This window comes from Hyaena hyaena, unplaced genomic scaffold (genome assembly GCF_003009895.1).
Source record: "Hyaena hyaena isolate Hyena2069 unplaced genomic scaffold, ASM300989v1 scaffold_1599, whole genome shotgun sequence".
NCBI lineage: Eukaryota > Metazoa > Chordata > Mammalia > Carnivora > Hyaenidae > Hyaena > Hyaena hyaena.
This window is the reverse complement of record NW_024082231.1, coordinates 160206-232294: the sequence shown is the minus strand read 5'-3', so window position 1 is coordinate 232294 and position 72089 is coordinate 160206. Positions and strand designations below refer to the sequence as shown.

Below are 72089 nucleotides of genomic sequence, written 5' to 3'. Positions count from 1 at the left end.
GAGAAAGAGAGAGAGAGAGCAAGCATGAATGGGGAGCGGCAGAAAGAGGGGATGACAGAAAATCTGAAGCAGGCTCTGTGCTATCAGTGCAAAGCCCAACACGGGGCTTGAACCCATGAACCAAGAGATTATGACCTGACACTCAATCTCCTGAGCCACCCAGATGCCAACCACAAATGAGCTAATTACAGAAAAATCTCAGAGTAGTATGTTTTGAGATACAGATTGCTCCATAACTATTTTCTTAGTAGATAATTCTGAGGGCTAAAAATTAGAAAAGATTTAAAACTTATTCTTAAATAAAGGTTACATATTGTCTCTGTGATGCATCAGATTATCCCAGAAATGTTATAACAGTTTAGAGACCACCAATATCTTTTAGTTGTGAATCATTGGCATTCATTGGATAAATGAATAAGTGAATAACAGACAAATTGACTTACAAGATAAAGGCAGGATAACCAACTAACACACTGATCAATTAAGCAAATAATTCAAGTTAATAAGGTATTTCAGATTTTCACTTTCTAAACCCAGTAAGGATGGTGTGACAGCTGCTGTCATTTCTGGAAAAGTCCTGGGAATAAAGTCAAAGATTTATACTTGCACACCAACTTTGTATTTGAACTTCAAATTAGACCATGGAAAAAACCATTCTCAGACTATTCCTAAAGGGTAGACAAGTTTCATTTATACCATAACTAGAAATACGTATTTTGGGCCTGATGATGCACAACAAAAAACAGAACCTAATCACATTGCAGCACTGGGGTAAGGTGAGAGTGGCCAGGTGGAGAACAAGGATCCTGAGAGACGCCACTTCACTGAATTGCTGGGGAGCCAATGAGAGAAACAGTTGTCCAACATGGTCAATGAAGAGATTTCTCGGGCCATTCTAGGTTTCAGAAATAAAAAAAAAAATGTGTTTGAAAGAACCAAAACCTGGAAAGATTGGAAACTAGTGAAAAGCACAAGTACAGATCTCAGTGCTCTCCAGAATTTTGCCGGTTGTGGCATCCATCCATTCAGCACATTTAGTTTCCAAGCTGACTCAGCCAGTGCTTCTAAAGAATTCCACACTAAAGTGAGAACATGGTTTTTATAGCAATGTACATGAGATAGTTCCTAGTACATGTAAATAAACCTAATTGTTGCTTCTTTTTAAAAAAAAAGTTTGCACATACAAAATACTACCATAATTCAAACCTGGTAATTTGTAATCAGCATGCAAAAGCACTAGTGAACACAAGTATATTCCTTGGCAGGAAGTATTGAAGTACTGAATAGTGTTGGTTCAAAGTTATTCACTCAGCAAATACTGACTGATGAGAGCACCAGGATATGGATGCAGATATGAAAAGCTTACAATCTCTGCCTGCAAGCAGGTTTTCTAGCTACTTAGATAATCATATATAATTATATGTGTTCATGTATAAATAACTACAAAGGAGTCAGGCAAATGTGTAACTTCCCAAATAGAGTTATTTAGAAGCACTATGGGATTTCAGAAAGGTAGAGCAATAAGAATGAAGGTGGCATTTCATCTAGGTCTTTTCTTAATGTGTTGGAATTTCAACAAGAGCTCAATGAACAAGAGGAGGGCAGTCAAGAGGCAGGCACCTGACCTGGGCTGACATTCAGTTGGCATGCCTCAGTTTGCCTGTAACAGTTGTTAATAGACTGACATACTTCTACACCTGGTAGTATCCAACCTCTGCTTCAATTTCCCCACAGCTCTCCTGCCATCCCAGCTGCAAGGGACCCTCTCACAGGATCTCCTGCAATTGAGCAACCAAAATGTTAATTCATGGAATAGCAAGGCTCCCCAAGAGTCTGTTCCAGTTTTTAGTCTGTGTGTTTGCTTTATGAAATTTTAAATATATTATATTTATACTGGGTTTCTCAAGAAAAATAAAACAGCTTATAGTTTGGATTATCTAGCATGAAGGGGACAACACGGAAAGGGTTCTTGAAATCTGATTATGTAGGACTTTAAATCCAGGCTAAGTACTTTCAATTCCATTTGGAAAGCAGTATAATGGGGGTTGGAGCATGAGAGGGAAGAAAAAGGGAATCAGTAAAACTATGCTTTAGGAAAATTGATCCGGAAGCAGTACACAGAATAGATTAAACAGCCACCAAATATACACAGAATAGATTACACAGGGATCAAATATAATAGTCTATACTCTAGATACTCTGTAGTCCTCGATACAACCTTCTGCAGCAAGTACTATTACATTACATTTTTTACAGACCAGAGACAAGGAGAGGCATTAAGAATCTTGCCCAAACTCATACAGTTATGAGTTGGCAGAGCTGGGATTTTACCCCAGTCCATCTAACTCCAGAGTGCATCCCCTTAAGCAGAGTACGACACTGTCTCTCAACAGACAAAGTGAAAGATAGTGATGATGTGAATTAGGAAAGATTACAGTTGACCCTCAAATGATATGGGGGGGGGGTGCTGCCCCATACACAGTCAAAAATCTACGTGTATCTTTTGACTCCCTCAAAACTTAACTACTAATAGCCTACTGTTGACCAGAAGCCTTACCAATAACATAGTCAATTAACACATATTTTATATGTTATATGCATAATATACTGTATTCTTACAGTAAAGCAAGCTAGAGAAAAGAAAAAGTTATTAAGAAAATCATGAGTAAAAGAAATTACATTTACAGTACAGCACTTTATTTATTTTTTAAAAATCTGTGTACAAGTGGACCTGCACAGTTCAAACCCATGCTGTTTAAGGGTCAACTGTACTTAAAGACAATCTTTTTAATGATTTTATTTTTAAGGAATCTCTGCACCTAATGTGAGGCTTGACCTCACAAACACAAGATTAAGAGTCACATGCTGCACTGACTAAGCTAGTCAGATGCCCCCTTAAAGAAAATATTTTTAAGGACCACAATTTTACATGGGCATAAAGAAGAGAAAGAGATATCAAAAATGCCTCTAAGCTTCCAAATTTGATAGAACAAAAGGTCCATCAGGAAAAAAGAAAGAAAGAAATTCAGGTGGAAAACCTAGTTTGGGAATAGCAGGTAATGATTTCAGTGTCAGTGAGATTTGCCCATCACTGTGCCCTTCAGGTCCTGGACAGGGAGGGACACTAATGCTCAGAAGACAGGATTAAACTCTCTTCTTTAATAATCTGCAAGGAGAGTTAATAGAAGCCAGGGGAGTGCCGGTCAGACAGAGAGCAGAACAAAAGGTCTGGGAGACACTTTAAGGTCTAGAGGAAGAATAAACAAAGCTTATTTTAAATCTGAATTTGCCAGTGATACATAGGCTAGATTACAGGAAAAAATAACTATTTACAAAAATACATGTTCTGCTATCTTTACCATTTTTGTCTTATATTTCATGTTAATGAATGCTTTAAACTAATGATACAAAGTAAAAAAAAAGGCATAAAATTATATATAATCAGCGTAAAACTTTGGGGAAAAAGGATACATATTAGAAAAAAAGCAATGGAATGTGCTGAATTATCCAATGGTTGTTTGAGGTATTGCTGTTATAAAAAATTATTTTACTCTTTCAATTTTACATATTTATGTAATATGAATACACAAATTACATAATAAGATACATTCATTATAACATAGTTGAATTGGCATAACCCAGCACTGGTCAATGTTCATATAATTAATAATTATTAATAGAATTATTAATAGAATTGTTCTACTAATAATATAATCAGTTATATTGATTGCATCTAATGTCTCCACTAATTTTTATGCTTGACCAGTAAAAATTTGGGTGCAGTAAGATTTATAGCACTTGCTATAGTAAATACTTTATTGCAAATTAAGTCTCCATTTTTTTTTTTTTTCAGAAAATAGTAGAAAGCACCATATACATGTATTTTCTATAGGAGAAACCAACTCTTCATAAATAATCTATATAGTCTATATAATGTCTTTTCTCAGGTTCTAGACATTTCCACCCCCACAGCTACCCAAAGCTGTGCTCCAAATTTTGGGAAACTTCCTGTGGCAAACCCAGACTGTCCAATAAGTCAAAGCTATAATTAGTACTTAATTAAAGATAAATAACAGACAGTGTAGTGCTGTATAGAACCCCATTCCGTATAAATGTCAAAGACAGTAGATTTGTGAGCCACTCTACAAAATTGGGAATAATCACCTGTGTAAGTCAGGGTTTCTTCAGCTTGATTTGGAGCCAGCTTGTCTCTGTTCCTAACAGAACAAATCTCAATTAAATGCTAAAATAGAGAAAAGGTGTCTCTTTATTTTCCACCTAATGGTCGTTTAGGGCTTCAAAAACCCATCTGCTTCCAAATTCCATTTACCCTGCTCTCACTTTCTCCCAATGCCCCATGCCAGAAAATCAATCACCTCTCCTTCCCCCTCTATCCTCTGTCAAAATCAGGGGAAAGCAATCAGATTAAGCTAATATGTACTAAGCTTGAATAACAGGGAACTTTTCCAAGAATATTTTCATTTGTCATTTTTTTGCCATTTTTTTCAACTCCACAAACAATGACACATATACATAACTTCACATCGATGCATAGGTTTTCTCATGAGTCTTTTTCCTTTTCCCCCCTTTATTTTTTTTGTTTGATTCCTCCCTTTAGTCTTCCCATTTACACCTACATTTTCCATATACATCCATGCCTCTTCTCTTCCAGGTATCTATGTCAAACAACCAATGGGTTTTTTTCTGTGTTTATATAACCTCATACAGAGCTACACTTACAAACACATGGGCAAAAATACACACACAGTACACTGATGGACATAACACATGCACATACATTTATACAGGGATTTTTTAATACTGTTTTACAAAAAAGGGGGAAAATATTATATATAATACATCATTATATATTATATATTCTACAGCATATACATATCATTATATAGGTATGTATGTAATTTTGGTTTTGTTCTGTTTTTTTACTTATTGCTTTTCTTGTTCAACAGTATCTTTTGTGTTTTTTTGTTTTTTTATTTTGCTTTTAATGTTTTTATTTATTTGAGAGAGAGAGAGAGAGAGAGCGTGAGCAGGGGAGGGTCAGAGAGAGAGGGAGATACAGAATCTGAAGCAGACTCCAGACTCTGAGCTAGCTGTCAGCACAGAGCGTGACACAGGGCTCGAACACATGACTGTGAAATTATGACCTGAGCCGAAGCTGGATGCTTAACGGACTGAGCCACCCAGGCGCCCCATCAACAGTATCTTTTGGAAAGCGCTCTAAGTCATCTGGTGTAGTACTAATTTCTTCTTTTTAATAGTAGTTTATCATATAACATGAGTATGTCATAATTTATTCAGTGATTTTCCTCTTAATGGAAACTTACTGTATTTCCTTTTTTTGTTTTTGCCATGACAAACAACACTGAAATAAACATCCATTTACTTATATCTTTATACATAGTGCTTTTATTTCTATGGGATAGGATCGTAGGAGTATATAGCTTTCATGTGTATATTTAATTTGAATAGATGCTGCCAGATTGCTTTCCAAGCAGGCTGTAATGCTTCACATTTCCAGCAACATTGTATGAAGTACTCTTCCCCCCTTTTTCCAGTCAGCATTAGATGCTACAACTCAATGCTGGTTCTGTCAGGCTGATGAGTGTGAAGTGATATATCCCTTATTTTTAATTTGGCTTTCCCTGAGTGCTAGTAAACTGAACATCTTTTCATATGCATATTGGCCAAGTGCCCTGAAAAACAAAGTTTATTCCCCCCACCTTTTTTTTAGGGAATAACCTACCAGGGCTTTTTAAAGTATATCTAAGAACAAGCTTAACTGGTCCAACCATGTGAATAAAAATGGGATTCCCTGTAGATAGCTGAAATTAAGTCATTCTGGAAAAGATATTCAGCTGTGTGCTATGTAGAATCATTGAGGAATTCCCTCATCACAACCTAAAGTATCTAAGAGTGTTCAAATTGGCCAAGGGTCTATTTTGTGCGGTTGCAGATTGATACAGAAAGAAAGTAAGGTAGAAAGAATGAAGTTCATTGGTGGAGTCAGCTGAATAGCCAGCCTTGCTTTTGGTCTTTTTATATTTCAGCATGTGCTACAATGCACAGGCCCATCTGCTCTCTGATAGGACACATCCCATGTGGTAATAAATTATAGCTCTGAGGTATTATGGCAAGATGAGGCTTCATATGAATTCCCATAAGAGCCATAAGAAAAAATGCACTGTAAATCAAAGAAAATACACAAAAGACTCCATACACAGTTCTAAGAGATGTCTGCGTATATATTCACATAATTAGTTTTCCTAATCATGTTCCAAAGTTGAATAATTCAGGGAGAAATATAAATATGACAGTAAAATCATGCCATTTGATTTTCAGTGGTAAGGAAATATTTGTGAGCAGTAAATTGAATTTATATTCAAAAGTGTCTATTTTTAATTTTTTTCATCTTACTTGGGAGTGGGGATGGAGTAAATCTGAAAGTCTAGGATTATTTCCTTCCAAGAATGTACTCAATGAAATTTTAAACTTGAAGTGTTTCTCTAAAAGGACTGAAAAATAAAGGAGGACTTCATCAGGTAGGTCATAAAACCACTAAACATTGTGAAATCAGAGCCGTAATGACGCTCCAAATTAGCTTCCCTGAGGAGGGGATTCTGGCCACAGCCTTTGTTAAGTGCTGTAATGTGTAGTGAGTAAAATGAATTATTCATGTAATACTTGAATATACTCTGGGAATTTCTCAAGGACTCCAGGAGGAAAATATGAGTTGTCTTTTAGGGAACGAGAAGAATCTGGATCCTGACTTCAAGCAAATGATACAATCTACAAGAGGCTTGCAATAATTTCATAATCTTTAGAATTTCTCCCCACCCACTCTGTAAAAGCAGAGGAACTATAAGTTAGTCAACGGGGTAAAAACCTGCACTGTTTATGGAGAGCATTCTTCTGAATTCTCAGAGGTGGGACTTCCATTCCTGATGCATGATATGCATTCCGCTTGCCTTTGCTAAGTACACATTTGCTGCTATTTGTGTATATGAATTATTTCTCCTATAACAAGGCTGGAATTACATTTGGGAATTTAATTCAAATTAAGTGTTAATAATAGGAGCAACTTTCTTAATGTCATAAAAAAGTGCCTTCAGTACTTACAAAGTAAACCATCACAAAACATCCTCCCTTTTCCTGCATACCTTCCAGTTTTAATCCCATCATTAAATTTTCTGTCAAGTTATTTTCTAAGTTGTTATCAATGGAAGGAAGGGTATCCAAGTGAGATTCAGTGCTCATTTACTTGAGATTGCTTTAAAATACTGTTTTGTTAAAAAGAGAATACAGAATGGACGTTTATTCCCTGGGCGCGGGGGCGGGGGGGGGGGGGGGGAAAGGTTGGTAGCACATACGACTTTGAAATGCTTTGAAAACCAAAACAAACAAACAAATCAGCAAACAAACAAAAACCCAGGATTTACTCAAGCTCCATTATTTGTGCTTAAGAATTATTTATAAAAATTTGGCTAGTAAATAATTTAAGAAAATATGAATCCAGGGTGATTCTAACTTTAATTTTTTTGTTATTTTTAATAATTTCCTGAGAGAGAGAGGGAGACAGAGTGTGAGCAAGGGACGGGCATAGAGAGAGGGAGACACAGAATCTGAAACAGGCTACAGGCTCTAGAGCTGTCAGCAAAGAACCCAAATCGGGGCTTGAGCCCACAAACCGCAAGATCATGACAGAGAGCCGCTTAACCAACTGAGCCACCCATGCACCCCTCTAATTTTAAAATATTACTCAGCAAAGTAATGTTCTTTAAACTCTTATGACTTGGGGCGCCTGGGTGCTCAGTCGGCTAAGTGTCCGGCTTCGGCTCAGGTCATGATCTCACAGTTCATGGGTTCCAGCCCCACGTCGGGCTCTGTGCTGACAGCTAGCTCAGAGCCTGGAACCTGTTTCATTCTGTGTCTTCCTCTCTCTGACCCTCCCCTGCTCATGCTTCCTCTCTCTCTCAGAAATAAATAAAACATTTAAAAAAATTTTTTAAATAAATAAACTTTCAGGACTCTTGGTCAGCACAAGAGTATTAAGAATGTCTCCCTTTGGGATGACAAAAGGTTAATGAGTGTATATTAAGGAACACACCCCTCAGGCTGGGTGAGACCCACAAATGGAAAGGTCCCAATCACTGCTCTTCATACCCACTGCCCCTTGCCTCCTCCTCTTCCTTCTGTGTGACTATCCCCTAGACCAACCTCTAGGCTGCTAAAGGTAACCCATCCTATATATCATGCTGCATATAGAGAGAGAAATGCAAATTTCTGGAATGAAGCCTTTTCTCACATCTTGCCATCTGCCCACAAATTGAAGCTCCTCAGAGCAAGAGGTAGCAGCAGGTCTGTTGCTTGATGAACCAGCTGGCTGGAGGCTGACCAAGTCTACCTCAAACATTCTTTGCTGTCCTGTGCTTAAAAGAGGACTTACTGCACTCCTCCCATCCCCCTGCAGGGCTTCCAAATGCAACAGAACCAAAATGCAAAATGCCCTAGAGGCAGAGTGAGGGGGAGGGCAGAGAAGAGGCCCAAGCTGTCTGGATTTGATGGTGCTGAGCACTGGCCCCACCTTCCTTCCCACACCCTGCCTGGATCTGTGGATCTTGCTTAGTCTTGCCCACTCATGTCATGGGAAGACAGATTTTTGTCCCCCACTTTAATTTTGCATCTGAAGACTCCAATCATTTGGAAGAGATCTAGAAACCTTAATAAAACTATAAATACCACTAGGAAGAATAACATTATATCTGTGCTTCTCAAAACTTTGTCCTTTCCAGTAAAGTATAAATTCTCTGGGCACAGGAACCATGACTGTTTCTGTTCATGCTGTAAGAATAACTAACATAGCACCTGGCCCAGAGTAGCTGCTCAATAAATACATTAACCAGTGGATCTCAAATTTTAGTGGGTATCCAAATCACTGGAGGTTTTGTTACACCACAGATTGCTAAATATCATCCTCAGTTTCTGATACAGTAGATTTGGGGTGGGATCTGAGAATTTGCATTTTTAACAAGTACCCAGGTACTGCTGCTGTTGGTAGTCCAGAGACTACATTTTGAGAAACACTACATAAAACCCCACAGAATTATCATTTTTCTTAGTCCAAAAAGGCCAAAAATTAGCAATTTTATATGATTTGACTTATCTGTTTATGAGCTAATATATAAATGAATGAATAAATATATTATAGGCATTTAAATTCTTTGAGTTTATTCATACCAAGAAGCCAGAATAAGTGGATATGACAGACTAGAGAACCTGGGCTCTGAAGCCAGTCAGACCCACATTTCAATTTTCACTCCATCACTTAACAGGTATGGAGTCCTGGATAAATCACTTATCTTCTTGGAGTCACAGTCCTCTTGTCTCTAAAATGGGGGTAATGCACTTGCTGTGAGGATTGAATGAAATAATACCTGAAAAACACCTGCATTGTATCCTGGCATGTCGTAGATACTCAATGAAGAGTAACCATGGTCCTTATTACTAATTTCACCATCATCACTATCATCTTAACATTGTGCCACACTCCAGAAATTAGAATAACTCACATTCCTCTATGTGATTTTTCTATGTAATACGTAAACCAAAATTGGGAAAGGCTACTTGAGAATTATTTCGGAACACGAATGGCTCTTGCTGCTAAGGAAGATGTTCTTTTTACAACATGCAACACCTGCTCTAGTCCCAACTGTATGCTTGGAGAACCACACATGCCAATCTAACAGAAGCAAAATTCAACTCAACTTAACTAAAAGTTATTGAAATGAAAGGATCAGAAGACTTAGTGTTGAGAATCTAAATCAGCTTTAAACTCCTCAATATTTGGGATAGTTGGGGAAAGTTATTTAGCCTACCTCTTCTCTCAACTAGGAAAGGAAATTAACAGCACCTACTTCTTAGGCTTATTATGGGGATTAAATAAATATTGTGTGTACGAATGTATATAAAATGCAAAGCACACATGCAAGTGTTATTTGTGTAATATGTAATGAACAGTCCCAGTTTCCACCACACTTTCCCACTGTCCTTATAAGTTCGCTCATACACATCACACCTGTGTTAACTTAGAGTTTATACAGTGTGGTCACTGCAGCTGCACATTCTATGCCAGCACCTCACCACCCTTCTATGTTACCAGATGGCCCATATACCTCCACCACCCCAGCCTCTCTGCAGGCCTCTGTGGGACTTGGGTTATTTAACAAAGCCATGAGCTGCAAAAGGAGAGAAAGAGATACACTGAGAATAGGATGATTATAGGTAGAAGGAAATAGAAGTAAATCCTAAAAAAGCAGAAGGGTGATAGGAAAATACCCTATATCCAAATGAAGGATAGATCATGTAATAGAACAAAGTAAGAGAAGTGAGTAAAGCCAGCCTGCTGCCTAGGTTGAGGCAGAGGAAAAAAGACATGGCATAATAACAGTCCACCACAGGGATGAGTCAGGAAAGGCTAAGAGAGAAAACAACATAAGCTGTATAAAAGGCTTTCTTCATTCCTATCTTGGACACAGCTAGTTGAGACTCATCTCTGTCCTTAAAGTCTAGGGAAGTCATGTAGACATGACCATATTAAAATAGCACATCCAATAAGTTCCAGTAAAGATTTTAAATCCCTTTGGCATGTCAAGATGACCCAGTTACTGGGGCTCTCAATGAATGAGAGAAAATGGTAAATTACCTGGGTTTGAGGGCTCATTTTCTTTTAGATTTCATAAACGTCATTCTGCAGATGCTCTTTAGAGTAGCTATTTCTCATTCATCTGATGTTAGGAACACCAATCTTCTATTATGAGAATTGGGGGAAAGAGGAACAGAGTAATTGATTAAGAGGGATTAGCAGAGGGAACAAAGGAGTCCCCCTCCGACCTAACCTCACCTGCACAACTTTCACCCACACAGAAAACCCAACCACCCCATCATACCTCCTTGGAAAGATCTACTGGACAGCTTTCTTCTTGACCAAGCAACATGAACAAAACAAATGAAGAAACAAGAGACAAGCATTTGCAAGGCTTAGAGTCTTAGACTTCTGTAGGGTAGTATTTTGATTCATGGAAACTTGAATCTAAGATTTTACAAACATCTGTGGAAAAAATTATCTTCGCTCTACCCTTCCATATGTATGTAATCTAGTGCCAGTCTCTGAAAGGGCTGTTAAACTCTGCACAGACCACTTTATCATAATAGGGCCTTTTATCTGCTGCCAGAGAGCAACAAAAGAACTCTTGCATGTCTGCAGAGATTCTAGGATTATGTTAGGATGTATAATAGAAAGACAAATACGTACTAAAATATTGTCTGTTACTCCCAGAATCACTATACCAATACCCAAGCCAAGCAGCAGAGAAAAGCCTTAACACACTATATAATTCAGCTGCAACTCATCACTGCTGCTATAATTATAGGTACCTGCCTTCCTCCTCTCAGATCTGGGGATAAAAGCCTAGGGCTGAATTTGTATCTCAGCTGCACAGAAGCTGAAGCTGGCAGTCAATAAACACATAGAGCTCTGCATTTGACAGACACATTCGTATAGAATATAGAGCTAACCTATTGTTCAACAGCTCCTCCACACTCAGATTTTCAGGATAAAGAAAAAAGGGAAAAAGATGTTTGTGGATGCTTCCTAAGTACAAGGACTTATTTAAGCCCCACGAGAATCCCATAAGTAAGGTGTTATTATCTTTAATTTTTAAATAAGAAAAGTGAGACACAAAGGTTGAGTAAATTGCCTTAGGTTACAGACCCTGTAAGTGATGGAATTGTCTCTGGAATCCCAATCATTCAGTCCATGCCTTTTCCAGATCACTCTGGAGTCAAGCACTCTGCTGAAACTGGCAACTGGCAACGGACTGTGGTTCTCATAATCTGGAAACAACTCTTAAAAGTTGATGTGTGGCAATAGTCAAAGAAGAATTCTGCACCCCATTCTTTTAGGGGGATGGGGAGTGATTAGAATTTAAGATCCCACTGTGGATATATCCATGTGTAGGCAAATCAGAAAATATTGAACTTAAAGGCAACCTAAAAGATTAATAAAAGCATACCAGGGTAGCTAGAGAAGGGATGCTTAGGACACACAGAATCTCTAGAATGTCTGTCTTACTAAAATGGGATTGAAAACATTAGTGCTGAGGTTATGTAGACTATTAAAGGATGGAGATAGTGTCCACCATGGAAATTTGCCTTCTTATGCATATGGAAGTCACCCTGAGGCATTGTTGCTGTACTAACAAGGAAACCACTTTCTTTTCTCTGAGCAGGCCAATAGATAGATACCTCCTTCCCATGATATAGACTTCTCTCAAATATAGAACCCAGATGATTATCTACAATTTCCCACTCTCTAGATCACAGCGTTATTCTGGCTTAAAAGCTCCAGTCACACATTTTTATACCATTTTATTAGGGATTTATGAAGCCTTAACATGTCCAGTTTTAAAAAAATATGATCTCAAATAAATAGAACAAAAAAAAAATCTATTTAAGAGGATGCCCTTTAAAAAAAAAAAAAAAAAAAAAAACTGGGTAAACTAACCTAGCAACAAACCCTAAGGAATTACCCATTTCAAAATGTTAATTGTTATGTGGAAGTGGCTTTTGAAGTTCAATTTAATTTCCTGAAAGCCCCAAACAACTCTATTTCCCTACAGAAAATAATTAAGCATCAGGGATGATAATGTGATTAGCAAGTAAAACACTTGGAATTTGCTTAGCAAATCAGAAAGCAGAGAGAGGAGGGCAGAAACCATAGCTGCTCCTCCCCTACCCCTACCTCTTCATCAGTGCTATGGGGCATCATCCTTGGAAGCAGGCAGATAGGGCCAGGCCTACCCTACAACTGCAGAGGAAGACCATGATATTTATATGTTACCCATTTAATGGTCTACTGGATTCTGGTGGACCATCTGTCCCTTCATGCTCTTAAAGGGCACACCACTGGCCTGAAAGACCTCACAAGATTTCTGTAGGGTCCAACCACCGTTGTGAGAATACTAAAAGATCTACAAGTTTCTGGTCTAAACAAGGTTGAATCAGTTACAGAAATCAAGTACTCTATGGGCAAAATTAATTAAATGATCACCTGATTATATTAACATTTATATATTCATGCTAGGCATGTTACTCAGCACTGTATGTGTATTTTATATCTATTTTAATCTCAAGAATAACTGTATATGGTGGATAATATTAATATTCCCATAGGAATACTAAAACATAGGAATACTTGGCAACATATGCCAATCATAAAGCTCAAAGCAGCAGAGTCACATTCAAACTCTATGTCTGAATTCAAAACCCAAGCTCATGACCCTATAATAGAGGAACTGGCTAATAAATGATAAGCTTCTACAATGGAAAGTCAGACACTGTTAAAAACTGTTACAGAAAAACATTTGATGACAGAAAAATATCCCAATAAACTGCTGAGTGAAAAAAAAACATACACACTAAGACTCAAAGTTAAATCTCAAAATGTCACCTATGGTGAGGGTAATAAGTGATATATACTTCCAAGTTTCTATATATCTTCTATTTTCTGCAATAAATAGGCATTACCCTAATAATCAACCAAAGTATTTTCTTTTAATTTTTTAGAAAGCTAGTAAATAGAAACAAAATGATAATAGTGGTTTTGGCTGAATGTCATAATTACAAGAGATTTTATTTTCATTTTTATACTTCTCTATATTCTCCAAAGGTGCTACAAATCATTTCTTTATGACTACACATACACACACACACACACACAGTTTAAAACTTTTTAAAGTTCCTTCCTAAAATGTTTAATTGGATACCTGTGGCAAAGAATACCAGTGGTTCCTTCAATATTCACTCTCCATGTCTTCTATAGGAATAGATTCTGACATTTTCAGCTGTTCACGTCTCCATAACAAGGCTTCCACTCAGCTTCCTGTGTGCCCAGGTGTAGCCATATGACAAAGTTCCTGCTAGTAGGATGTGAGGTAAATGTACAACATCAAGGAGGTGTCTGTCCATCCTGCTGTTGGGAAGGTGCATGAGATCACTAAAGCTCCACTTTAGACCATGAAAAGGGCACATCAGATGACAGATATAGATTCTAGACTAGAGGATGGGAAACACCGTGGACCCCAGAAAGCTATGGATCCACTATATCATCCCTGAACTACCCAAATCCAGACTTGTGTGTGAAAGAGAAGTGAACATCTATCTTGTTTTGTTCTGATTTTCTGGGGATGAAGGGATATTTTTGTGATATGTCACTGACTCTAAATCCTAATACAATACTCAAATACTTAAAATAATTTAGACTAGTTCTCCTCCTCTCTCTCTAAATCTACCTCTGGCTGTCTGTGTATGAGTATACAGAAGAAATACATTAATGGCATCACTATGATTTGAGACAGGAGGCTCAGCTAAAGATTTCTGGGGCCAGGGCCAGTGGAGAGAAGAAACACAAACAGTACAGCCATCCTAATCTGACAGTAACAATGAAATTTCAGAGTAAAACCTCAGCGGATCACAAGTCTTAGAGAAAGCTGGCAAACAACACGTTTTAAAAACCCTTCTTATAGATGCAGCTAGATGCTTCTCTTCATGTTACAATACTTACTTATCTATTACTGTGCAGACGTGTCACATTATTTTGTATTTTTCTTTTATTAATATACCTATACCTGTAGAATATGAGATCCAACATGCAGCAACCTTGTTCCTTTTACTTTCAAATTCTTAAATGTCCTAGAGCCCAGTACAGTATCTGGCATATGGTAATCAATTAAACATTTGTTAAATGAATGCCCAAAAGAATGAGTGGATAATGAACTGGAGTACTGGTAGCTTGCACAGAGACATAAATATAATAGACAGAGACATAGATATAGATAAGATAGATATTAGAAATATACAATATATTATAACACATATATATTAGGGTGTAAACTCTAAATAAATATTAAAGGAAAGTAATTTCCATATATGTTTATTTTGATGAATTATATCAACCTAAATGTAAATTTCTTAAAGGTCAATAATGTGGATCTTCAATTCTAGCAAGGTACTAAAATAAAATATTGAAACAGAACCTACAGTATGGAGTTGAAAAAACATACATCTTGCTGCCTATCAGTAAAAGCAGAACATTATTAGGACCTTCGTATAATATATTTTTTTAAGTAATCAACCATATTTTGGGGAAATTTTCCTACTTACTGAAGCTTTAATTATATCTTACACCCCAATTATTATATTATCTCAATAATCGCAGAACTGGCCCACATACCAATGCTGAATAAATACTTGGTGAACAGAATTGTAATTTAAATTAAAAAATGAGATGAAAGGGGCGCCTGGGTGGCTTAGTCGGTTAAGCATCCAACTTTCGCTTAGGTCATGATCTCGCGGTTTGTGGGTTAGAGCCCCGCGTCAGGCTTTGTGCTGACTGCCAGCTCAGAGCCTGGAGCCTGTTTCAGAGTCTGTATCTCCCTCTCTCTCTGACTCTCCCCTGCTCACGCTCTCTCTCTCTCTCTCTCTCTCTCTCCTAGAAATAAATAAAACATTTAAAAAACATGGGATGAAAATTGAGAATTGATAGAAAGTTTTTCAGCATCCTCCTTACAACCATAGTATAAAGCATTATTTTATCTCTTTATAAACAATTTAATCACTTTCTTGAAGAATAATTGTAATAAAAGAGAGGAAGAGAGATTACTGGTACTAAATAGGACTTTTTCTTATTTATCCATAGTGACTATTTTTAATATTCAAGCTTAGTGGCCTTATAATATATTCAGTACAGAAGAACAATAAACAAACTGGAAGGTTAAAATTCTCTCCACAGTTCACTTACAAAATATGGCACTTTGAAATCTTAGCTAAGATTCTACCCTTGTTTGTATTTAAAATGCAGATGAAATCTGGCTACCTGCCAAGAAGTCAAAGATATACAAAATCCAAAGATCTATGAGAAATTCACTTTCATTAATATTTATTTGTGGCTATCAAGTTTAATAAAGTCAGAGACTCCTACCTAAAGCCAATAAATGAGTATCCTTGAGTAAATGTATTAATTTTTTTCTCTATTGTGAACATTTCATATATCCTACATAGTCATAATTACATCCTATACAAATGAAGAGGTAAAAGGCATAGTAATTCTGGAATATATGTAAATAAAACTTACCATAAAATTCACGTCATATAAAAGAATATTTTATAATTTGTCTTCCAGAAAACGGTATACTAGTAGATACATTTTTCTGAAATTATATATTACATGTTCCCAAATGTTAAATCCCCTCTGAACTGTTCTAATTAAAAGAATTTACAATATTTTAACACCTATCAGTAAATATAGTTAAGCTCAATTAAAAGGAAAACTGAGGGATAGTAAACCTTATTCTGATTAATCTCTTCAATATTTATCTTAAAATTTTGATTAGCATGTGATTATGATGATTTGAAAACATTAGGCTATCTAACCAATCTATAGTGTACTACTTTTAAATTGTACCATCAATAAGGTGTCTTCTGTAATAATTCTGTAGAGTCTTCCAGAAGGTAACTTAAATCATAGAAATATACTTAATAAACTGATGTTTTACCTACTAGGCAATAAATATGGAATATACTTAGATACCAATAATTTGAACAGATAAAGATACTATAAGTTTTAATGTAAAGTGGCATATAGAATTATTGACAATGTCTGTATTATCTTAAACAAATATTAGAACATTCTGGTTTCATTCCAAACATTGTGTCCTGATTTCAACTTTTGGCTTCATGACCTAACAATGACCTAGATACTGTAATCAGAGCAATGAAGCTCGGGGGTAAGGGTGAGCATAGTATTGTCCAAGAGGCTTCTAATGAACACCGCATAGGCTTGACTCTATTTTTAGCCTAGATTCTAGGCCATTTGCATGTATTCATGGCAACAGAATCAGTGTCCTCTCAACTAGACCAACTGTCTACTGGATTTTTTTTTTCTGATAGATTTTGGGAAAACAAAAATATAAATTGATTTATCAGGGGCCCTTTTGATAGGAGGTTAAGAAGGGAAAGTCCCACAACTATACATCATCTTAGACATTATTTACAAAATAACACCTGTTCAAGGTCCCTTTGGGCTGTGGGGTCACTTATGTGAGTATGAATATTCTAAATGCTTAGATTTCAAAGAATAAATCAGCTTTTTGGTAGTATGCTGAGAGCCCAACACTATGTATGTTGTGAGGAATACCAAAATATCCAAGCTACAACCCTTATCTACAAAATTTACTCATTGTTTTACACAGTCTAGTCATGATTATTAACTGCCAATCCAGAAAACTGATATATCTGTCCATTATAAACAGAGGAATTGTTAATTTTAAGTTCAAAACTCACTGGAGTATCCAGCTCAGGAATTTATTTTCAATAAACTGAGGAGGAGGAAGAGGAGGAGGAGGGTGGGGAGGAGGAGAGGGAGAGGGAGAAGAAGCAGAAGCAGAAGCAGAAGCAGAGAAGAAGAAGAAGAAGAAGAAGAAGAAGAAGAAGAAGAAGAAGAAAGAAGAAGAAGAAGAAGAAGAAGAAGAAGAAGAAGAAGAAGAAGAAGAAGAAGGAGGAGAAGAAGAAGGAGAAGGAGAAAACCAAAGTACTGAAACTATGCAATTGTGAAAAATGAAATATTTTAGTCCACAAAATACCTAGGTTTCAGAACCAGGAATTTAAATTATTTAAGGCTCCTTCCATTCTGAGTGAAACAAGGTTTGGGAGCCATTGATCTAATCAAAGTTTTCTGCCAATGCTTAAATTTTTCCTACAGAATCCCTCTGTAGAAACAAACCCTTTGGATAAAGCAAAACTTGGTCCAGATCTTAAAGGACAGTCGAGGTATAGAACAGCAAAAGGAAGAGAAATGGATCTTAGAGAACAAGCTGAAGATGAGTGATTGGAACATTACCCCTGATCTCCAAAGGCTTCTTGAGGGATCAACCTAGAATCCTCATGGAAAGATGACTGAATGGAAAACTGCTCTGTCCTTCACCCGTTGGAGGCAAGAACTCAACTATATCTTTACCTACTCCAGCATTAGTTCTGGCATGATTGACAGGCTTCTTCCAGGAAACCCCAAAACTAGACTTAAGATAGGAAAGTGTTTTTCAACCTGTTTTTAGTCCCTTCCTCCTATAGATTATCATAAAATTCTCGAGACTGCCTCTCCTTCATCCTACTCTTGAGGGCTGGGAATCCCTGATGCAAAACCTCATTATCCTCAACATCCAAGAAATTTCCCTAATAAATTTCATATTTTGAAGCTTTGAAAACTTTAAAAACATTCCAAATATAAAAGTGTATTATAAAACTTTTCCAAATGGTCTCCTGGATTCTCTAACATGGCTGTGGGGGAAGAAGAAGGCATCTTCATTTCTCTCTATCTACCTCTATGCTAAAACTCCAACACTGGGTTAGATCTTGGGGAAAAAAAGAAAGAGCCAAAGGAAGTTAGAAACACCTTGGGAAAGATGGCGAAGTTAATGATACAAGGGTGCCACCAAAGTCTATCTTGTGCCTTAAAGAGTAAGCCCCAGAAAGACTGCCTAACACAGCTCCTTGATAAAGATGCCAGTGTAATCATAGAAAAGTCACACTTATCTATTCCAAACAACTGTAACAAATCTGAGTGTTTATGAAACTTTCCCAAATCAACACAAATGGATCAAATACAGTCACTTGTGCGGCTTGAAATATAAAACTTCAATAACAGCTAAAAGTTCATCATGGACAGATGGATGAATGAAGTATATATGAAAGCAGATACAGCTTTCCAGAAAATGTGAATATAAACTAGAAAAATTATGCAATTGAGAAAAATGCTAAACTGAAGGACCTAGCATGATTTCATTGCTTATTATTTTTTGTTTTAGCTATCATTTGTTTCCTACTTGTATTCTGGATACTAGATACTGCCAATCAAACTCCTGATGTTAAAAAAGAAACTATGGAGTTGCTTTTCTATAAAACTACCAACTCAGAAAAAGTTTGTTGTATTAGACAATAAATCCTTTTCAATGTGTTTATAAGAGCTTCAAGTGCATTCTGAAGGAGAGTATTTAAGAGTAATTTAGAAAAGACAGACTACCTTAAATGTTTATGTACAGTTTAAGCAGTTGAATATACATGAAATTAACAAATATTATTTTGTTTCACACATATACAGTAAATAAACAATTACATTTTCAATTCCAAAAGTCCTTTTCTGCTATTAAGTTCAGAGTTCTATACATTTTCCTATTAACTACAATATTATCCTTGGAATATAAACATATGGCAAGCAATACCCATTCTACAGAAATGGAAGTCAAGGCTCGGTGGAATTTAAGTATTTTCCCTAATTTATGATCACCAGATGACAAAGTCAAGAGTAACAGTCATAACACAAACAACTAAATTCAGACTCTTGGGTCCTCAATTCATGTAGAATTAGAAAATATTACTAACAATGAACCTATTTATGAAAACTGTTTTTAATTTAAATTAAAATTTTAATTCTTACTTGAAATATTTTTATATAATAATTACATAATATATTTTTTATTATATAAACTATAATTGTGTGTGTGTGTGTGTGTGTGTGTGTGTAATACTTCAAAGATCTCTTAGAGTTGGACATCAAACACTGAAAATTATCTTGGAGGCAATGTATTTTTATTCCCCAAAGAAGCTAACAGTACTCTTAAATTGTCCTCCAATGTATTTTTCTTTAGATTAACTGGACACTTTTCCTTGCTTAATCACGTGACCTGGCCATATGTTAAAAGGACATTCCTTTATTTCATTTCAGGATTTCACTTCAGAGGTATCTGTGATCCCAGACCAAGAACTTCATGAAGGCTTCTATGATCAAGAATGAGGAAGGGTCCTTTGCTTTCCTTTCAGTAAGACAGAGAAGGGAGATCCACTTATTTTTCATAAAACACAAGCAGCAGACTGAGAGACCACTTGACTGCTTGCTGTACACTAAGTAAGTCTCTACTTTTCACCTTCAGTAGCTTTCCAGAGGCTACATACAGGAGTCCAAATCCTATGGCCTAAATATTAAAACTCTGAAAAAGCAAGACTTTATCTATCCTCCATAGATAGATAGAGAGACAGCAGCATAAAACTGGTCCTTTTCCTGTCCCAAAGCTCATCTTCTTAATTTCTGATGAAATTTCTTTCCTTGCGCTGAGTATTTCGTCAATGAGACACCCCCCGCCCCCACCTTCCCTATCACACAACTTTTTATAGGTCCCAGCCAGGGTCTTTATTCTCTACAAAAATTCAAACCGACAATAATCTCCTTTAAATAACTATTGTATAGGGGCGCCTGGGTGGCTTAGTCGGTTAAGCATCCGACTTTGCTTGGGTCATGATCTCGCGGTTCGTGGGTTCGAGCCCCGCGTCGGGCTCTGTGCTGACTGCCAGCTCTGAGCCTTGAGCCTGTTTCTGAGTCTGTGTCTCCCTCTCTCTCTGACCCTCCCCTGCTCACGCTGTCTCTCTCTCTCTCTCCTAGAAATAAATAAAAATATTTAAAAAAAAATAACTATTGTATATATTTTCTGCACCCTTCTTTCTCTCCATATACATTTTCTTCTTTAATTGGACTACAAATTCCTTGGGGCAGAAGCTGGATCTTAGAATTCTAGTTCCCTGACACATAATATGTACTCAGTTACTATTTAATATATGAATGGACGTGGTTAAAGCATTGGATATGGGAAGAAAGAGGACCTTGGCAGGCACGGGAGAGGGGAATGGAGACAACCATGAAAGAAGAAAGAGAAAGGGGGTGATCTATGAGATAATGTTCTACGAAAGAAAAGGTAAAGAAAACTAAGTAGGCAAATGTCTAGGGGAGCTAACAGAATCAGTGGCTCTTCCTAAAGTTGATACAAAGCACAGAGAATCAGAGGCTACACTGAAAAAATAGCACAATTCACTGAAAAACATCACTAACCTGGCTGTCAGGATATTCATGGTTTTGTGTAAAATCTGACACTAATTATCTATGACTGCAACAAACTATTTACCTGCTCTCTAAACTTAGGACACTAGACTTGATGACCTCTAAAGACCTCTTTGATTTAGATATTATAGGATTCTATAGTTTTCCTTCATCTTGAGAGAATCTTCCTTTCTTCTGGGCAAGGAGGGGGCCTCCATTAAAAACTATGATAAACTGAATACAGAAACATCAGTTGGTAAAAAGAAGGGCAAAATTAAAATGACAACATAAAATAGATCAAATGCCTATGACTTTAATGAAGCAGGACATTTCTCTAATATTTGTTTTGCTTATTTGATCATTTAATTGAGTAATACTTTCATCGTGATAGGTTAAGAACTCAGAGTAAGACCGAGATGGAGATCGAAATGGGAATTAGAGGAAACATCTTATAAATACTTGCTCTAGTTCAATGATAGAAAAGTAGTTTGTTGATGTAAAAGGGTAAGCAAAGCATTTAAAGATCCTTTTGATTGGAAAGAGATCTGTCGATGTAAGAATATCACTGACATCTTATCTAAAATAATCACATATGCTCAAAGATTTAGATTAATATAAGTAAAAAAGACGAATTTACAAAGCACTGAGCTGTCTGCTGTAAATCTAGAAAAGACTGTGTATCAAATGGCATTTGATTTCTGTTTTCGCAGCCTCCCCTTCACATCAGTGCTAATCACTGGGCACTCCCTTAGGCACCGGGTATTCTCTTTTGTATCTGAGCATCTCTGTTGCAGACAGAATCGATCAATCTAATAAACTCATCCTAACTTTACAGTCTAGAGACTATGTGCTCTCCTTTCCAGAATATACTTGTCTTACAACAAGGCCACGGAAGAGGGCAGATGTGTAACCAGAAAGAAAGATGGAGAGAATTACATGTATCAGTGGGGAAAAGATCTGAAAGCCACAACCTCCCCAGACTCTTTCAGATCTTCACACATAAGCCCTGCTGTCAAGTGACCTGGCTCTCTACTACATCCAAAGAAGAATGTTGAGTTTTTGATTAAGAAAATAAATGGTTTCAATCAATATTTAAGCAAATACTATATTTGAATGGTGCCATAAATGCAGAGGAATGTCAAAGCCCAAATGTAAAAATAACATGAAAAATTTAAAAAAAATTCCAGAAAGATTTTGAAGGTCTCCTCTAATCTCCCACTCACATTGGTTTTATAAGATAAGCTAATTGTTGCTTGAAAATACAATAATATGAAATGTTTGGCCCTAAAGGTGTGAGGCAAGAGACAAATAAGGCTTACTTGTTTAGGGATCAAGGAGGAGTAAATAACATATGTGTTCCTTACAGAACATGCAGAATGTGAGGTGGGCTGGAGGGTGAAACTGGTGACCTCTGTCTCGGCTGCTTGCTGCTTTCGATTTCATCAACTCAGAATTTTTTAAACAATTTTTAAAGTTGTGTACAATGAAAATCTCACAGATTTTTATATGAAAACATAGGTTTCAGGTTTTTCTGGAATAGTCAAAGGAATGGAAAACTTTGAGTAGACAATTCCACAAGGGAAGAAACAGTTGCAGAGGTGAATAATCTTATAATGGACTGAGGCTTGACTTTTACTCTGGGACTGGCTGTCTTTTAGTGTTGCCACTGTAAAGCAGGAAACTGCACTTTTTCTGGGGCAGTAGGGACCTGAATGGAATAAAGTATGGCAACCTGAATGCAGAATTTTCAGTAAGAAAATAAAAGGGGACACAGGATTAAAAAGACAACATAAAATAGCAAATACCTATCACCATACTGAGAAGTTTTGCATTACCTCTGTAGTTTCTCTACTACAGACTAGCTTTGTTTAGAAGTAAAAAACAAAAAAACTACCAATGATGAAACTTTAAACAAAAAGTCAAATTCATTCTTTTCAGTTACAGAAAAGAAAGAATTCATCATCAACTTACCCTCACCACCCTATATACTCTCAAAGAATTTTAAATTTCTTCTATATTTGAAGAGACATATAATTCAATGTATTAGCTCAGCTCTTAAGAATATTTCCTTATTGAAACTTGCTCCTAAACCTAGGTTCACATATATGATGAAGATCCAAAGAAAGCTTATTTAACCTACATTAAATCTTGATAATGCATTAATGAGTCTTTTAAAGGGATAATTTTAATTCCCCAATCTTCAACCATAAAGACTATATAGTGCTAATCTGCCTTGCCCTTTCGATTAAACTTGTTAAGGGCATTCTATTTAGTCAGCACCCAGAATGGGCCATTAAAATTCTTGTTCTGTAAGAGTTGTGTTCAGTGCTCTGTTGTTTTAAATTCCATTAAATCCAAATGGTCTTTATCGCCCCATGACCACCGTGACTTCAATCAGCCATTTTAATTACCTTACAAAATTGTCAGCAGAAGCAGCAAAGAAAAACAGGAAGCCCTATGATGTTATCAGATTGAAATCTTCCTCTTTGGTGTTTAATCTAGACCAGTCAATAATGATGATGTGCACCCACTTCCTTTTCTTTCAGGGGCTTTTGACCTTACTTTTCATGCTAAGACTTAGGGTGCAAGATTCATTTGAAGCATTTCCAATGCCTTGATAACTGGACTATAAAGTGAAAGTGCACAGAAGATAATGTTTCACCACCCAAACACAAGACAATCAACAATTCCATTTCAATTCTTCAGGCCACCTCCTCGGCAAAACCTTGGGTCTCACAAACCCCAGGTATTATGGATGTCGTGGATTAATGATTTAAGTATAGTGCAGTTGAAAAATAGTCAACTTCTGGGGCGCCTGGGTGGCTTAGTCTGTTAAGCGTCGGACTTTCGCTTAGGTCATGATCTCGCGGTTCGTGGGTTTGAGCCCTGCGTCGGGCTCTGTGCTGACTGCCAGCTCAGAGCCTGGAGCCTGTTTCAGAGTCTGTGTATTCCTCTCTCTCTGACCCTCCCCTGCTCACACTGTCTCTCTCTCTCTCTCCTAGAAATAAATAAAAATATTAAAAAAAAAAAAAAGAAAGAAAGAAAAACAGTCAACTGCTTTCTACTCTGATGTGTGAAAATGGACATCAACAAGTTTCAGGGAACAAATGTAACTGGAGCTATGATAACACAGTAAAATCTAACAACAGAAAATGAACTCCTCTCACTTGAATTTCTACTACAAAAGAGCAAAGCATTTTCTGTACCAGAAATTTTGACAATTAAAAGAAAATTTAAAAAGTATGCCATCTTTATCATAGGCAACATGTTACTTAATGGTGAATAGACTTGAAAAGGCTCTGATAATCAATGATACATCTTGTGTTTGGTCTATGGTATGTTCCTCCTTTGTGTGGGAGCAATTCACAGTAACTTTCCTTTGCTGAGTAAATGTTGAAACAGTGTCATTTGAGAATTCAGGGAATGAACACACTGCAATAAACACTTGAATTAAACTACAAAGCAGAAGGTGTAAGTCTGAAGAAATGTCTACAGACATATAAACCCCTGTTCACTGCTGAAAGACAACCTCACAAAGACTGAAAATGTGAGTTCCATGTGTCTAGGTGGAGAAAGGGTGTTATTTCTAGAGGACGAAAAGATCATTTTTCAAAGTCGTTTTCTGAAATGAGTGTGCCTCTGTTGATGGATCACATCAGAGTTAGTCTTTGAAGCTTTAAGAATAAGTGAGAACTTATGTGAATAACAGATTTTTTAGTGGCCGTTGTGTTGGCAATTCTTGGAAAGATTTCTTTCCCCTGCTTTCCAGAGCTCAGCTGAGCAGGTGTTCGGGCTTTATCTATTTCAGACAGTAGCCGCTATTACTCCCCTATCCCCGCCTCTCAAGAGCCAGTTTTCCTGCTTCCAGATGTAAGGCCACTCCTCCCTCCCGCCCACCTCACCTCCCAAAGGAAGAAAAATCTCTTTCAAAGAACTTGTAGTGAGTGGCAGCTTCTAAGCTCAGTCAATTCACTCACCCTCCTTGATGTTGTAGTACATCTGCTACTAATTATTACATCTGGGAGCACATGGGATGTCCAGCAAATAGGGGGATTTCCATAGGCCCTCTTTCCACTCCTCCTCACATTGTGAGTTTTATGATCTGAGCTGTCCCTGAGCTAGTAGTCTTCACCTTCCGCCTGTGTGCTGGGAGGTGGCTACCTGCAGTGCCATGGAGTGGTGGCCAGTGCGCAGTAGCAAAGGGGTCAGAGCACAACGGAGGGAAGACCTTGCCTGCAAAGACTCTTTAAAAAGCCATTCCACTCTCATGCTTAAAAGAAAAGCTAGGCTGAAACATCTGAAGGAAAGAAATGGCCTATAACACATGCTCAGCTCTTCTGACACCACTAGCTTGGAGAAGCTGCCCAAGAGCTTGGGAAAAAGTTTGGGTTGATGTCTTTACTCCTGGAGTTCTAAATGCCAATTCAGACAAAGACTGAAAAATAATCCGATCTCAAAGACTGGAAACAAGTGGTATCTTGAGGAGTGGCTTTTTAGCGAAGATGTCAAAGCCTCCCAAACTACAAAAGGGACTGCTAGCCCAGTACGAGTATGAGTCCCGAGCCCCAGACTGAGCCACTTTCTACACTCAGGCTGTCCCAGAAGCAGGGATTGGAGCAGAACTGGAAGAGAGGGAGGCTACTGTAAGTAAAGCAATGTTCAAGTATCAAGAGCTGCGGTAGTTTAGATGGGAGACGGTGGTATTGGGGGCCAGGGCCCCGCAAACGGAAAGATCCTGCCTTTGCCCTCACCACTTGCAAGCAGAGCCAGCACACAGCTGCAGAGACACAAAGGTGCCTCATTTACATAGCGGGCACCCACAGTGCCTGGGGAGAGGCCCGGCTGGAGGCATCTCAGGCACCTGGAAAAACTGGCTCTGAGAACGTCTGGTTTGACCTGGAGCGAGAGAACGGACTCTGACGTCCGGTACCCACGTTGTCCCCTGACATCTCCCTAGGTGAGCGTTGTGCCAGGAGAAGCCAAAGTGTGCGCAGCCAGGATCTAAGACAGGAAACGGGCGCCGGCTTCGGAGGAGCTGACTCTTAGCTGACCATAAGTCCTTTCCCTCTCTGCCCTGAGCTATCTTAAAGCTGAGGGAAAGCGCCACAGGGTCACCGCTCCAGAGAGATCTCGGAGTTGTGTGCTCTGCCGCACAGAGGAGCAGGCCCCGGTGTGGAGCTCGGTGAAAGCCAGTTAGGGTGGGAGGAGAGTGCCCCGACAGAGGCGTTCCTGGGCGTAGCTGCGTAAGTTTTCTTGGGCACGGGAGAAGAGTCACTGTGCCAAAGTGTTGGACTTGCTTCGCGAGAGTGCACTTGCCAGCGTGTGTGCGTGTGTATGAGACGGGGGGGTGGGGGGTGGGGGCTCTTTGTACCTGTTAGACCTGTAGAAACTCAGCAAGGGTCAGCACCCTGTGCAGGCAGCTCCCCAATCCACAGACTTTGATAGGACGACCAGGAGTCAGGGTCGAGTTACAGCCCTTGTGGGTTGGGGGGGGGGGGTGCCCGTGGTTCGGCAGAAGGTTGTTAGGGGTAAAAAGGGCAGCGTAGAGCCATTGAGGGTGGTTTTCCACCACCAGCCGGAAGGGGGGCTGCGGCAGCCTCCTGGCCACATTCAGCAGTTGCCATGGCACCCAGGCAGCGTTTCTGGCTGGTTGGCGGCTCCTAGTCAAACCCAGTAAGTTGGGGAGGTGGAGAAGGGACTGGTTGCTACCTCTTCAGCAGAGGCGGTGCTTCTCACCCACACTTGGCAGGTCACCGCCCAGGGGCAGCTGCTCCACCAGCAACCCCAAACCCTACCGTTCGGAGGCAGGAGGCTAATGGTGAGGCTCTGGTTGGCCCTTTGAATCAAAGTTGAAAATAACCTTTCTCAAGAGTGGCTTATACACATTCAACCAACCATCCAGTCCACTCAAAACATGTCTTCACCAGAAGAAAATAAAACTCCCATCAATGCATCCAAAGAGCCCAAGCAGGGAAATGGTCCAATGATTACAATGTACACAGTCCTTCCCCATAACTCAGGTCAGAAATCAGAGAAAAATAGATCTCCACGTGGAAGATGTTTGAAGTTAATGGAGAAAATAACAGGTTATCTAAAAACTGGGCCATTGGTTTCAGGTATCCAGGCACTGGTGAGAAGGTCTTTGCCTACTCTCCTATTTCTTAAGGACATTCTTAGTAAGCATTGGTCTAGGAAAATATATTTTTGTGTGTGTGTCAGCTCTTTTGGAAAGCTGCTACACACTCTGCTACAGTCGCCAAGATTTTTAATATGAAGATATGAAATGATCAGCGAATGTAACAATCTAATGATTCAGCAAATATTGTGCTGCAAGACCAGAGCAGCAATAATTAAATTTTTAGAGTACTGGTGGCAGTTTTTCGGCTCCAAGTCTTCTTTTTTTTCCCCCACCCAGTCCACAAGCAAACATACTAGGGCACACTCATTCACAAACACATTTCAGAAGATACCTCAGTATTCCAAATAAGTAGGTTGTACTATTCAAAATATTGGGCAAAACTACCATACTGTAGCATTTATCATGGTTGGAGGAGAAAAGCTGAACACACACACACATTTCCAATGATACAGAGACCTGTTTAATCTCATCCAAAGAAACAGACATTCCTGTGGACTCTTGTTGCTAAGAGCAACGTGCTTAAGTACCATCTAAAGGCATGAGGAAAAAAAAACCTGCTAGTGCAGAAATTTAGATATAACCTGTTGTCTCTCTTTGTCATTACCATCCTTCTGGACTCCAGGTGTTTATGTGTTGGATGGGGGAAAGGGAAAATAAGATTCCCTTTTGTTAATCTGTGAAAAGCATTCCTATCCTGGCTCAGCAAAGCCCAAAAGAGATGATGGATTTTATCATTATAGAAAAGGCACATGGGAAAAAGGAAAGAGAGAAGATGCTGTTGACATAATAAGAGATGCAGGCAGTCACTTCGATTTGAATTTGACTGACTTAATGTATCTGCTTTTATCTCAAAGACACATACTCAGGATGATCCGGTTTCTTGCACTCTTTGGTCTAAATCCATTTGAACTGTCAAAGAAGGCGCCCACTGTGAGAGCGTTTACCCAGTTGGCTTTCTCCTCTCTCGCTCTTATCTACTTAAGGGAACTTTCCCTGACTAGTTCTGCTCCTCCTAAAACTCCATTGGACATTCACAGCAGCTGAGCGTTGCCCACGCTTCATTTCCTCCAAGCAAATCTCCTGTCCAGCGTTTTCACAGGAATCCCACGTTTAGATTTTCCTTCGACTCTAAAAGAACCCTGATTCCTTAGGAAAGCGATAGATTCCCCAAATATATAACTGCCACTCGACTGTTTTATCATGCCACAATGAAATAAAGACGCACACTCAGACTCCCATACACAACTACTCTCTGCCCCAATCACCACTGTTAATCATTCATTAGATCGGGACTCTAAGAAAGCTGGGAGAGGAGGGCTCACAAGTTAAAAACAAACAGAACCCTTTCTTAGGACGCTGTTTCACTTCAGCTAAGCAGCAGCTTCCTCTTGCTCAATAGAGCCGTCTACCTTACAACGACATTTTTTAAAGCGCCTTGTCCCCAAAAAGGCAACCAGGGGCTGGAGAGCGGTGAAATTAACCTAAAAGGCTCTCTGATGACAAAAGAAATCAAAGGGTTAGCGCCTTTCACTCGCGGACCTGTCCGGGTCCCTGACCGAAGCAGACAGACGCCAACTTGCCAAAGAGTTACCAGGTATTGACTCGTCTGCCCCGCAAGCTGAGAGGTGTGTATAGCCCCAGCGCGCACGTTCTGCCCGCCAAGCCCAGAGGGCTACCGCGGAGACAGGCGGGCGCAACCGCCGGCTGTGCCCCCAGCGTCATCACCATCTCAGGCTACGGTGTGGAGGTAGTGCAGCGACCACCACCACACACTGGCTCTCACTTCATCCTCCCGTGGATTTTTTTTTTTAATAAAAGAAAGAAAAAAAGAAACGAAATGAAAAGCACAAGGGGGTTCTTTAAAACCCGGGAGGCTACTGAGCAGCGAAAAGGTCGGAATGCATTGAGCCCACCCGCCTGTCACAGTGAACCCGCCTGTTTACATCCGGCTGCCTCGGAGCCGGAGATCAGGCAATGGAGAGGGATGGGGAATCTTACCAAATCTTAACACATGTGTGGTTCCTTGGGAATATCCAATCCACAGTAAGCAGAGCAGGAGTTTAATGGTTCGCCTGAAGACTGGATTACTTAGAATCGGGGAAATAATCTTCATGGTGTTTCTGTGTCCACACGCGCGGCACCCACTTCCCCGATCTAGCGTTAGGCTCCCGGTTCGGGTAGGAATGAGTATGCGTCGAGTGGTGGCCGCAGACACGATCACGGCATGGTCACAGAGAGAGGAAGGAGTCTCCGCTTCCCAAACCCATTAGCAATCGCTGCATGTTCTTCACTCACTGCGCCAAGGAGCAACCTTCCACTGCAAGGGATGGTGGGACATCCATGTTAGTCGGGGAGCATCCGGGAGAAATCCAGCACGCACACCCACAATGTCCGGCCGCGCGAGCCTGGGGAAGCAAAGGAGGAGGAGATCAATGGGAAATCCAGCCTGTAAACCGCCAAGGCGTCGGTAGCGAGCCACAGTCCCAGCACAAATGGCGCTTTGCTCGCAAAGGTTTTGCCAGGCCCTATTCTACTGCACTGCTGCACAGCTTCTGACGTGAAGCCAAGATTAAGTGAGAAAAATTGAGATAGCTGCTTGCCTCTTAAGGCTTCCTGCCAGTGAGCTTCCCAATATCTCTTATGCAACCGATCTCATCGCCCGCTTTGAGTTTCAAGAAAGAAGTTGGATTTATTTACATGGAGAGAGTGCTTTTCTTTTCCATAAGAGTCTTTGCTAAAAGAGTGACTGGTGTATGCAAGCAGACTTTAACTGATGAATTTTAATAAATGACAAGCTAAATCAAAGTCACTTTGCCTAAGAGTTGTAAAAAAAAAAAAAAAGGAAGTGGTCTCAGTCAGAAGAATTTACGCATATGTAACCTGTGTTTAGGTTGAAAGGTCTTGTTTATATTCTTTAAAAAAAAATTTGTCCAGTAGTGAATATAGATTGGAGTGCAACTGCAGAAGTTAAGATAGTCTTTAAAAACTTGAGTGGACTCAATGATTACTACCCAGGAATAAAAAATACATTTCAAGTGGTCTTTTAGAAGGAAAAGTATTGAATTAAAATGAAGGAATCCTATTTCCCCATCCATATTTTTAGCTCATCTAAAATAATTGTGCATATATAAAAAGACAATGATGTTTCAGTTGGTATAACAAACTCCAAAGGCTTCAATAATTTACACTCAAATTTTTTCTTATTTTCATTTTTTGAATATGTTTTTCTTTCAGAGGCAGAATATGGGATCATTACTTGGGCAACATTGAGTGTCACAATTTTGTCTAAAAAATGCCTTCTTATTGTCTACCATTCTTATCAGAATATTTAGAGTCTTTAGGCAGTGACTGTCTTGGCTTTTACCAGCTGCAATTTATTTTTTTATAAAGTACAGAAATATATATTCTTTTAACATGAAAACACATTTTACTGTTGAAATAGGTAATATGCTATACTCCAGACATAGAAATAAAAATATCTGACCCTAATATTTTACATTAGTAAGTGAAACTGAGATAGCTGTAATAAATATATTTTACATATTGATATTTTTAAGTGATCAAGTACCACAAAAGGCAAAGTTCTGGACCTGTATTTTAAAATTAATTATTCTTCATAGCCAACTGACAGGGCATAGGCTAAACCTTATGAAAAAATTATATGAGTTTACCTTATTTGAAGAATATCTAATTTTTTAATAAGGACTGATATGAATACTATTTCTTCCAGATAGCAAGAAAACGATGTAATGTTTTCATTCCATCACAGTGATTTTTTTCATTCTATTTTTTCTTAAGATATTATAAAATGCTGACTTGAAAATAGAGCCACATTTTGCAAAAGCATTAAGTGAGCATTGATTTTTTTTTAAGATGGAGGCATAACTGCAGTGTCAAAAATAAGTATCATGAATGACTAGTTCTGCAGTGTAGCAGGCAATTCAATCAAATAATTTGACTATTTGAGCACTTTAAAAAGAACACCTTGTGCTAAAACCAAGGGTATCTAGCGACTCCTTCAGTCCATGTATAAAATATCTCTTGTAAGACATGTATACTCCAACACATTCTGTATTTGTTGTCTCATTTAGTTTCCATTCTATTTGTTCTCTCTATTTTTGATCATAGCAGATATAATAATGACAGCCAGGCCAAAAACTAAATACTCTTAGTTTTTTCATCTGTCAATATGATTGATATATACTACTTGAAAATAACATGTTCTGTTGTGACTAATCAAAATACTGCAGTTTTGCAGTATAGCCAGCATGTAATAAATCCTGAGAAAACAAAATGTACGATAACTCCTGTTCATGTATTCTTTTAAAATAATGGCATTTGACATTACAGTTGTAATTTCTTTATGTAAACCTAGTATTCTAACCTATTTGGCTTTTGTGGGATTATTTGCTGGATGTCTAGTTGGAAAAGCAAAAGATGAAGCTTCCAGATTCATGAAGTTCTTACCTAGTATGTTAAACAGTAAAAAGTCTATCATAAATTTTTCTTACTATTAATTGGTCCCCAAAGCACCAATTTTGCACATATGCTAAGTTAGGTTCATTTGCATCCATCAACTAATCTGAAAGACTTCAACATCATAGGCAGCACCTCCACCTGTCTAACTGAACTTCTACAAGATAGGAGACGACCTTTCTTCAGGACCGCGGACAGCGCTCCAGGCATTGATTTATTCTGGAGTAGTACATTGAAAGTAGTACATTGAATGGGTAATGTGCCATTTGAAGTGACAATGTGCATAATTCTACCACACAGAGTCTGGGAATTTGAATTATTGCGTTGTTCACATTGTCAAGAGGACTATTTTGTTAACTGTGCTGTGTGTATATTTCAGTGTGACTTACTGGGATTGCCTGGCCTACCCAGGTTGTGCTAATAGTCATTCCTTTCCAGGGCATACTACTACAAAAGCTATTTACATTAACTGTGAATTCCCTCATGAGCACTAAACTACTGTTCTTCATTAAAAAAAAAACTATCTGAAGAACCACCAAGAAATCAGAATACTGAATAATATGCTATCAGTGTTCAGGGGCTAAAGACATTTCTAAAATGTACAATTAGCTACTGCTTTGAATTCTCCACCTTCAGTTTTTCATCTGTTATGAGAGTAATCAGACTAATTATCATTCTTTCTCATTAAACTTCACTCCCAGGACAAAAACACAAACATCCCCCCCCAAAAAACACCCTAAAACAAAAACAGCAAAAATCCTAAAATTACCCCCCACAATACTAGAAAAGAATGACTGGATGGTGTGGAAGATGCCTTAGAGTAGGACAATTTTGAAGTTATTACAAGTTTCTCCCCAATACTGATACTATACAACACAGTTCTGAGACTATATGATTGATAAAGTCATTATATAGTGTTCACTGACCAGATTGAACTCTTTTTAAAATTGTGTCAGTTTTGCAATTTGTTCCTTTTTCAAAGGGAACAAAAAACACTATTTGGTGACAGGGAATCATATATTTAGTAATAGTGAGATTTACACACTTTATCCCATAGTTTCATTTGCTTTTTGTCTATTTTAACCATACGGCAACCTTTATTTCTAGAAGCCAAAGCTCTGTAGGTTCCAAGGTCAAAGCAGAAATGACAAACTGCAAACACATACATATATGCACACACAGAGAGGAGCTGTATCTAAAAGTAAGCCTCCACACACACACACACACACACAGAAGGTCCTGACATGAAGAGATATCAAGCCTATGATAAATTAGCAAAGAACAAAATGCATATCATATTCATGCAAAGCTTGTTCCAACAACAACAAAATGCCAGTAGCTTCATCCTTCACTGTGTTTTTATGTTTACTGACACTAATGACCTCTTATTCTTGGGCACTATTACTTGAGAAGCAATTTTAGTTTTCTATTCTCCCAGTGAAAATGAATCTTATTCTAGTTAGCTGCCACCTGCTGGGGCATGTACAAATGTGTAATAATCCTTACAGCGTAGTTTAAAAAGACAATGCCTATACCTTTTGCAAAAGACAGCAAATACATATCCCAGGACAATCTGAATTTCAAAGATGTTTCAAAGGTTCTTCCATGCCATACGTATATTTAAATTTTTTCACATGGAATTCTTTCTAACGATTTCACTTGACTTGTCGCCGAAGTCCTGCTGTTACATGACATTTGAGACACCTCATCTCACAGTAACACCTGACCTCTTCTTCCATGCATATGGCCTGTTGTATGGAAGCTAAACTAAAATAAACAGCCTGTTCATCCATGGCATTAGAGGTGCCAGAGAATAAAGTCGGAACTGACATCAGTTAAAACCACACTGTTGCATACCTACACTTCACTCTTCCTAACTACGAATGCTATGCTATGCAATCCCTTGTGATTCTGAACACATATCAGCTGTTCCACCAAGATTCTGCTGCATTGATGATTAATGACATTTAGAGTTTTAATTAATTTTTAGATACCAAAAGAAGTGTATCTTAATTAGGAAATTGAATTGGAATAGCTTTACATTTCCTGGAAGCTTCCCTCCCTCCCTTTTAAAAATTTTAGTCTGTGCAATCTTCAGTGGGTTTTAACAGAAGAAAATGGAACGGTAAGACTTCCAGCCATCACTTATTTTTCAGTCACCTTTCTTCTGTTGGTTTCATATTGTTTGTTTGGTTAGTTGGTTGTTTAATAAGTTCCTAAGGACACTGAAAGCTGCCGGTGATGGTTACAGGAATGGTTTCTATAAAAGTTAGGCAAATTAAAAATTGAAATATTATTACCTATCTTCCAGCAACTAAACTACAGGCTAATTAAGATTGGAATGAATCGATCATCTCTTGTGAAATAATCATTAATCCATAAGGTAATTTCTGATGACAGAATACTTACAGTATGAAGATGAAGAAATGCTAGAAGGTTGTCTGTGTGTTACCGAAAGGATAGTAGTAGTAAGTTTTCTAATGTCCTCTACTCCCTAAATTGGAAATCATTATCTAGGGAGTCTCAGCTAGGTCGTGGTGTTTCGTAAAGAACTTCTTGAAGGTAAAAATATCAGGGAATGAGAGTCATTAAAAGTTTCTGCCGTTTACGATCCACCCTGGTGACTCCCCCTACCCTAATGGGACGTCCTCCGAGATTTTTTTCAGACTCTCTGGATACTGGCACTCGTTAAAATGAATGTCTGTACTTCAGCACAGAACTAAGGAGCAGGGTTAATGGGAAAATGGGCGGATGGAATGAAGGCTTGGGAGTCCGTCAGACCCGCAGGCAGACACACAGATTCTTGCCATCTGTCTCTCTTCGCCTCGCGTGAGTCCCAGTAGCTGAGGCCACTTCCTGACACGTCCACTTATTAAATTATTTTATGTGGAGAACGCGAGCGCCCGCAGCCAACCGAGCCAGTTGTATCCTTGACGGGAATTGGCTGAGGCGAGCGGGACAAAGCCACTCGCAGCGAATCGGTCCAGCGGGGACCCCGAGAGCGCCGGGCTCCGCCGCGCTAAGGTTCGCCTTCTTCCTCTCCAGGCGTTAAAAGCCCCTCGCCCACCCTCGGTCCCTCCTGTGGGAACGTACACCTCGGGAGGCAGCCCCGAGCAGAGCCCACCGGGGGGAGTCCTTACCTCTCGCTGCGGGCGAGGTAGGCAGGGAGGGGGAGGGGTGGTCCTCGGGGAGGAGCAGCCGGAGGAGGTCGGGCGGGAAGTCGGCTGCTCCCGGACAGAGGGGCGCAGCCGCGGGCGCCGAGCGCGAGTGACGGCGGCGGCAGAGACGGAGACCGTGGAGCAGCGGCGGCCGCGGCGGCGGCGGCGGAGACAGACACGCCTCCTGGCGGGGGTTCCTCGCCTCTTGCTTTAAAGGCGCCGCGCTCCTTTCCCTGCGGCCCCCGCACACTCCCGGCGGCTACGGCCACCAGGGCGCAGCGCTCCCCTCCCCCCGGACCTCAGGAGCGAAAGTGCAAGAATTCTGGGCGCCTCCAGGCTCGGACGTTATAAGTCCTCTCTCCGGGACATCATCTCTCGCGCACACCCCCGTCTGCTCTGGGATCGGGGGACCAGGACTGAGATGTTCGGTCAAAGAGTGATGCAAACCCCCAAGGAATTTGCCTGGCCCTGGGTTGTGACAACACCTGTAAGGAGCCTGAGCATGTACGGTTTTGGGTGGTGGCTTTTATACCTCTTCGAAACCATAGCAACGATACTTCTTTGCCGCCAGGATTTGGGGAGCAGCTCATAGTCTCCAAAGTGGCCCTTTTAGTCCAACTACTGCCATTTCCCTTTGATGTTTGCTGTAAAGATTTTGACTGGTTCCTTACTTCGCCTTCACCTCCTGTGTACACTCTCTCAATGCTCTCTCCTCGGGCTGCCCGTACCCTTTAGATGCCTGGAATCCGCGCACCTCTCTCGCCTCCGTTGCTCAAAGTAGAATGAGACTTCTCCCGGGAGTCTACGAGAAGTCTCTATGCCTGTTTGAAGGCTTAATGGCAAACATCTTCTTGGCCCCCGCTTCCCCCCACCGCCATGTCCCCGAGGTCTTTGAACGGTCAACCCAAGCAATTCGCAGAAAGAAGTTGGGTTTTTAGATCTGGTGGAAGCCGAACGTGAGATCTCAGACTCTAAGGTTGGAGAAAGGAGCCTGGGGAGAAGTCCCGGCTAGGCAGCCGCCAGTCTAAATCCCCTGGAGGACTTTTTACTGGGCCCGAGGTGGGGAGGGGCACCTAAGACCTCGAGTCTTCCCGGGCTCTGTTTCAGGGAGGAGCCTCCGGCCAAGAGCTGTATAGGTTTCCCTGCTCGGCAGAAACGATTAGCTTCTGCAAACAATCTCTGATTTCTGCTCCTCTGGGTCGGATAAGTCAACATCTATTCAATACCATTGCTATTTTATCCTCGGCCCTACAATATTAACTAGAGCAGAGACTTAGCAAGTTGCCCCCAGAGGAAGTTGGCGAGCCGCGATTCGCGAGAAGGTTTAAGTGAGGCTGAGCCGGAACAGGCCGTGTGCTGAGCCTGGAGACAATTTTCAAACAGGTTGTATAAGGAAGGGGCCAGGTGAGATCCTGTGGGTCTGCCGGGTCCCATAGCAGCCCTGATCCCCAGCGTCACTCGGATCTCTAATTTCGAAGGCCCAAAAGCAGAGGCTCTGCGTACCAGGGGACAAATGGTCTTGGCTGGAGACGAGCGTTTTTTCCTTTGGTTGCTTCTTTCTTGGAGCCCTCCCCCGACCCCACTCCCATAAAATTAAGCCCTCGCCGGAGCCTGGCTCAGTATTGACACCCTCCACGCCCTGGGGCTAGCGCTGATTCAGCCTAGTCCTGGAACACACAGAAACAGTTCTGCCAAGCCCTACCTGGCTCTCGCGCAAAACCACCAGTCTCTAGCTTCTTGGACACCACTTCGGAGTCTCCTTACCTCCTACATGCCTACTGTGCCCGCCTTGGTTAGGGAGACTCAGGACTTAACAAAGGTTAAGGAGAGATTAGTTAGTGGCAATGGAGAGTCTGTTAGTCATTTAAAGATCCAGGGGGTGGCAGGGAGGCTCCCGTAATAAAGTCAACAGCACCCTTGTTGTACGGAGTAAATAAATAGTCAATGACTCCATTGTGCCTCATGGAGCGGGCAGCACAGACGCGTGACTGGCTCTGGGCGCCTGGGCTCCAGCTGCTGTGACCTGCAGCCTAATGGGCCCTTGAGGCACAGCCCAGTTTGGGCCAGGCCCGGAAAAAAATACCCTATTCAGTCCCATTCCCCCACCGGAGGAATGGAGACAACTTGTCTACTGGCCAAAGACACTGTCCTTGCCATCATACATCCCGGCCTTACCACTTCCAGGAGGGAGAAGCAAAAAGCTGCCCACAGAATAGATTCCAGCGCAAATCCCTGGGTGAAGGCAACCCGCTCTGTTTTGTTGCGGCTCTGAGAGAGCAGAACAGGGAGTGTGTCTCATTTGACTTTAAGTGTTCAGCATAGGGTTTGGCATGCAGTGGGTACTGAATGAAAAAATGAGATTACTGGCTCAACCTTCCACATTCCACACTGTTGTCCCCTATGCCTTTTATCAGAGAAAGGGGAGGCTTCAAACAACTTCCTCTAAGTGCTATCAGTATTCCTAGAGCCTGGTCATAAATTTCTTTTCCAGAGCAACCAGGACACATTTATAAAGAAAGAAATAACAGGCTCTAGCAAGGGCTTGGAGGGGCAGGGGGAGAGAGTTAGGAGAATGAAACAAATCAAAATTATGCATGTTGTGACAAATTCATTTCCTCAATAACAAAATGTTATCTGAATTCTAATGAGAAAAGTAGAATAACAAGGGAGCATTAGACTGCACACACCCATTTAACCCTTCAAAGTAAAATTCTTCAACACCATAAAGAGGTATTTTCCAGAATTTATTTCAGGGTTTATGAGGTTACACTTTAAGGGAGCAGATCTCGTTTCTTTAAGGTCAGTGGTGAAGCTTTTTCTTCTCCATTCCCAGTCATCCTTAAGAAGTAATCTTCTGTCTCTGAGGAGGTCACTGAGTTCCTCAGCTAGAGTCTTATGCAGGAACCACTCCAGCTCTCAAAGTACTCTTAGAACATTAGCAGGTCTACAATTCTGACTCCTGAGGGCCCCAAAGGGACAAATCAGAATTGCCAACCTGACTACAGGTTTTCTTTGCTTGTATGTTTTGGTCTTCCTTGTTTATTTTGTTTTTAATTTTCTTAATGTTTATTTTTGAGAGAGAGATACAGAGGGTGCGCAGGGGAGGAGCAAAGAGAGAGGGAGACAAACTAAACTCACAAGCCAGATCAAGACCAGAGCTGAAGTCAGACGCTTAACCTACTGAGCCACCCAGGCGCCCCTTGGTCTGCCTTGTTTGTATTAAATTAGAATCACAAAGTATTACTTTGGATCATTTAGTCCCAAGGCTTCAGTTTACAAGCCACACAAAACAAGATGAAGGAAGAGGAGTGACTTGCTAAGGAGGCCGCAGGACGGAGACTGCCTTCTAGCTGTGTAGAGCAGCATCAGGCTGTCTCCTGTCATCCTTCTTCAAAACTTAGAATCATATGAAATTAAGACCAAAAGAGACTTCAAGGACTTCTACTCTATTTCAGGGTTACAGAACTTTCTCTCATCTGAAAAAAATGTACATATGTTTACTTGGCTTTGACATTTTTCATACAACAATAGAAGATATGCATATCCCCTGAATGCTCATTGTGGGCTAATCCACTCTCCACATCCCAGACTAAAAGCCTCCAATCTAGACCAACAACATCATTTTATAGCTGATGAACTCTAAACAGCAACAGCAAAAACTCTAGAGTTGGAGTGAATTAAGGACAATTCCTGGATACTAGGCATCCTGATTCCCACCTGTCCCCATTCCCTCAAGTCTTCTTAGCTGTAATTGGACATAAATTACACTGAGGTATTAATAACTCATAATGACTTAATGGATTTTTATCTTAGGATAATTAATACCTGACCTTGAAGGATGGGGTCTATTATTCATTTCTGAAACCTCTCAATATATTTACTGAGTACATTCTATCTGTCAGGCACTGCTCTAGTGCTAGCAAAATGGCAGTAAATAAACAAAGCCCCTGCCCTCACTGAAGGCAGTTTAATGTCAGGAAGATAGACAACAAACAAATATATAAGCAAATATATAAGATGTCAGATAGGAGTGTTAAAGAAAAAAAGCAAAGTGAGCAGAATAGGGCATCTTGGGAAGACAGGGATGGGGGAAGGTGTTATGTTAGATAGGGTGGTCAGGGAAGGTCTCCCTGATTAGTTGACATTTGAGTAGAACTCTGAAGGAAGTAAGAGAGAGATCCATGTACCTAGTTGAAAGAAGAAGAGGAAATATCAGGTGCCAAGTTCTTATGGTTATAACAAGTGTAAAATCCCTCAGGAAGATCAATGAAGCCAATTCCCAGAGATGAGATAGGAGATTGATAGAAAATCCAGTAAGAGAGCAACAGAGGATCAGGTCCTAGAGGATTTTGGACTTTTCTCTAAAAATAACACATAAGCCTTGGGAGGGTTTTGAGAGGGGAGATGTATTATCTGACATAAATGTAAAAAGATATCTCTGGCTGTTCTATTAACATTGGCTAGACTTAATAAAGGGAAAGATTTCAACAGGACAACTAGTTAGGAGACTACTGAAACAATCCAGAGAAGAGCCAACTGTGGATAGTAGGAGGATAGTAGAATGAGGACGGTAAAAAAGTGTTGAGATCACAGATATATTTTAAGTAAAGCTGAGAGAATTTGATATGTCAAATAAAGAATGACTCCAAGGTTTGGGGCCTGAGTAACTGCAGAATGGAATTACTATTTATTGAGATGAGAAAGACTATGAAAGAACAAGTTTGGAAGATATTGGATGAATAATGCATGAGAATTTGGACATAGTAGGTTTCTGACATGCCTCTAGATAGAGAGGCCAAATAGGCAGTGGTATACAATAAATGTGGAGCTCAGAAGAGAGGTATACATTGGGAGTCATCAGGTCATAGAGTTATGAGACAAAAGAGATCCTCTAGGGGATAAATATTGACAGAGAAATGAGGAGTTCTCAAGATTGAGCACTGAGACATTCCGAAGTATAGACATTGAGGAGATGAGAAAGAAACAGCAAAGGAGACAGAGAAGTAGCAGCCACTGAGTACAGGAGAACCAAGATTTTTCCCAGAAGCCTAGTGAATAAAGTAATCCCCCCAGTGAGTGACTGCTCCATATGCTAAATGCTGCTGATAGATGAGATGAGTGAGCGGTGAGAATTGGCCACTTGATTTAAGGGCATGGAAGGCACTAGTGAGCTTGATGAGAATGTGCTTGGAGTAGTGGTAGAGATTAAAGCATGCTTGAAATAAGTTCAGGAGAGAATAGGAGCAGAGGAATTGAAGATGGAGAATAAAACCATTCTTCCTCCAAGGAATTTTGTTCTTAAGTAGAGAAGAGAAACAGGGCAGTATCTAAAGGACAAGGTGGAGTTAAGGGATTTTATTTTTAAACAAGAAGATAGTATAGAACATTAGGATTCTGATGGGAGTAAATCAACTGCTGTTGGAGAAGAGATGAATGGTTGCTCTAACTAGTCATAAGAAGATGGGATCAAGTAGACAAATACGGGGGTCAACCTTGAATAGAGGGGTCCATTAATTCAAGAAATAGGAGGAATTGGCAATAGGTAAATTGGTGTTATAAGTGGTATTGAGGGCCTACTTCTCCTGTGTGAGCTCCAAAGCCCCAGGCTGGGCCGCTTTGCTCCATAGATACCTGCCTTACTATTCTCTGGCTCCTACCATCCTCAGTCTCAGAAAGATGCCTGCTTGCTTGGTCCTACCCTGTAGCTTACATACTGACATTTTCATGAAGGCAATGGAAAGGAAGGAGAAAATAGGAAGTGGAAGAGGATGTGAGGTCCTCTTGTTATTCTCTGCATTTTCTTTATGAAATAATAATAAAAAACATAAGCTGTGTGTCTTGGAAAGGAGAGGACATATTAGATGTTTAGGGAGAATAGAGAAAGTGTGAATTTTCTAAAAGATTTCTTATTTATTTTGAAAGAGAGAGAAAGAGAGTAAAGTGGGGGAAAGCCATGGAGAGAAGAAGAAAGAGAGAATCCCAAGTAGAATACACACTGACAGCACAGAGCCCCATATGGGGCTCAAACTCACAAACCTTGAGGTCATGACCTGAGCCAAAAACCAAGAGTTGGATGCTTAACCAGTTGAGCCACCCAGCTACCATAAGAAAGTATGAAATTTTATTTAGGAGAATGGAAGAATGAAATGATAATTAAATCTAGTTGGATGCTTGGCCTACACTCAGAGCCACTTGAAATTAATGATCAGTAATTTAACTAGTGAGCATTATCATAAAAAAAGGAAGTACTCTTTCTTTTTTTAAAATTTTATTGTTATTTAAGTAATCTCGACACCCAATGTGGGGCTCGAACTCAAGACCCTGAGAGCAAGAGTCTCATGCTTTTCTGACTTAGCCAGATTGGCACCCCTCATGTATGTTTCTTTAGCCATATTTAGTGTACAGGTGCAGGTTAGGAGTAGATAAAGAGTTGCACTTAAGAAAGCTTGAAGTAGTCAGGGAGAGGGAGAGAGGCAAACCGTGAGAGACTCTTGAATGCTGAGAACAAACTGAGGACTGATGGGTGTGAAGGGGGAGGGGGGAGATGGGCATGGAGGAGGGCATTTGTGGGGATGAGCACTGGGTGTTATATGGAAACCAACTTGACAATAAACTATTTGTAAAAAAAAAATGACGGAGTTAAATGTGTATGCAAGGTTGTTCTTATGCTGATAAAACCTGAAAAGCAAGAGTAAAGTGAGGATACAAAGAAGGAAGAAGGGATCAAAAAAGCTTAAGGGTTAGTGGGGTCACTCTTTGGTACAAGTTTTGATATAGCTAGGGTAATGAAGAGAGTGAATGAGTTGAAAAGGTAGGACGTGATGTTTTAAGAGTTGTTAGTGATACTTAAATTTAAAATTATAAAGAGGATATAGCTTTTGACAATGATAAAGCCTAGGGCCCCATTGTTAAAGATAGCCACTGGCCACATGCATCTATTTAAATTTAAATTTTAATAATTAAAATTAGCTGTCATGGCAGGTTGTTGAAGAAGACCACTGGCCTTGTGTGATTGGCTATATGTGAAAGTCCACACAAGAATCTTAGAATATTGTACACAAAGATTCTTGATGATCTTGAGCAAATTCCTAAAAATGCAGCGTGTAGAAAGTATACAGTACAGATTACAAATGAAAAGCTGGATATGGTTAAAGCAGAACCAGATGTTAAGAAATTTTAAAAGACTAACTTCAGGGTGGCCTACTAGAAGAGGTGATTCTTCTGGCTGAAAATGAACTAAATCTGGCAAGAAAAATGATACAGTGGAAATCATGGGAGCCTTTTAGTAGAAGAGCCTCCTGCCATCCAATGGAAATGGCCAATATAATCATTATTAAATGAATAGTGTGTTGATGTGAAACTGATGTAATTAAATGTTCTGTTATATTAAAAAAAATTAAATCCAATTCCTCACTCACATCAGCCACTTTTCTAACGGTCAATAACCACATGCGTCTGATGGCTACCGTATTGGGCAGTGCAGATACAGAATATTTTTGCCATTACAAGAAGTTTTGTTAGAACAGTGCTGGGGCAAGTCTGGGAGTAGGCGATAGAGGTAGGTAGAGGACAAGATGGTTAGATGACTGAAGGCCAAGGAAGAAAGGCCATGATATTTGAAATACCATTGATTTGGTTATTGAAATCATCAATAGTGATCACAGGAATAGTTCTGATGAGAGTGACAATGAGAAGCCGATGTCTTCAAGGAATGGGCTGGGAGTGGTGACACAGGATCAGAGAGAAAGGTTAACAGGTAGTAAAGTCCGTTGGCATAAACTTTAAAGTTTCAAGGGTTTTAGGAAGAACACATGAATATTAATGTCTGGAAGCAGCAAGAATACCTACTCCATCTCCAGGCCCAGTAGCAGTAGTGGTAAAGGCGAGAAATAGCCATCACAGGGCCCCTGGGTGGCTTAGTCAGTTAAGTGTCTGACTTCGACTCAGGTCATGATCTCATGGTTTGTGAGTTCAAGCCCCATATTGGGCTCTGTACTGAGAGCTCAGAGCCTGGAGCCTACTTCTGATTCTGTGTCTCCCTCTCTCTCCACCCTCCCCTGCTCACACTCTGTCTGTGTCTCTGTCTCTCAAATATAAATAAACATTTAAAATTAAAAAAAAAAAAAAAGAAGAAATAGCCATAACATGAGAGGTCTGCAATTCTCTGAAGGAAAAATTCAAAGAAGAAGCTCATAACAAACTAAAAGTTCACAGGGGTCCAGTGGAAAGGTTTTTATTTGGGAATGTACATAGCAATTTGGAGATAAGAAGTGATATGGGATGACCTCCAAGGCCAAGGCTTTTTGTAAGGGCTGATATAAATAGAGATGAAAGGCAAGTTGGGGTTATGCCTAATGGTCCCCAAAGCAAATTGTGGTGCCATGGCTGTGTTATTTGTGGGGTAGATGAGTGGGATTTTTCTGGGATCCTCTTTTTACTTCCCCCTATGAAGGTATGGATCAGGGAAGGTTTTATCAAATTCATAATTCCTATTTTAAGGATGATAAGACTAATACAGAGAGAGGTCATGTACTTGCCTATGGGCACACAGCTAGCAAATGCAAAACTAGGATTCCAACCTTTGTAGTTTATTGTTCTTGCAAGTACATCAGAGGAGGCTGGTAGAATACAATAGAATCTGTCCCAGCTCTTATCCCAAAGGGTTTCAGATGTTGCTGTAAACTGTGAGGGCTAAAGCCCTACAGATCAGGCTGGGAATGCACAGGGCTGGAGAATATGGAGCAACTAGGATTGAGCACATTTGCTCCCTCAGCACACCCTTGAGAAAAACCTTTGTCTGGAGCCAGAAATCAGAAACAGTTGCCTCTCAGTGGGGAAACCAGCTTAAAAGCAAGCTGAAGGCTCTTTCTCTCAGACTTTATCAGAGTCCAGAACTTGATCTGATCCCTTAAGAGTGTTCTCAACAGAACCTAAAGGATATTCTTCATCAAGAGCTCTCTTCCTGTAATAAGTAAAACTAAAGACAAAAACTTCTAGTAATGACCCTTCATCCATAATAATATCTTCCTAGTTATTCCTTCTATGGGAGAATCTATACCTGCTAGCTATATTCTCACTGTCTATGTAACTGTTTAGTGCCTTCCAAAATGGGAAGTGGACATTATTTCTAAGAATAATGTGTTCATGGGCTGTTTTAATCTATGAGAAGATAGAGTTAACTTCTGTATGTCACAGGATTCAAGCAAATTTTGTAAACTGGTTCAGAATGTCAAATAGGGCTTTATAGGTTTGTTTTTTTTAATTCAGCACTGAAACATTCTGATTGATTCACTTCATCATAAAGAAGTTTTTGGATACAGTTAGGGCTGTTTCCTTAATGGGCCCTACCTAGAGAAGTCATTTGTGCTGTAGAAAGCTGATATGGAAAACCTTTAGAAACTCACCAGGGTGTCAGTAGATTTTTCCTCCTTTACTTTAAAGGGGTGATTCTAATTAGCCAAGTTTTCAAATTTATTATTTCAGGATTTCAAATTTCTTAAAGCTTCAAGGGCTGACATTCATTAGGGATATGGACACTGCTGACCACCTACCTTTTACATTCCTTCCTACCAAGGAATCACATGGGCTGTTGGAGCACATCTCTCATGACCTTGTTTGCATGTGCACTGTTGGAGAGCACACAACAGAGGTAACAGAATTCAGTTATGGCTTTTAATTCTGTAAATTAATGAATGAGGCAATAAGTTTAAAATGAAAAGGAAAAATGAAAGGAGAGGAAGCTAGAAACAAAATGCAGGCCCATATTCTGTATCCTAAAGGAAAATGTAAGAATGGATAAATCAACTTTTATTTTGCAATCTGTTGTACTGACAAACTTTTAATACATAACTGTTTTAATCTGCTGCCGGATCAGTGTCCCTTTGTAAACATATGCTAAATCTGAGTGCAAAGAGATGAACAACAGCAATGCATCACTTAATTGCATCAACATTTAATGTAGTTGATCATGTAAAAATCAGAAGCAGATTTAGCCTTCTCTGTAGACTGTAGGGACTAAGCGTCTGTTGACCACATTTCTACTTTACAAACAGAGCTACCCAACCAAGACTTGTTTACAAACTGGAAATGTGGTCAAACACACTGTCCTTGACATTTTATTTGCTCTTCTAGGCTGACAAATTGATAACATTGGAGTTATTTCAACAAAACTAGATACATATGTAATTAGGAAAATAGAAGAAAAAAATCTGTGATATGGAAATGAATGATACCTGATAATTAGAAATTATTATTCTGATGAGTAAAAGAGAAGAAATGTAATAATTTCCCTATTTACCAATATTTACCCTTTATATTATTTTATTTAATTAATTTATTACAAAATTTTCAAATGTTTATTTTTGAGAGAGAGAACAGAGAGTGGGGAGGGGCAGAGAGAGAGGGAGAATCTGAAGCAGGCTCCAGGCTCTGAAGTCTCAGCAATGAGTCCAACATGGGGCTTGAACTCATGAACCGTGAGATCATGACCTGAGCCAAAGTCAGATGCTTAACTGACTGAGCCACCCAGGCACCTTTAATATTTATTCATTTTAAAGCAAGACATAGGTTTCATATTTATATGTACTTCATTATATTTATGACACTACAAGGAAGGAATTAGGAATTAAGATCTAATTTTTCTGGAGCCAGAGCTTTGGAAATTGGTCTCAATTACATGAGGGTGAATTTAGGATTTGCAGATCTTTTTCATTTATTTCTTCTCATTCTATACTTATAATAACTATTACAGAGAGTCAAGATATATATCTGCCTCACTTCATAAATGAAGAACAAGAATAATTTTATGGCACAGCAAAAACAACCTTACAATAAGAGTTCCACCAACTGAATTTCTATTTATATATAATGTCTTTGGTAATTCAGTTAACACCTATAGGCTTCTGTTTTCTCATTTGTGAAATCAAAAGCAGAAAGCTATTTCGAAATCTAAGAAGTCCTTGCAGTTAAAACAAACAAACAAAAAAAAAAAATAGTTTTTTTGACAGAACCAGGATCTCATTAAAGTCACTGGTGGAACAAGGGCGGTACTCAGGCCTCGAAACTGACTATTATCCAGATGATGAAACATATCTGAAATCAAAAGCGGAGCTGCAGAAGATGTATAGTTGTCTGCTTTTTCGCTTTATTTAGAGTCATCAGAAACATACAAAACTTATACTCTAACTTGAAAATATATCCTACCAAAGAAAGATAATTTTTTTCACTTAGCAAAAACCACTAAAAATACTAATCTGATAATTTTATGCATAAAATTAAAATTATACAGGAAATGATAATTATAAAAAATGTTATAAATATCACACTGATTAAACTCACTCATTATTTCAACCCAAGCAACTAAACATTTGTAAAGAATATTATACGACCAAATATACTGGGTGGAATGGTATTCTCCCCTAAAATTCATGTCCACGTAGAACCTATGAATGTGATCTCATGAGTAGAGAGAGTCTTTTAGGTGTAATCAAGTTAAGATGGTGTCATACTGGATTAGAGTGGGCCCTAAATTCAATATGGCTGGTGCCTCAGAAGAAAAGGGAAATTTGGACACAGACACACACAGAGGGAGGTGCACCATGGGAAGAAGGAGACAGGGATAGGAGTGATATATCTACAGACCAAAGGTTTGACACCAAGGGATGTCAGCAACCACCAGAAGTTAAGGGAGAAGCATGGGACAATTTCTCCTTCAGAAATCCCCGAAGGAACTAACACTTCCAACACCTTAGTTCTGGATTTCTGACCTCCAGAACTGTGAGGAACTTAATTTTTGTTGTTTTAAGCCACCCATGTTGTAGTACTTTGTTATGGAGGACCTAGGAAACTAACTCATGGACAGTCTGACCAAACAATATTAATAACTACTCATTTCAATTGAACTCTCAACACAGAGCTGCAATTTTTCTCTCTGACTCTTCTATAAAATTACTTCACTTCTCCTGCCTTCTCCTCCAAACCCTCATCACAGCTTATAACATGGTTCATTCCTACTCGAGATAAAAGAAGCTACCAGACAGGAATTCTCTCATCACCCATCAGCAAATATACTCTACTGTTGCCACCAGCTGCCATATTATGCCATATCCTTGATCATCCAAAAGATGGCATGATCCTACTTTTTCTTTTGAAGGGCATTGTGTGATTTGTGTCCTGGATTCTGTACCTGCATATATTTTCAAGCATTCTGATCCTGTCATTAAGCATCTCCTTCTTAAAAAAGAAAAGAACTTTCCATCCCATGTCTCTCTTCAGTCACCGTCCTATTTCTTCACTTATCTTCATAGCAAAAGTTCCCAAGTAATCTGAGCTTGTTTCTACTTCCCTATATCACCTTCTTGACATACTCCACTTGGGCATCTCTTCCCTCCATTCCACTGGAATTGTTCTTGACAAGATAACCAGCCTTCTCTACATTTCTCAGTCCCATGTTTCTGTTTTTCTCTTTATCTTCTTGATTTCTCAAGAGCATTTCATACTTGTAGACCAATATCACTCTGTTCAATATCACTTTCATTATGATGATTTAAAATGCTTTTATTATTGTTTTTGTTGTCATAATTATTTCATATTTATGCTACCATGTTTTTCTGCTTTTTTCAGTCTCCTTTATTTTATTATTTTTTTTTAAATGTCTTTTTAAAATTTATTTCTCAGAGAGAGAGAGACAGCGTGAGGAGGGGAGGGTCAGAGAGAGGGAGATACAGAATCTGAAGCAGGCTCCAGGCTCTGAGCTAGCTGTCAGCACAGAGCCCGACTTGGGGCTTGAACCCACGAACTGTGAGATCATGACCTGAGCCGAAGTCGGATGCTTAACCGACTGAGCCACCCAGGCGCCCCTTTCAGTCTCCTTTATGATATCTCCCTTGTCTTTCTCATTTCTAAATGTTGTAGTGATCCAGGTTTTTAGATCTTATCTCATATTTCCAAGTGAATTAATCCAATGCCATGGCTTTAAAACACCATGTATATGCTTAAGACCTAAAATATTTTATCTTCAATTCTTACTTCTCTCATAAGCTCTAGACTTTTATACTCAATTGCACTTAAATGACTAATGGGACCATGTCCCAAACAGAACTACAAATCTACCTGAAATCTTTTATTTTCAGTCTATCCCTGATTCACAAATAGCAACAACATTTATTCCATTGTTCAAGTCAAAACCACGAGTCACTCATGATTCTCCTCTTTCTCCACCATCACCTTTATTGAAAATTCATTGCTGAGTCCTATTAGCTCTTCCTCTAAAATATATCCAAAATCTATCCATCTCTTCATGTTTATTGCTATGACCTTGACCCAAACCACTATCATTTCTCATCTAGCCCGCTGCCATAACAGATTAAATTGTATCTTTGCTTTCTGCTATTCTCCCCTACAATCCACTCCCCCACATAGCACCAAAGTTACCTTGCATAGCATCTCCCTGCTTCAAACTCTCTGATACCTGCTCCACTCAATGAAGTTTATCATACTAAACTCCTTACCGTGGTCCTACAGAGCCTACTCATCTAACTTAATTTCCTATCAAGTTCAGCTTCTGTCACAACGGCCCCATTGTGAAAAACATTGCTTGTTTTTCCCTTTTTTCCTAAATACACAATGTTCCTTTAGCCCTCATGGTTTTTGCATTCATTTGCTCACTTTGCCACACTTCTTGTTCCTTCTGCTCAGAGTTCTCTTGCCCTAGATCTTCATGTGGTTGAATTATTCTCTTCTTTCAGGTCTTACTTCTGTTATTGCTTTCTCCAAGATGGCTTCCCTAAACCATCCAACCCCACCTGCTATGGTCCATCATGTTTTCCTGTTTCCTTTTCTTAGCATGTATCAGTATCTGATTCACTGTAATATAAGCCCCATAAAAATAGGGACCATGATTTCTGTCTTTATCACTCTATTCCCAGGGCCTGACATAGATTAAGTGGACAACAAACATTTATTAATGAAGTCTTATTATCTCACAAGTACTATGCAAAATACAACTGGTTTAGTCACAGAGATATTATAATTTCTTACCTGTAAAACATCATATTATATTTATCTCATATTTTTCATATCATATATGATATAAATTATGAATTATGTCCATTCATAAATGCAAGCTACATATTGTAACAATTATTTCTACAAGCTTATAAGCTTCAAACTTTTCTTTATTTTCTTCCACAAATAGAATTTCACAATTAGATACAAGGAACACAATGATCAGTGCAGACGACCAATTTTTAGAGGTAAGCCTCTGTTGTTTTTCTGGTCATTGAGCAGCCATTCTAGAAGACAACAATTCTATCTGATTGTGCTCAAAAGTACCAGAGCTTTTAGTTCACATACTAATAGTGCATTGACCTTTTTACTGTCACCAAGACAAAATTATTTGGGATATTCATTATATTCTAATTACTTCTCCCCTGTCCCAAGATTACTTGTTTGTGATTGTTTAAGGCTCCATCAGGTGCTCTGTGTTCAGCTTTCTCCTATAATATCTGATGGGAGCATAGAAAAGAGAAAGTTATGTGTTGTTTTTTTATGGGTCCTTATACTCCTTTGCAGATTGAAGAAGGAACAAACATTTATTGAAAACTGTTGTATGCACTCTGTTGAGTATTTTGCATATTTTACTTCATTAAATTCTGCTAAAAACAATTCTTCAGAGAAGGTATGGAGATTAAGTATAGTCTTAGATGTTAGGTCAACTCAGTGATTGTTGAGCCTAGTGCTGCTTACTTCCAAAGTTCACACTCTTTTCACTCCACTTGAAGAACAACTTTGATAACAAAGAAATACCATTTTTAAAGTGACATATATTAGGTCAGATAGGAGGCCTCCTCCTGGCTGAGCATATGCTTGGTTTCACATCAGTACCATCAAGGAATTTTTAAAATAGTATTCCCCTATTTTCTATAAAGGTGGTTATATTCCAGGTGGATGACTCTGAAATATTTTGAAAGTAAACTAATTTTCATGGCCTTATCTCAGCATATTGTTGAAACATCCCCTTTATATGTCAGTTTTCTTATATTATTTCATGACAACAACAACAACAACAAAAAGTAGGGGGTTATTGTTGTTTTTTCTGTTGAAATACCTTTTAAGCAGAAAAGAATCCTAACTTCCAACTCCATTGACCCTATGTAAACTCTTCAATTTCAAAACTGATTTTAAGTCTGGCAGTTTCTAGTGCCTGCATTAGAAAGGTGAAAGAAATCCAAGATTAGACCTCTGAATGTGGGAAAGGAAGATATAATTGACAGAGAACAGGAGAAGATGTGTTCCCCAGCTCACTTCAACTGCAAAATAAGGACTGCCCCACCTTGGGTAAAGATTTTTCTAAAGATTGGTGCATATTGATGAAAAAACATTCTAAGACTATGGTGAGTCTTCTTATATAGCAATTATATTAATTAATTTATATAGATCTTGTGTACTATTTAATGCAGAATTGGAACACATGATCTGAATATTCAACAAAATAACTGAAATCAGATACTTTCAAGAAAATTTTACTTATGCTTACTGGTGAATGCATGTTTTCTAATTAGAAAATATACACAGATGAGAATATTTCATAATGATAATATTTCATAATAGGGTACTTGTTTACAAGCATATAATTTCTGCATTTACTTTGTAGCCCCTTCTATCTCCCGTAAGAGTACACAGACATACAGTGATTTTTGTCTTTGTCAAAGAAAGTGCTACAATTTCTAAAGCTGCCCATTGAGTGTTTCTGAGCCATAGCCAAGAGCTATTTCAAAATGAGGACAGATTTCTTTTCTCCCTGGGGACAGACAGCATGATGCTTCCTCAGCCCTGCATTCTAAGCCTTTCTCCCTCAGATCTTGCCCAATCCCAGGTGCAAAAAGACACTTCTTCCACTATTAAAATGCTGACAGCAATCAAGGTGGGAGTAAGTCTATTTTTTATTCACTTCATGTTAAATTAAATCATCTGTAATTCTGTAACCATGAATTTAGCCACTCACTTAAAGAAAAACAAAAGAGATTTCAACCACTCTACTAGAAAAGAAACAACCACCAAATTGTTCTCAGATATAGGTCAGGAACAGGTCATTGTGAATGAAGTTAAACATAATTGAGACATACATTCATAATTTCTGGCACTGTGTTCATTCTCATCAAAGACCATGAAAATAGGGTGCTTTAGATACCAACAGTTAGAGCCATCTTATCTATCTGACCCATCTCTATGTTTTCTCAAGACTGGCTTCCTTTCCATCTTATTTGTATCTGCTATAGTAAAACAGCCATGCATTTTGTTATTGTTGCATTGCTTTTCCAATATAGTGGCTTTTTAATATTTTCACAGGACTTGAACAACCTGCATATAAATTCTCACAACATCCCTTCAGACTTCCCACATGGATTCAAACACCATATGCAATTATGTCATTTATATCAGTACAGAGAAACCAAGAAAGGTTAATGTTCCAATGCTTTTAACAGAGTTCTTTCTGCATCATGCCATTTTATTTCTCTGTGAGGAGAAAAAAACATGTAGTCATAGATGGTGATAAAAGAATTGAACCAAATAAGTCAGTATTGTATTAACGATATTGAGTCAAGCCTTGGCTCTCAGATTTTTCTCCAACATGCTACAATCCTAACAGACATGAAGATACCAACATCCTTCTCCACTATTTGGATTTTCTACCTATTTAATGCCCAGGGTAGGACATGGAATGGGAGAAGAGAAAGTAATACATTTTACATGTGAATCATTTGCTTTATGAAGAACAGCAATGTTAAATGATAAGTTTCAAAATCCCTAATATCAATCCCATTTTGAAATGAAAACAAGAGAAGGATATTATAATAACTCATCTCAACTACTATTTTAGTGTTTTTGTTTGTTTAGTGGGAAGGGTGTGTGTGTGTGTGTGTGTGTGTGTGTGTGTGTGTGTGTGAATGTTTTTACTGAATGCATGTCACCACTGTAGAATTCTCTCATCAGGACCAAGATTCCAGTTTGCTGTTTGGAATAGGCTTACATTTAGCCAGGAACGAGTGCACAAATACTTTTATACCATTCCTGCTGTCCCCTACCTATCAACTGCTATACCAGAGCTCTGGCAAAAATAGGACTTCACACAAGGGAAGGCCAAACTAACTTGAGGGTTGAACAAGAAAGCCAGGGACTTTATACAAAAACAGTTGCCAATGAGCTACTGAGCTACGCATGCAAAGAAATACAGATCTAAGATGAGACATGAATGAGTAAAAGAAGGATGGCAAACAGAACTCAGGTTCCACAAGCTAAGGGTCAAGATCTAAGCAGCAGAGCTGGGACTCAGACACTTCAAGAAAGCACGTGAGACCAAATATAGGTACCAAGAGACTTGAGGTCAAGGGCAGGAATTCAGACAATTAAAGATGGTGCCACCTTCATCCAAAAAAAAAAAAAAGTAAGTAACATAAAATAAAATAAAATAAAATAAAATGACAACAAAAAAAGAAATGAACTATCTAACCATATAGGCATGAAAGACTCATAGATGTCTATTAGTAAGTGAAATAAGCCAACCTACAAAGGCTACATATTTGACAATCTGGAATTACAATCTGGAAAAGACAAAATGGTAAAAATATCAGTTCATGGGGTGTTTGAAGGGAGCGATGAATAAGTAGGGAGAAGAGAACTTTCATGGCAGTGAAACTATTCGTTACAATATAAAAATGGTAGATATATGTCATTATACATTTGTCAAGACCCATGGAATGTACAACACCAAGAGTGAATCCTAATGTAAACCATGAATTTTGGGTGATAATGATGTGTCAGTGTAGGTTCATTGATTGTGACAAAAGTACCACTCTTTTGCAGAATGTTGATAGCGGGAAAGCTGTGTCTGTTGCCTGTGGGGAGTGGTGGATGGAAGTATATGGGAACTCTACTCTTTGCTCCATTTTTCTATGAATCTAAAATTTCTCTAAAAAATAAAATCTATTTAAAAAAAGATGATACTATCAAGGTCAGAGTAGAACCAGCAGTAAGACAGCTTTAGCGCTGACCCAGAACATCAGGCCAAAAGAATCCTAAGCATTTTGCCATTCAGGGCCAGGCCCAACATTAGAGATCAAAACAAACAAAACAAAACAAAACAAAACAAAGCAAAACAAAGCAAAACAAAACAAAACACCAGGATTGAACCTAGTATTAGATGATGCTGTGAACTGAATTGTATCCTCAAAAATTCATATTTGGAAGCCCTAATTCTCAATGTGATTGTATTTGGAGATGGGACCTATAGGAGGTAATTAATTTAGATGAGTTAGACCCTCATGATGAAACTAGTGTCCTTATAAGAAAAGACACCAGAACACTCACAGAAACACACATACTCTTTCTCTCTCCCATGTGAGGACACAGTGAGAATGTGGCCACCTGAAAATCAGAGTCCTCAGCAGGACCCAACCTTGCTGGCACCCTGAATTCAGAATTCTAGCCCCCAGAACTGTGAGAAAGTAAATATCTGCTCGTTAAGCCACAAGTCTATGGCATTTTGTTATGGTAGCCTAATCAACCTAAGACAGATGTTTTCAGCCAAGTCTCACTACTCTTTTTTGTTTGTTTGTTTGTTTTGTTTTTATTTATTTCTAGGAGAGAGAGAGAGACAGCGTGAGCAGGGGAGGGTCAGGGAGAGAGGGAGTCACAGACTGAAACAGGCTCCAGGCTCTGAGCTGGCAGTCAGCACAGAGCCCGACACGGGGCTCGAACCCACGAACCGCGAGATCATGACCTAAGCGAAAGTGGGACGCTTAACCGACTAAGCCACCCAGGCGCCCCTCACTACTCTTCAACTAAGGTTCCTAAAGCCAAACCAAAAAATTTGAATGAGGTAGTTACTGACGAGTCTTCAATCCCTGCAAATTTTCTACCTTTGCTTTCTATCTTTGCTCAGTAGCCAGATGCATTTAAATCTTTCAGTAGGTGCATAAAAAATATTGCTAAAGGCTAGAAAAAGGATTTAGATATCTACAATCCAATTTTGCTTTGCAAAGGAACACTATGGTACTCTGGAAGAATATCTCTTCTTCATTATAAAAAATGTGAAAAAATTTTCAAGAATACAAAAGTATGTATGGTGGTAAAGGGACCCACAGATCCATTGACCTTTCTGTATTAAGTATAAATGCAAAAAAAAAAATAGAGGAAATATGGATTAACATGATATTTTATTGTTTGTAAAACCCTGTCACTGAAATCACTTCAAAGAAGAGATACCCTGTGTTTTTTACTGTTCTTGGATTTTCTATATAATTCCACATTCATCAAAGCCATTCTCTGCTTATTCTGACTCTTATTTCCAGAGTAACACAGCCTTATCCTTTCAATCTACATACAGAAATTGCCCTAATGCTTTCTTTTGTTTTATTTTCGGTCTTCCCTAAAGAGACAATGATTAGAATCTGGCAACATGCCCCAGGGAATGAATGGCACACTGAAGCTTTGTGAAAGTTTAGTGATAGAAGCTGTCTGTGCCCTTCCTGACTGCAGTGCCTAGTGGTGTGGGGTCAAGGCTCTGCCTATGAAGCAATCCATATAGACAGAAATTCATACATAATGTAATAATGCCCTGTGCTTTTGTTAGTAAGAAAATGAAGCTGAAAACTCATTTTTTAAATGTGTATTCATCTTTGAGAGAGAGAAAAAGGGAGAGGGGAGGGACAGAGAGAGAGAGAAGGAGACACAGACTCCAAAGCAGACTACTGGCTTTGAGCTGTCAGCACAAAGCCTGATGTGGGGCTCAAACCCACAAACCGGGAGATCATGACCTAAGCCTACGTTGGACGTTTAACCAACTGAGCCACCCAGGTGCCCCTGAAAATTCATTTTTGGTTTGATGCCTAAGAGACAATAAAAGTACTAGAAACTAAAAATGAACTCCATCTCAACTAAAGAATTGCAACATTCCCATAGACACCAAAGGAAAGAAATCTGAGGACCTCCTCCTAAAGAATGGGGAGTGGGAGGAGTAACATTCAGGGGCAAAGGCAGGAATCACTTCCCCTCTTTGGTCACCTATTCCGTGGATATGATGTTACTGAAGAGCCACCCACAAGAGTTTGGCTGTCACAGCTCCTCCTGGCTCTACCTCTGCTCCCCTGAAGGAAAGGCTGTGGCTCCTGGCTCCATATGTTTGATCTCCCAAGTAACACTGCCCTTTCAATATATCTTCTGCTGGAGGCATCTATTCTTCTCCAGTACTACAATTCATTACAATGACAAATGCTTCTACTAGCACCATGTATTGAGGGCCTGCTAAGTACACATCTTCTCATTTAATACTTAGAGCAAACTTTACAAGTGCCTTTTTTCTCCATTTTCTATACAGGACACAGAGATTTAGAGCTGGAAAGTAACTTGACTAAGGTCACAAAGCCAACAAGGATGAGAGACCTAAGTATAATCCATGCTTCTCGGACTGTAGCTCATTTAACCAGAAATATGTGGTGCTGTGTTAGGGTTTTGCCTAGAAAGCAATTTGACACATCATTTTATATTAAAATAAATATGCATGGCTTTTTATATAACACACTGTCAATTTTATAAGGATCTTAAGAAGACATGGGACATCAGAGACATTTCTAGGTACATTGAGGGCCATGTTTCAGATTCTCCTTCAGTTTTATTCTCCTGTGTTATTAGATGTCGTTGGGTTGAAAATTGGGGAGTATGCTTCTTCCATGCAATTACTTGTTTTTATAGCAGGCCAAATTTCAGCTTATATAAAAAATTTTTCTGAGAACAAATAGAAGAAAGCATGCCCCATAATAACACAAGAGCTTAGGCATAGAATAAATAAGATGTAGATCCATTGTGTATTGGCTGACATAAACTTCAAGTTCTTACTTCATTCCCTTCTCACTAGGCACTAGACAAAACCACCAGGACAGCCAGGCTGAGGTGCCTTTGAATTGCCACTGTGCTTAGGTTTGGACAGCCTATGTTCTCTCTACAACCTCACCCCTCGACCCCTTTCAGGGACACATGGCACAACTGGTCCTCACTCTGCTCCCCAGCCATCCTGACCTGAGGGAACACCTACCTATCTGGCTCCAAATATCCCTCCAGCAATCCATTTTACATTAACTGTATAGAGGACTTTGCCATCTAAGAGCCAGGGACAAGCGCTTGTAGATTCCTTCCCCATGGTGCTTCCTTTTTGTAGCAGAGATTCCTGAAATAGGACTTACCCTTTCCCATCTTCTTTGTTCCTTTGAACCATAATGGCTCTCCTCACTATTATTTTACGATGGGCTCACCTTCCAGTCTACATGAGTACAGGAAGCTGCTCTCCTGAGCATTCAAATGGCCTCAATATCTGCTGATTGCATCCAAGTAGAATCACTGTCTCATGACACTCCCAACCAGACTGAGGCCATCACTATTTGGCAGGAGTATTTTCCCAAGGTGGGAAAACTTAGCAATAACAGCTTAGAAATCCTAGAGTTTCGCCCTAGGTTTCTGTAATCCAAAACCAAGTATTATATACAGTAGACACAGGGTTTTAAAAATGGAGGTAAGATCTTGGAACACATATCTGAGCTACATGTCTCCAGAGGCACCATTTCCTTTACCTCTTTTTCTCTTGTGTCCACTTTGCCCCCATCACAATGTCCAGACACTGAAACAAGTGGTAAATGAACAGTAAGCTTAAACTTCCCTCCCCAAATGAGAACTTACTGACTCAAATGAATCTCCCTTCTAGTGGTGGGAGAGTTCTCAGTGCAGGCAGGTGGCACTGCTGTTTCCATCACCACCTCATAAACTAGGAGAGCCCAAAGCAAAATTCATGAAATCACATGGCCTAATGTGATTCTCCTGCTGTCCTTTTACCTTTGAAAACAGCTTCATTCCCCCTCGGTAAAACAGTAAAAACAGTCTTTCAAGAGCAAAGAATGTATTTTAGAAATGTATGGTGGAAAGTATCCAAATATAGAGGTTTCCTATCCTGCTTTTTCCTATTTTTGCTTTGCAGCAAATTCTATAATGAAAAACTGGAAAGAAATAACTCTTCATTGTCCCCATCCCTTTCCAAATGAATTTGCAAATCTTCTGGTTTGTCCTTCTATCAAAAAATTACGAGTTTTGAAAGGCTGCAAGATATGACCCAAATTCACCCCATTCTGCTTCCAATCGCAAAAGCATAATACACTTCATATTTTAACAGAATATGACTTTGGTGTAGAAGTTCTTTATTTTGATACAAATCTCATTCTGCAAGAAAACATGAATAGTCAATATTTCCTCATGTATCATGCTGTTCATCTACAATAACCAATTTATTCAAAGAGATTTATTACCTTGCCCCAGCCCACTGCTTAGCACTGACAAAGTTGATAAGAAATTCACTATATTTATGAAACTACAACCTTTTTGGTTAGGTAAAAAGGAGGTACACATAAAGATGTGCAATGAGTATGGTTTTACATAACTGGAGATGAAATCACAGGGTGTTGAAACCAACAGAGCTATCTTAAAGAGCCAAGTACTGGCAAACCCGACAGAGGGGTCTCCTGGGCTCCCACTTAGAAGCACTTCTATTAAATAGAAATGGTGTGTACAAAAATGCCAACTCCTCCATATCTTGACAAGTATGTGTCAGTGTTAAGTTTCCATTAAATGCAAATTTTATCTTTTATAAAATCATGCTTAAAGCTAATATCACAGAGCATCAATTAGACTTCTGTATGCTTTTAATTTTTTTTTTAATGTTTTATTTATTTCTAGGAGAGAGACAGTGTGAGCAGGGGAGATTCAGAGAGAGAGGGAGTCACAGACTGAAACAGGCTCCAGGCTCTGAGCTGGCAGTCAGCACAGAGCCCGACGCGGGGCTCGAACCCACGAACCGTGAGATCATGACCTAAGTGAAAGTCGGACGCTCAACCGACTAAGCCACCCAGGCGCCCCTAGACTTCTGTATGCTTTTAGAAGGCTGAATAATTGCATTCATTTAGAAGCTACCTTGTGATATGTATAAAACCAAAATTTCATCAAGTTTAACTAATTACAACACAAGTCAAATTCTATTCTCAAATGTAAATAAAGCCATCCTATTATTTGTTTACTTACTTGCTTTTCTTCCCCCCTCCTAAGACTTCTGGTCCTTGAAATCAATAGTAACTGATTTATTCTGCAGTAATGCTTTCTTTACCAGCCATGAGATTTAGGAAAAGGGAAGACTGTAGGTAGATCCTTTAAACTATATTTTTAAACCTTAACAATGTTAATTATAATAATATAATCTTATAAATATATTTTATATATTTAATTACTCAAAGAAAATACATTAGTCAATTAGATCTCAATTCCCTCTACCCTGCAAGATAAAACTATTGTTTTTATTGAACAGAGGGAAAAAACTGAAGCTCAAAGAAGTTAAATGACTTTTTCAAACTCACTTAGTGAAAGAACACAATATGGAAATCTTCAGACTCAACAAAAGTGCTCTTTTTGTCAATAAAGTCTTTTGAAAATATATTTAGTTCTCTGCTTTATAAAATAGAAGTTTCTCAAAATATTTCAAAATTTTCTTGATGAATCAAAATTTTTTATGAATAACTGACAAATTGAACCATGCAGTAATATATTGCTATTTTCTGCTCTTTGGAGTATGAAAGATTGCTTTCCCCAACACTGTATAATTCCAGAATGCTGTGCTGTTCTAATTGGTGAGCTTTAGTCTTAAATTGGCACTAAGAATCCCTAGAGGGTTATTGAGTCGTACAGAACTTAACTTGCCCTTGTACTAAATGCCCTCAGAATGCTGTAGTGCTCTAATGGATGTTTCTCTCCCTCTCTCCGTTGTTATCTACAGACACTCCCACCATTGTTCAGATGTCAGCAAGTTGTCCCACCACCATTTTTAATCCCCACAGGAACTTCCAATATCATCTATTTTGCTATTCCTATTTTTCCCTGTCTCTGTCTTCTTTAGTCTTGCTAAGATGTAAGTTATCACATCCAGTCAGAGTCTGCCTACTTTTTTCTTTGTATCTGTGGTTCTTTTCAACAATCTTTTCCATTATTCTCATCTATCTATCTATCTATCTATCTATCTATCTATCTATCATCTATCTATATCTATAGATTTGTATTTATGGTTAGTTAAAACTGATTACAAATAAGTGAGAACACAGCTGTTCTAAGTAGAACAAATTATTCAGAATATGTAATACTTAAATCGTCACTGAATTGATAAAATGAAAGAAAATGATGGCTCCCAATGTAGTAACTGTAGTAACTCAAAGGATATTTTGGATCTCTTTAGTCTCTGATACAAAGAATGAAGAATATTTCCAGTGGAAAAATGAGACCATAAATGTTATGGAGTAGAGAGTCTAGTGATCATCTGAATTAAGCCTTGAAGTTCTCAATCTCTTTTTCTCAATACACATATAATGTGATTCTCACAAGCATGAGCTACTTTCTAAGTTTATTCCTGGTACACAAACCACAAATCTACTCTTTTTTCTCCCACTCAAAATTACATATAGGAATGAAAATCAGTGTGAATGATATTATTCTATGGGTAGCCACCTTAAAAAAAAATGTAAACCCTTGGCAGGTTTGGTACTTTATCTATCAATAGAGACAAGTTAATTACCAAACATAACCTATAGACTGCCATAGCAAAGTGTCAGAGTGAGAGTCCAAGTCCTTATACAGAAACTGAGTTCCACAGAAGTAGAATGACTTATCTGAGATCACCTAGTAGCTCATGGTAGTGCCAAGGTTGAACACCACATCTTTACATCTACTGATATTCAGAGCACTTCATGCAGCTTCACTATTAAAATGTAAGATTGGTATGTCAATTCTATTTCAATAAGAAAACTTGTAAGAAAATAGGAAAAAATAAAATATAATGACATTTTAAATATAAAATAAAGTGATATTAAAATGCCAGAGAAAGGCAACACAGAGATTTTCAAACAGCACTAAAATATTAGGACAGACTATTATTTATTTTAAAAACATAAGTCATAATAATTATTAAAAAGTATTAACAGTGATAAGTTAACAGCCAATAAGAAATTTCTGGCATGTAAAAATTATCCAAAGGACAAAAACAAACAAACAAACAAACAAACAGTCCACAAAGACTTTTAAAGTGGAACTAATTAGCCCATTGGTTATCATAAATATCTTGTTTCTATGCCATAAAAAGTTCCAAAGCAATAGCATCATATACACCATATAATCAATAAATATGTATGTGATACAAGATGCAATTTTTGATACTGAGCAGAGTAGTTTCTAGTTAGCTTGTAGATACATGCCCAGAGTAGCAGATGGAAAAGTAAAACTGTCACACAATTATTTCGCGTGCCTGACTTAATTCATTTTTAACTGAATTGGCTGATGGAGTTGGAACTGGGTGGAGCCCTTGCCCTTTCAGCACTTAGAGTCTAAAGGAGCCAACATCTTTGTTGGTACTGACAGTAACCTGTGAACTGAAGAATGTCCCTCAATCCTGTAGTTAGAAAAGTTAGCATAAGTTTTATCAAAAATCTATGTATAATCAATCCAAAGAGAAATTTTGCAAAATTACTAAAGATCTATCTTAGTTCAGGATGCTGTAACAAAATACCATCCACTAAGCAGCTTAAACAACCGAAATTTATTTCTCATGTTTCTGGAGGCTGCAGTCAGGTTCTGGTGAGCATCGTCTTGCGGGTGCTTTCTTGCTGTAGCTTCGCCTGAGAGAGCTCTCTAGGTCTCTTCTTATAAGGGCACTAATCTCATCATGAGAACTTCCCACTCTCACGACATCCTCTAAACCTAAGTATCTCCACAAAGGCCCAATCTCCTAATACCATCATCATATTAAGGGTTAGAGCATCAACATATAGATGGGGGGGGGGGGACACAAACATTCAGTTCCTAATAAGATCAAAGTGTTAGGTTTTGTGATTTAATGGCAGAAGTGGATTTTATCATTGTCCAATAATTAGCATGCTTATAGTATCTTTTTAAAAAATTTTATACATTCAAAAACACTACTAGTGATTTAATAGACTATGTCTTGCCGACATAGCAATTATAATTCCATTAGGCTAACCGCAATCTTCTTGTCAGATACATGAAATACCCTATCTATTTCATACACAGGTCACTTATCTAGTGATAAAACTGCATTCCACATATTCTTTGGGGGTAAAAAAGAATTCATATCCTACTCTTTGCTTGTTCCTGAACCCCCACCTCTGTACTCTGTCATTGCCTATTACTCTCTATAGGTGATCATGTAAATTACACAGACAAGATGCATTTGGCTTGAAACCATTCTGGCATCACAGCAGTGTTCAATGCTGCCCACCCATCAGCTCTTTTGACATAGGATAAACAAATCCTCTACATAAGCTCAGCACCCTTTTAAAGTGCAGCAAACCAACAGACCACTGGAAAACAATGAGGGCGGATCAATGAAATTGTCCATTGTCAATAAGGAGGTTATGATTTTTCTTGAACAAAGATACTGGAAAAAAAATGGAAAGAGTCACAGAAGAATGGTTGCTTGAATTGTACTTTTACCTTGAAAGAATGAAATAATGTGCAGACATGCAACAAAAGTTTTCTCCAAAAATAAAAGCCAAATCTTATAAAGATAGTCAAATAGTTAAATACTTTTTGTAAAGCCTGGGAAACAGATTCATTTTTTGAACAGATTCATTTTGTGCACTTTTTCTTCCAGTGCACATTAAGGCATTCAGAATGTGCTTAGTATAAATAGATATAAATGCAGAAAGATTTTTATGTCACAAATATGCATCTAAAATATTTAACACTTAGCAGACTATATATGCCAAGTCCTTTGAACTTACAAACAGCCATCAACAAACAATCCTTAGCCATCCATCTGGGAGAAAAAGGAATAAAAAAACAAACTAACCAAAGATCTAGACTGTTCAATTTCTTAAAGACACAAATCTATTTTAAAAAGAGCTGAGGCTAGTTGAGGATATAAAATAACTGGTTAAAAAATGAGTCTCATCTAAACCATTTTATTCCAAAGTTTAGGAGAATAGATTTTATTTTTTAACTATCAGCTTAATATTCATAAACTTTTGCTGATTTAATTATGAAAAGAACATTTAAAAAACCAAACATCTCTACATAAAAACCTAAGAGATTCAGTTATAGTTACATAAAGTAATATGAAGAATATTGACCAAAATTTGGGCACCTGGATGGCTTATCGGTTAAGCGTCCGGCTTCGGCTTAGGTCATTATCTCACAGTTTGTGGGTTCGAGCCCTGCATCGGGCTCTGTGCTGACAGCTAGCTCGGAGCCTGGAGACTGTTTTGGATTCTGTGTCTCCCTCTCTCTCTAGAGACCTTCCCTTGCTTTCTCTCTCTCTCTCTCTCTCAGAAATAAATAAAACATTAAAAAATTAAAAAAATAAAAAAGAATATTGACCAAAATGGATATATTAAAAAAATAAATAAGCTTCTGTTCTAAATACTTTTGAAATCCAAATTCCAACTCTAATATAAAAACTCAATACATTAATGAAATTTGAGGACTTGTAAATCTAAATTATTTTAAAATACTTTAAAGGTAATAATTTTGTAATTATTTTCAAATATATAAAACAAAACTAAAATGTCAGTTAACCCCATACTGGTAGATAGTTCATGTAGATTCTACTTTTAATCATCAGATTAATTTCCTGTATATTATACTTAAGTTCATAAATTGATAATTCATAAATTATGAATGTACATTTCTAAATCACTTAATTCCACAGTAGGTCAAACATCACTCAAGTCCAAGTTTATTGATCTGTATTTCTGATAGAAAGGTATTTCTAAGCAAAACTGGACAGACCTCGCCCCTACCCAATTGTCTTAATATGAAATTAATTTAAAATTTAGGAATTGATATTGATGTGGTTTTATTTTCAAGAGTGTAAACTCCAAGAGAGTATTTTTGTCTGTATTGTTTAGCACTTTATCTCTAGCACCTAGAATAATGTTGAGCAAATGATGGGTACTAAAGTCTTTGTTGGATGTTGAATGAACACATTGTATTCTTAGCTCTACTCCTGTAAAGAATCTATTTCTTTCTCTGGTAGAGCAAGGCTTGCAGGAAACAGGCTCTACACTCTGGCTTTTTCACATGGTCCAGGCTTGTCTCATTCTCAGAGTAAGTATTTTCTCCAATAATTGTGTGCTGTTATTTTTAGAAATAAGATTTTATTATATGATGTTACTTTTAATCATGTTGAATTGCAGGATCTTTTAGAATGTACAAAGTCACTTGGGTATACTTCAGGGAAAAAAGCTTCTTGCTAAGCTTCCTCCTCAAGGAAGTTAACTGGCTAAGTGCAAATGTTCCAATTTATTCACTGTAACCAGGAGACTGATGTGAGCTGGAAAATTTTAAATGTTCGAAGGATTAGCATTTCAAAAAGACATATTACTAAATCCTTTTCTTAAAACTCCTCATACTCAATTTACTCTGAGAACATTTCTCAAACATTAGTAGAAATGTTGCAATAATGCTTCAAAAGATAAAATAAGGAAAATAACAAAGATTTTAAAAAGTCACTTTTTTAAAAGCATATCCATTGACAGAAGTTAATAAGTAGAACACTGTATGGAGTTCACCTCCTTCATAGCAATGTATTTCAGAACTCATACAGGAGAGATCAGATTGAACATTTTGCTATCTATTACCTAGAAATAATCTCATTTTTTTATTTTCCAGAAACTATGTTTAGAGATACTGTATACATCCTTCAGCTTGACTTGTAGTCCCAGATTTCTGTTAGAGGAAGCAAAGACCCAAACTATGTTTTGGAGATGGATTTACACTTGCTGCTTCCTTTTAATCTTTTTAAAGCTCTATTTTTACTTATATTTTTAAAAAAGTATACACTCATTCAACAAATGCAAACATGAACAAAATGTGTTCCTTAAAAACTGAAAATATCCAAATCCCAAAACTAATACTATTACTAGGTAATGAACATTCTTCCTATTTTTTTCACCCTATATATACTAAAATGTGTGTTGTGTTAGATAGCTATGCGTGTATGTTCTTACAAAAATGTAATCATACAAAATATTGTGTACTATATTGTCTCCTTTTTTGTCTAACAACATATCTTATAAATCTTCCCATGTTAGGAAAAGTAGAATAATCTAATTTTGTAAAACAGAATCATTTTATAATGATTGACTATACTATAAAATGTTTATCTAATAACCAGACTGGTAGATATGTGACTTTTTCCTTTTTACAAGTGAATATCCTTGCACTCAACTCTTTCTTGTGCATTTCTATGAGTTTTATAGTAATGGAATCTCTGGGTCAAAGTATATATATATATATATATTTAAATTTTTAATAGCCAGATTTCTCTAGAAAAAGATTATATCAATTTATCATTTCACCAATATAAATCAGAACATACTTCATTACACCTTTGCCAATACTAAGTACTAATGTTTTTAATACCTGAAAATGTTTTAGATATTAAATATCTTATTTTACTTACGTTATAATTACTGTTATAGTTAATGGATAGTTTATGTAGTTTATTTCTTTGTGGATTATTCAAGAATGCTTTATATATTAAGAATATTTGCCTTTAGCCAGTCTTATTGTTACAAATATTTCTCCCATGTTATTGTTTATTTCTTAGTTTGATTATTATGTTTATATATTTTTGCCATAAAGATAGTCTGTGCCAAGCTTGGTAAGATCTTCCTTATATATAACTTCCCTATATATAAATACATACAATGTAAGTATATTCAAAATTGGGAAAGTAACCTCAAAATATTTAGCACTGTCCCAACTTGAGTTTAGGTTTATGCACTAAAATGGTAGAGATAAATATGCTATATATTCCATGCCAGTAATATGCTCATACTGGTTTGCACAAATTGAATATCAATACTGCCTCTGTGTTTTCCTTTATTTCTTTTATAGTTTAAATTTTTATATTTAAGGCTTTCATTCACATGGAATTAATTTAGTATAAAAAATGAGGTAGGGGATATAGCCCAATACTCCAAGGCTAAATAATTATTCTATTATCATCTATTAAATAGTTCACACTACTCCAGTGATATGAAATGCTATCTTTATTTTATATAAATAGTACAGATGTTTCAGGGAAAGATATTCCAGGAAGACAAAGCAACTGGTAGAGGATGCCTGGAGTGTTCAGAAAAGAGAAACGAAGCCAGTGTGGCTGGAGAGGAGTAAACTAGACAGGGGAAGGGAGTTGCAGATAGGGTCACATGGGAAATGGAGGACTCATGTCACTCAGGGCCTCCGAACGCACTCTGCATCTGAAGGATATATTTTACTGGTTTCTTTTGCTTAGCTGGTTTGTTTGTTGGCAGCTAAGGATGGATATTGATTTTTTTCAATCTCATAACTTACTGTTATTTGTTCAGTTAAATTGTCTTTGCTTTTTAGATCAGTTTTGATTGTTTATTTTCTTCAAAAATATCTACTGTGTCTAGGATTTTCCCCAAATTAATTAACATGGAAAAGTGCAAAGACATTTTTTTAACAGTTAAAGTATATATTTCCCCTCAATTCATAGAGAGTTTTTTTCTTTTTATTCCTATTTATGCTTCCCTTTCTTTTTCTTCATTACACTATCACATAGCTTAAGTTTTTTTTTTTCATTAACCACTTCTTAGATTTATCTATGTCACTGTTTTCTATGTTTCTAATTGTTTAATTTCTACTTTTATTTTTCTCTGTATTCTTTAGTTGTTTTTTTCTTAATTTCTTGAGTTTGATATTTAAGTGATTCATTTTTTTATTTCAATAAGTTAAATGTTTAATGGTTGGAATTTTTTTCTGGATATATTTTAGTCATATTATAGCTTTGATTTATTATGTGGCATCTTTATTTCCTAGAAATTCTACAATTTGTTTTGAGCTTTTCTTTGACTTAAAAATTGAATTGTGTAGAAAAAGAGAGGTTTGTGTGTTTGTGTATGTGTGTGTATATGTGTATCTGTGTGTTTACTGGTTTCAATATTTTCAGTTTCTATTTTTGCTACAACTTCTTATTTTATTGCTTTTTATAAAAATATGTTTTCTACTGCTTTTAAGATCTTTAATTTTTACATTTGTGGTCAACATGAGATTCTTCTAAAAAAATCAATAGGTATATTTACACTTAATAGTAAACTTGAATTTAGTATTTGAAATTTATTCAAAATAGTTTTCCTCTTTTTCTAAACTAATAAGAATCATAGAATAAATGGAAGTCATTTACAGTATAACTTGAAATTACTACTTGGCATTAAAACATTGATCCTATCAATGCAATGAAGTCCATTCACTCAATCCAACTGAGCCCCAATAATAATGTGTTAGGCTCTGCATGAAACATATGGGGTATAATCATAAATGAGCCACAACCCCTTTTCTCTCACTGGAAATGGCTTAGCCATTAAGAAAATTGTGGGCAATTACAAAACAACAACACCAACACCAACAACTAACACAAAGGTCACACACAAAGTCTGGTGAGAGAATGCAGTAGGGAGAAATTAATTCTGAGAGGAGAATCGATGAAGGCAATAATGAATCATTACCTTTTTCTAACAAGGTCTCCAATATATATTGCTCAACACAGCCTATAACAGAAATCACAAAAGACAGATTGTCATAATATATAAATTTGGTCTCAAAATACCATGAAGTCTGTGCTATAGATGTCATGGTTTGGATCATAAACTTAAAGTCAGAAATATTTCATTACACATCTTCAAATGCAGATTTTTTGGCAAGACTTACCAAACTTTTCTCAGATTAGAGCAACCCCCTACCCTGCTTCAACCCACACAATTGAAAAATATATGTCTTAAGGAAATTTATATTTGAAAGCATGAATCTCTGAGGCCATACTAAAAGCTAGTGAGAAAAAAGATTGTTAGAAAAGGAAAATACAGTTTTATAAAACAAAATGAGACATTTCTCTTATTATTAAAAGATGTCATAGAACTCTAGGGATTTGTGGTGCTCGGGTGCAGAAAAATGAGCCTTGATTTGGCAATGGAAAATTCCATGAAGGGTCCAATAATATGTTAGGCTTTGTTACTATAAAAATTTTTACATTTATATTGTGATTTTCATTCTTCATTATCCCAAAATGCTTTATTAACTGAAACTACTATGAAGGAACTCTCATCACTAGCTTGGAAGAAGTTCCTAGTGATATATTTTTAAATGAAAATATCAAAAACAATTTTGTTTAAGAAAGAGAGAACAAAATGCTACCTAAACAGATGTTTCAGAAATAACCTAAAGCTAGCAAATATTAGCACCATCACATATTAAGTTTAGATTTTTACATTTATTTGCACTGAGAGTAAGGGCAAAGGGCTGGCCTGAGGTGATAGTTTAACAAGAATTTGATCACCCACCTTTCTGCTGGCAAAATCCTTTAGTGACAATCTGGAAAATCAGATGTAAAACTGTTACACAACACTCATGGTGACAAACTCTGTAGTCTGTCCAATGCCCTGCCCCTGAGAAATATGATTTAATTCTCACCAGTCCCCTTCCCTTCTACCTAAGGGTTTCTCTAAAGCTTTTAACAGGAGAAATGTGGAAGGATAACCGAGATAAAAGTGGAGTCCTTTCCCTAGACTCACTAATAAAGGGGACATATTCCATCAACAGAAATTGCCATTTCCTATTCTAGTCTGGAGCAGCCAGACTCAGGGAGTCACACTAGTGCCCTTGGTCTGGAGTTCACTGAGGAGTGTATGGGCTATGTCCAAGGCACCTTCCACAGAATAGAGGAAGCAACCTCATCCATAGCAAGTTGTCAGGGTATAGCCAGTAGTCAGCCAGTAATTGCAGGGGAAAGTGGTGAGAAGGAACAAATTGAGTCTCTTTGCCCTGACAATGTCACCATGATCATGTCACCTCTCAAAGCCTTCTGGTTTAAAGCAGGATAATAAATAAAATGATTTTAAAACAAGGCAAATATACATTTTTTATGCATCAGAAAACAAAGGATTAGATTTGATCTCTAAAAGTCCTCTACTGCCCCAAAATTCTAAGTCCTCCAGATCTTGGGTGAGCTCTGCCCAATACATGATCTCTAATACCCACTTCTTCAGAACTTAAAACTATTTCTTTTGTTGACTTTTTTTTCCCCTAATAGTGTAGGAGCATGGACTCTTGAGCTTATGATTTGGGTGACCTTGGAGAAATTACCAATTAATTCCTTGGCCATACATTCCCATATATAAAATAATCATACTTAACTTTCATAGGTTAACAAGGAAAGCACTTAGTACTTCACACATAGAATGTACTTTATATAAGCTGTTACCATTAATGGTCAGGTTGTACAAGATATAATCAAATACATAATTTTGAAAAAACACAAAACAACAAACTATACAAAAAATTAGAAACCAAATTAACCACCAAAGCAACACTTTATACATTTACATATTTAAAGGCAGAATGTTTCACATTTTATCATGCCCATTTCCTTTAATATTATAACAGGAACATTTTCTCCTGTCATTAATATTTTCAATATGGTTTTAATGGTTTCATTATAGTTCTTCATATGAGAATTTATTGTGATATATTTAAATTCTCCTCTCTAAAAAACAGGCTGTTTCCAATCTTCACTATTTGAAAATGCTACAATAAATATTCTTGCATGCAAACATTAGACTAAATAATTGATTTTTATTTCCTCGAGATGTGTTCTATGAATGGGATTTCTTGGTCAATAGGAATTAACATCCTCAGGGCTCTCTACATGTAGCTCCCAATTGCTTCCTAAAAAGCTATCTTATTTGGCACTCCTACCTCTGGAGTTTGAGGGTCCTTGTCAAACTATTCAATGTTGGAGCACCTGGGTGGCTTAGTTGGTTAAGGGTCGGACTTCAGCTCAGTTCATGATCTCGCGGTTGGTGGGTTCGAGCCCCGTGTCAGGCTCTGTGCTGACAGCTAGCTCAGAGCCTGGAGCCTGTTTCAGATTCTGTATCTCCCTCTCTCTCTGACCCTCCCCTGTTCATGCTGTCGCTCTCTCTCTCAGAAATAAATAAAACATTTTTTAAAAAACCTATTCAGTGTTGATTATCTTTAAGTAATCTTTAACAATTTGATATATAAAAACTGTATATTAATTAATATGCTCCTGTGAATGTCTGTTGTATTTCTTCTGTGAATTGTCCATTCACAAACTTAGACCATCCTTTTATTATACTATTTGTTTTATTATGATATTTTATTATTTAACTCATTGTCATATTTTGACAGTTTTTTCTTCACATTTGCTACTTATCTCTTATGTTTGTATCCAGTGATATATTATCCATTCAACAATTATTTATTGAGCACCAAGTATGTGCTGGTCACTGCTCCAGGGTCTAGGGAAATATGACATATACTCTGCAAAGCAAATAGTATGGAGAAGTCCTTGATTTCATAGAACTTATAGTTTAGTCAGGAAAACATATTCAATAAGAAAACAAGCAATCAAATAATACAATATATACTATAATAAAATTGATCTTCAAATGGTATTGATCATTTCTAATTTGTCATAACACCGCAACATATGTGTTATTTGTCGATTGTCAAGTTTAGGGAGCATTTCCCAGAACACAAAAACTAGAGGGTTTTTTTCTTGACAGGTTACAAGATAATAAAAGCTTTTCTTTTCTTCCCAAAAGAGGATTCTCAATTCTAGCTTCACACTAGAAGCACCAGCATTTTAAACATCCATGCCTATCCACCCCTCTTACTCCATGAATTGATTCTGGGAAGGGCTGGTGATAGATATGTCTTTAAAGCTTGCCAGATGATTCTAACCAACTTGAATACAAAAAGCCTAAGATCTAACTTTTATGTTAAAACAAGAGACATTAATCCAGGTCACCTTGGAATATGATGAGAGACACAACTCTCCTTATTCTTAGGAGAAATCCAGATGACTGGAAATCAGATCTCAAATCATCTAATAGCTAAAGGGAAGGACTTTGGGAATATGACTAATACCATAATTGAAGATAAAACTAGGAGAAATGCATTGTGTGGAATGAAAACTGAATAGGAGTAAGACATATACACCATGAAAGTCTATATTACTAGTCAGGATAGGATTACATTACAGCATCCTTCATAAATTTTGGTAGTTAAAAACCACAACAGTTTCTTCCTTGCTAAGGGTAAATATCCTGCAAGAGTTGGTGGGGAGCTCTGCTTCACAGTCACACTCAGAATTTTAAGCTAACACATGACTTTAAACACAAAGAAATAAAAGAAAATGAAAATCAAAGCACCAGGTCTTTCTAAGATGCCATGCCATAAATATACTACTTTTTGCTCTATATTCTCAAAAAGAGTGGTAGCTGGTAGCTACTCTAGTACCTGAGTTGAAGTGCTCTATAGACATTTATTATTAACAGTTAGATTATACCTCAAAGCAAAGTTAAGCTTAAAATTCCCTATTCAAAGCTTAATTTAGCAACATGAAGGAAGAAAATATATGTGAGTTAATTAATTTGGTAATAAATGTTGCCTCTGACTACCAGAGGTATGGTTTAAAAATGTAACCAAATAGATTAGCAGCTCCTCCTCACATCTGGATGGGTGTATGGGTGGCTTGTGGATTGGAGCTAAGGAAGAAGGTAGAGACACCAAGCTGCTTACTGCTCATACATGGTATTTTATAATTATGAATAATGAAGTAAGTTGAATGTATTCTAGTTTTTTAATGTTTATTTACTTTTGAGAAAGAGAGAGCATGTGCATGTAAAGGGCAGAGAGAAGGGGATAGAGGATGTGTAGTGGGCTCTGTGCAGACAGCCCGATGGAGGGCTCGAACCATGAGAACATGACCTGAGTTGAAGTTGGATGCTTAACCAATAAGCCACCTAGGCACCCCTCTACTTTTCTAAGCAACTATAGCATGGTTAAGTATGGAAAAAGAATCACAAGTCCTGACAAAGTCAAGAAACAAAGGACATCACTTCTCCAAAAGAAAATGTCAAGTAATACAGACACAGTGTATTTTTCAATTTTTTTATGTTTATTTATTTTTGAGAGAGACAGAGTCTGAGTGGGGGAGAAGCAGAGAGAGAGGGAGACACAGATTCTGAAGCAGGCTTCAGGCTCTGAGCTGTCAGTACAGATCCTGATGTGGGGCTCAAACTCATGAACTATGAGATCATGACCTGAGCTGAAGTTGGATGCTCAACCAACTGAGCCACCCAGGAACCCCAACAATGTATTTTTTAATATCATCATCTGGCATATGCTGACTCAACTAAATGTTGTATGGGGCATTACTTCAGTTGGTTGAATGCCATGTTCCTGAAAAATCAGTCAACAGTGTAATTCAAAGAAATCCCTATATCCCCACATCCCTTCCCCACATCCCTATATGACTGTCCACCTCTTGGAATAAGAAAAGATAATATGAAAGAGTTTAATGGATCAGTTTAAATACTTTCCCAATGTTAGGAAAAGAAGTCAGAGTATGAGTATGAGTATGGGTCTCTTTTAATCTTAAATACAACACTCCAGGAGTGAACATTTAGTCTTTCCCCAGTTTCTACTATGTTCTTGAAATACTCTGCTGTTAAAAAATTCACTACGAAGAAATTTAGGACCATGTAGAAATGGGTTTAGGGTATTGATGACATAAGAAGACCTGTGAAAGCCCTATAAATATTTTTACATTAACCAAAGTAAAAGTAAAATACGTAGATTAAATAGAATATCAAGTAAGCATTATATATCCTTACATGAATAACTAATACTTAGTTTCTATTTTTCTGTTCCATTTTTACTGAGGCTACTTCAGGATCTCCAGCCCACATTGTTTAAATGATTTTTAAATTGTTTTGTTACAGCTTATAAATATACTGAAAAAGAATCTGGTATTTTAGACAAATACTGAGGTCTTTCTACTCTTATGACCTAAATCGTTGAGCTCTGCTTCTAGAGATCCAAGAAAACCAAAACAGTTTGTACACTTGATATATAAGATGAAGGGGAAAAAAGGTGATGATAACAACATAATGAGGGTAATCTTGTAACTTTTTCAGTGTATTACAGAAAAGTTGATCTTTTTTTAATGTTTATTTAATTTTGAAAGACAGAGATAGTACAGGGGAGGTCAGAGAGATAGAAGGAGGCAGAGAATCCCAAGTAGGTTCTGCACTGTCAGCACAGAGGCAGACATGGGGATCAAACTCATGAATCATGAGATCATGACCTAAGCCGAAATCAAGATGAGTCAAAATCAAGATGA

At 38.0% G+C, this 72089-nt stretch overlaps 1 pseudogene; it reads left to right on the top strand.

Annotated features, from left to right (window-relative positions):
• The first annotated feature begins 33215 nt into the window (after positions 1–33215).
• Positions 33216–42095, top strand: LOC120226124 (annotated as a pseudogene).
• Positions 42096–72089: the final 29994 nt, after the last annotated feature.